The sequence below is a fragment of the Phocoena phocoena genome, chromosome 13 (assembly GCF_963924675.1).
Source record: "Phocoena phocoena chromosome 13, mPhoPho1.1, whole genome shotgun sequence".
Classification (NCBI taxonomy): domain Eukaryota; kingdom Metazoa; phylum Chordata; class Mammalia; order Artiodactyla; family Phocoenidae; genus Phocoena; species Phocoena phocoena.
This window is the reverse complement of record NC_089231.1, coordinates 24,429,306-24,490,253: the sequence shown is the minus strand read 5'-3', so window position 1 is coordinate 24,490,253 and position 60,948 is coordinate 24,429,306. Positions and strand designations below refer to the sequence as shown.

The following is a 60,948-nucleotide window of genomic DNA, read 5'->3' as shown; positions in this document are numbered from 1 at the left end:
CATGCTTTGCTGGGCAGCTGGAGTAACAAAAGTAACGAGGATAGGTTGGAACAGGACCTGCTCCTCCAGACTGGTTTCCTCACACAGATCTTCCAGGAGGGGCCCCCCGACACCAGGGAGGAAGGGGCGCGGGGCTGCTCGGGCCGTTTTCCTCCCCAGGTAGGAGCGGGACCGGTTCTGGCGACGGCGGGGTTACGCCCAGTCAAAGGTGTAGTCTGGGAGAGCCAGTTCTGGCTGGAAGGAGGCGGGATGACGGTGCTCGGCCCCGCCGAGGCGCTTTGTATCTCTCCCACCTCCTCGGCGTTCCTGAGGGCTGTCCCGGCCGCTGCCGGCCTAGCGCCCCGGGCTCCCCGCCAAGGTCGGGGGGCTCGCCGCCCTCGGTCCCGGGGTCCCCCGGGCGGAGATGGAGCCGGCACCTGTGGGAGGAGCAGGGACACGCGCAATAAAGGAGGAGGGAGAGGAAGAAGCTGCCTAATTCCTCTCAATAAGTAGTTGCGCGCGTCAGCCGACTCTCGGCGCTGGTTACGCGCCCGAGATCCCCAAGCCTGGCTTACTGTTTCCTTTGGGGAGTGTCGCCTGGCATCCCTCTAGTCCTCCACCCGCAGGTGTGAGAGTGCCTACCACGCGGCAGGCGCCGCACTGAGCGCTGTACTATAGTAGGTTTTTAAATTTCCCCAACATCCCTAAGCGACAGGAACTGTTACCGCCCGCGTACTGGGGACGAAGGAAAGGCCTTGGAGAAGTTGGGTGGCTTGCCGCGAGTTTTGCAGCTAGTGGCTGAGCGAGGACTCCGAGAGGGGTCTGAGCGATCCTGATGCCCAGGCCACAGCCCGCAGCCCCTCCGCTCTGCCGGGTTATTGTCTGATCACGCCGTCTGCACCTGTCGCGGGCCTCGCTAGGCAGGAGCGCAGGAGGAAAGGGAGAAAAGAAGGACCACAGGGTGACCAGGTGGCTTTCCTCCATCCGTACCCTTGGCCTGGGGCGAGGAGAGATCATTTCGGGCGCGGGGATGGCTTTGCGCCTTGGAGAGGACAACCTTCCTTCTCCAGCGATCGAAAGCGCGGCGGGAACAGGGCTTTGGGGCAAGGACCCTCCTGGGGCTGCAGGGGCGACCGGAGAATCTAGGGTCCGGGAGTGGACACTAGGAAAAAGTGGGGTGGCGAGAGCGCGGCTGCCCGCGAAGCTGACTGGGGAGGAGACAAGGCGGCGCGTGCAGAGTGTCCACGCGGTGGGTGTGCGGCGCTTTCATTCAAACTTTGGGGAGTCTTTGGTTCGAGCGTCAGAGAAGGTGTGACCAATCAGAGTCCGGGGACGGGAATAAATTATGCAAATCACCATCTGGCGATGGGTCAGATGACTCCAATAGTTTAAAAAACTACCTCGCCGGAGAGCTCGCCGTGTGACAGTGGCGAGCCCTGGCTTCCCGGGCGAACGGCACGGGTGAGGGCAGATCTGGTTCTGGTTGGAGCATCTTCGCACTCCCCTCACCACCCCGTGGCTCAGTTTAGCAAAGTTTTCATTTTCCACCTTCTCCACCTGCAGCTGTCTAAGGCCACCACTCTCTCTTGTCGAGAGAAGCCTTCCCACTTCGGGTCTTACGGGCTCGGACTGCTGGAAACATCGAGAGGCGGCTCTTTTTTTTTTTTTTTTTTTTTTTTTTTTTGTGGTCTTTCTAAAAGTCCCGTTTGGGGGAAGGGGATGTGGCCGGGAAGGATGAGAAACTCTGGTCTTCTCTGCCTCTGGAGCGCTTACTGTTGCTTTGCCGCGGGAGGTCCCGCAACCCTTGGTCCAGAGGGTCGGCTGCAAGGTAACGTGTCCTTGTTTTTATTAACACCCCACAACTTCTTTTCTGTGCCAGTTCCCCTCTGTCTTGCCCACCCTTCTTCCTCGATCCTGCGACGTTCTTCTTCCTTACCCCCTGCGCTGTCCATTGGGTCCTCCTAATCAGCCTTGGAGATCACTTGTTCCTCGGCGCTTCCGACGAGGACAGCCCCGGCCAGGCGTCCAAGAGGCCGCAGGCTCTCCCGCGCTCGCTCTCGCCCCGCCCCTTTGTCGTTATACGGTTCTCCTCTCGGTGCTGTCCAGTCAGCAGAGTTGGCTGCCAGCAGCTGTTTTACCTTGTCCTCCTCTTTGAACCTGGGGTTTTCGAGGCAAGAAGGTTGTTAGAGCTCTATCACCTGGTGCCCTTCCTTTTAATCTCGGTGTAGGTGTCTTGAAAGTTAAGGTATCAGGGTAGCTGGCTCTGGTTTGAGTAGTGCTTGCCGGGAGTATTAGGTGAGTAATTTGTGCAGAGAAGCTGCTGGGCTTATTCCCCAGGTTGCCGGCCTCCTCTTCCCCAAGTCTTTCCAGCCCTTGCTCTTCCTCTTCTACCTCTCCGTCCTCCTCCTCCTTCCAGCTGCCAGCTTTTCTTCTGAGTTCTGCGTGGCAGTCTTTTCTACTGGAGGGACCTGCCCCGAGGGGCGAGGGTAGGGTCACCCAGCTGGAGTACCAAGTCAATTAGTTAAGCAGAGGAGAGCGGGGAACCTCTGAACCACACACTATTATTTCATTTTCTACTATTCTGCTGAGGTTGGGTCAAATGATGTTGGTCCATTGTTGCTTATGTGCATGCAGGAGGTTAATTGGAACGAATGGAAAAAACTTGTTTTATTTAACATGTTCCCAACTCTAGTGCAGTTGAACCAGGGTAGGCTGCATCTCTAGCTCCTCTCCTGTAAAGTGCTAACATTCCTTCCAACTTCTATGTTCTGCGATTCTGAGTATTTGGGGGCCATTTCATTCATTCAAAACAGTATTTATTTGCCAGGCATGCTTCTCGGAGTGAGGGATAGAGCAGTGAACAGAATGGGTGTAAACCCCTACCCCCATGGATCTTACATTTCAGTGGTGGGAAAACAGCTAGTCAACTAATTAAAATATATAAATAGTGCTCAGTGTTATGGAAAAAAATAAAGCAGAGGAGGAAAGTACAGAGGGCTGGTGGGAGAAGGTGGTGCAGTGTTAGCCTGGGACCAGGCTTCCATCCCTGAGGAGCTAACCCCTGAGCAAGGAGCTGAAGGAGGTAAGAGAATGAGCCTGAGGACATCCGGATGAAGGACGATTATGAAGTTCCAGAGGCTGAAGTGACTCAGGCTGGAAGTAGTAGAAATGAGCTAGAGAACTGTGGTGTCAGAGAGAGCCAGCTGCTAAGGTAAACCTTTTACGTCAGTTTGTGAGTTTATCCACAAGTCGGTGGCAGGAAGCCAGCAGACTCACTTTCCTTTTCTCCTGGACTTCCCACCTGGTCTCTGTGAGTGGCTATGTGGGTGGAAATTGGGAGATATTGAATGAGTTATGTCCGTGGTTCAAATTTCTGTCAGTTGGGGCTTTTGTTCATTACTTTAGTGACAAAGTTCTGCTCGTGCATATTTAGTCGCATTTTCTGGAACCTTACCCTTTTTACATCTGGTGCCTAGCTGTCCTCCCCCTTGTCCGCTTCACCACCAGCCTGTCCACCACTCTGGTCTCTCATTCCATGACTCCATTTGTTTTTTAACTCTGGGATAAATGAAGCTCCTGGGATGGTCATTTGGTACCTTTTCACCTGATTTCTGGGTGACCGGACAGTTTGATTTTCTACTTTCCTAGCCTGTTATCAAGGGATGGTATCCTGGATGGTTGGAAGAATGCTAGATGAGGCTCATTTAGGACCTTCTGAAATAGTGCGGTGATGACAGTACGTAGTGTTAAAAGGCCGCAGGGACCATCGGTGACATGGGCTGTGTTTTGTAGCAGGGCCATCTCCTAGATGGCAGTGTGTGTGCAGTGGAGCTGAAAAAAGAGGTTTTGCCGCGCTTATGAGCTTCTCCATGGCTTCAACAACTTATTTAATTTATTCAACAAACTAGAAGACTGTCTGGCACATGTCTGGTACTGCAAGGAGCACTGAGGATGCATGAGATCTTTGGAGCAAGTGTTGAAATCGAGATGAGAGCATTAGGGAAGCCCATTGCACAAGAGGTCAACAGCTCCTTACCTCCGATTCCAAAATCCAAAATCTTTGAAAATTGAAAAATTTGTTTGGTAACTTGTTTGGCAGCAAGAACTGGCCTTACCTGACCTGAACTCTTACTCATTTGGCAGCAAAAACTGACCTGAACCGATAAGAGGATATTTAGAATCTTTTTTTTTTTTTTTCCCTCGAGTGTGAGTAGTTATGTATTTCCCTGCAGAAATATTATTGGTGCATTTGATGAACGGGAATGTCCCAGACCCTGCTGGGGGTGTTATATAATAATATATAATATATATATGTATATATATATGGCATAATACCTTTCTAAAATCTGAGAATTTCTGAATTCTGAAACTCAACTGGTCCCAAGCATTTCAGGAAAAGAATTAAGGACCCATACTCTGAAACTAATAACTTGAGGGAAGGAAAGAGAACTCGTTTGGATGGGGAAGAAGAAAGAAAAGCAAGAGAGACTTATTTCAGATTCACAGTCATTGATCCTAGTGACTCATTAATACTCAAATATTGGTGAGATGTCCCTTTTATAACATCTTCGCAACTCTTCTGGGAGGTGAGGAGGAAACATTCAGCAGATGTAAAAACTGAAACCCAGTGGGGTTAAGTAATTTGCTCAAGAGTGAATTAGAACTAGACCCTAGATCTCTCACCACCCAGGCTTGCTAGTTATACCCTTGCTCTGTTATTTCTCCCCAGATGAGCTCAACAAATCCAGGGTTGTACCGGCTGCTGCCAAACCCCCTGTGAGATTTAACCTCCGCACCTCTGAGGACCCAGAGCATGAAGGATGCTACCTCTCCTTTGACCACAACCAGCCCTTAGAAGACTGTGGCTTTAACATGACAGCCAAAACCTTCTTCATCATTCATGGATGGACGGTGAGCCTCTGGGGGAGGGAGCTCTACAGCTTTCCGGGAGATTTGGTTTCCTTTGTTTTGGTCAATTAGAAAGAATACTGGTGCTTCCAGATTCCACTCTGTCTCCCCCTCTTTTCTTGTGGGCTGCTTGTACTTCAGACAGCTGTGAAGAATGTAATGGGCACTTTGCTAAGGGGGCAATCTGGACTCCAGCAGGGCGGTATTTAACACTGGCACACAGCGGGCTTTCAGAAAGTGGCTCTCCGGAGGGCAGCAGCCCAGCTCCACTGGCTCTTAAGGGGCCCTCTATTTATGCTTAATTACATTGGTCAACCACTGCGTCGCGGGGGCCATCCCTCCGTAAGAGCTGAGCTGAACGGAAGCAGCTTGACTGGCTCAGAGAGTCTGTGAGGAGGCAGCTGGCCTGGCTGGCTGGCCCTGGTTGGCATGGTGCCCTCCTGTTTGCATAGAGATGGCTCCGTTTAAAGGCACTGGAGTCTTTATATGACCTAGCTGAGCAATTCACATTGAAAAGCCCATGACGAACTTCAACAAAAAAGGGCTTTAACACTCAGCCTCAGAAGCTTTTGACCAGCGAGGGGTTTATTCATTCATCTAATGGCAGTCTGTAGGAAAATGGCACTATTAAGTGAGCAGGTTTCTGCCTGGGCTAATTGGGAGGGGACATTCCTCCTCTTAATGATGAGAAATTCATATCCGTTACATGCTTTCTGGGTGTTTAGGTCTATCACCAACTGTTGGGGTCAGGCCTGGTGGGGGTGGGTGGTATGTAGGCACCTACCTACCTAATGTAACTGAAGGGATGATTAAGGGCCTGCCATCCATCCTCACCCCACAGCCTATGATTAGAATTATGCATTTGAACCTTTATAAGGCCCCTTGTCAAAATGCAAGTACAAACTGCCTGCAACTTACAAACGGGTTGCATTCCAGAAAGTTCTTTTATAATCTGTTTGGAACTTGGAACAGCAGTTTCCCATAGAAGCAAGATTGTAAATGGCGTTAGGGTTCCCAGGCCAGGCACAGAAAATTTGTTTATCTAATAACGTACTTGTGGATGGGTTTACAGCTGGACCTAGTCACCATTTACACTTTGTTTCTGTGGGAAAGTGTGTTCTGAGTTCTGATTTGGGATTCCAGGGACAGATCTTCCCTACTCTGGGGTCAAGAAGGATGGCAGAGATGGCTTGTGGGAAGGGGTCATTTGTTAACTCTGCATTTGCCTAAGAGACAGAATCTCCCTGCATCTCTGAGAAAGAAACTAATTCTCCAGGGCAACCCCTCAGCTGCCTTTGAATGATGGACCAGGCCACTTACTGGCCTGACTGTGACAGGGACTTGGGTTAACCTCAGACCAGCATCCACCAACTTATATCTCATAGGGGGCCTGTCGGTCAGTGGGGCAGCAGCAGAGGACACCAGCTCTGACATCTTTGATGGGAAAAACTGGAGATGTCAAGCGCAATGGAAGACAATCTCCCATGTAGCAATCCTGCCTGTGGCTGGCCCGGCTCATGTGCAAGTGCTTGATGCCTGGGTAGCCAATGTGAAGGTTCCGGAAGTGGCTGGGGAGAAGGTCGTGGAACTGAATTCCATATTCATTAGGATTTCTGAAACCCAGAAGAAGAATTCTTTTAAAAGCCCTGTTTTCTCTGCAGATGAGCGGCATGTTTGAAAGCTGGCTGTACAAACTCGTGTCAGCCCTGCAGACAAGAGAGAAAGGAGCCAACGTCGTGGTGGTGGACTGGCTTCCGCTGGCTCACCAGCTTTACATAGACGCAGTCAATAATACAAGGGAGGTGGGACACAGCATCGCCAGGATGCTCAACTGGCTGCAGGTAACGGGACCAAAGGGAGTCATCTCCTTTTATGAGCAGGACCCTGAACCCTTTTGAGAAATATAGGTCAGGGGCTTCCCTGGTGGCACAGTGGTTAAGAATCTGCCTGCCAATTCAGGGGACACAGGTTTGAGCTCTGGTCCGGGAAGATCCCACATGCCATGGAGCAATTAAGCCCGTGGGCCACAACTACTGAAGCCCATGCACCTATAGCCCGTGCTCCACCACAAGAGAAGCCACCGCGATGAGAAGCCCACACACTGCAACGAAGAGTAGACCCCTCTCGCCACAACTAGAGAAAGCCCGCACGCAGCAACAAAGACCCAACGAAGCCAAAAATAAATAAAAATAAAATAAATAAATTTATTAAAAAAATTCTAAGACTGTAAAAAAAAATACAGGTCAGACAGGTCAGTTTTAGTGAACTTCAGGAGTCTGAGAATATCTTTGAGCTTCCAATTTTTTACGGAATTAAGTATTGCTTGAAGCATTTGGAAGCTGGGACTTTTAGAAAGCTTTCTAATTATTGACACATTTCTGGATTTTTCCTTTTACTTTACTTGAGGGAAGAAAATTTGCCTTTTGGTTCATTAATTGCTGATGCCTTCAGAAGCCAGGATCAGCTTGTAATCTTAAATACCTACTGAAGTCTGCTCTGGCCTCTTAAGGGTGGCTGGGCTGAGGGTACGGAGGGTTGGTTCAAACCAATGTAGCTTAGTGCCTTGCATAAAATGTGGAAAACAGATCTTGAGGTCTTAAATTTACTTTTTATAGGTTAATGATTTACCTGAACTCAGTGGACTTAACGGGAGGCAGGGGTACAATGGCTGATAAACTGGCTAAGTGACCCTATTACCTGGGTAATTACAGCCTGAGCTTCCTTTTAGAAGCCAATGGAATCTGAATAATTTTGGCAGAATTCTGGTCAGGAGTCTTGAACAGTCCTCAGTCCTCTACCTGGGTTGTTGTTTTTTTTTTGCGGTACGTGGACCTCTCACTGGTGTGGCCACTCCCGTTGCGGAGCACAGGCTCCGGATGCGCAGGCTCAGCGGCCATGGCTCACGGGCCCAGCCGCTCCGCGGCATGTGGGATCTTCCCGGACCAGGGCACGAACCCGTGTCCCCTGCATCGGCAGGTGGACTCTCAACCACTGCGCCACCAGGAAAGCCCTACCTGGGTTGTTTTGCCGAGCTTGATTCCTGAGCCATGGGGTCAAATCACCACCTCCCCACCCCCACTGCTGAGTGCCCTGTGAGGGTCTGATGCTTCAACTCTGGGGTCCCAGGCAGGTTTGGGATGAGGAGGTCGGCAGCTCGGGGGCATAAGAAGGTGGGCAGTGGTCACCCTGCTGCAGGTTGTGGCTGGCACTTAGTCTCCAGTGAGCCCGGTGGCTTTGAGCTCCACACTGCCACCCCCCTCCCCCCTCCCGCGTCTCCCCAACGTGATTGACTTGTTGAATTGTTGGTGGCCTTGGGGCTCAGGACCACACTCTTCATTCACACACCTCTGTGACTTCCTGCAGGGGAAGGAGGATTTTTCTCTCGGGGATGTTCACTTGATCGGCTACAGCCTTGGAGCTCACGTGGCCGGGTATGCCGGCAACTTCGTGAAAGGCACGGTGGGCAGAATCACGGGTAAGTGTTGCTCCCCTTCACTCATGGCTGATCCTGGAGCTCCCTCAGCTGCTCTGCCCACCAGGCTTTCCTGAACCAGAGTGCTCCCTAAGAGGCAGCAGGAGTGAGATGTAGAGGGTTAGCCTTGGAAGAAACCTGGAGAACATCTAATCCAGGGCTTTTCAAATGTCCAAAAGTCTCAGAGCCCTTTTTTCAAATTGAACCTGTGCAGGTCCCCAATGTATGAAACAGATAGAAGGTGTGTTCTGGTCAAAGCTGGGTATTTGCAAGTAGTGTTAACCTTGTTATTTGAGCCTCCCCCTTTTCTGGAGGAATTTCCGGGTCCCAGAGCACCAGGGAGCACGGTTTGAAAACCAGGTCTAGTGCAACAGGTGAGGAAGCACCCAGGGGCAAAGAGCTAAGACTCAGGGGCAGACCTGGGGTGGAGCCCAGGCCTGTAAGCCTCTGGTGCTCACTTCTAGTCTCTGCCCATGGTAATGCCAGGACCTCAAGGGAAAGGAATGAGAGATGGGCTGTGGTTTGAATTCTGCCTCTGGTTTCTATTTCATCCACTAACAACCTCTTTCCCATGTTTAGTTGGCATATTTATTAGTGATAATTATCTGTTTAGAATGAGTGGTTAAGTGTTGTAGTTAGAGAGACCTTTCTGTCTGATATTGGTACCCAGGTAGTCGATAGAAATTTGAATTTTCCATGTTAGTGAGCTTTTTTTTTTTTTAAGTGAAAGCAAGTTTATTTGGAGAGATATACATTCCATAGGCAGAATTGGTGACCTTTTTTAAAAAAATTTTATTGAAGTGTAGTTGATTTACAATGTTTTGTTAATTTCTGCTATACAGCAAAGTGATTCAGTTATACATATATATATTCTTTTCCTATTCTTTTCCATTGTGGTTTATCACGGGATATTGAATACAGTTCACTGTGCTATACAATAGGACCTTGTTGTTTATGCATCCTATATATAATAGTTTGCAATTGCTAATCCCAAATTCCCAATCCTTCCCTCGCCCCCTTCCCCTTGGCAAATAATTGGTGACCTTTTGATATGAGAGTTTGATTTAAATCATTGAATGATAGTGAAAAGTGGAAAGGATTCTCTTCCCCATTTGGGGGCCCTCTCAGAAAACATACTCTCCTCTAGGAGAAAATTAATGGCAAATTTTTTTTAAAATTATACATTTATTTTAAAATTAATTAATTTTTGGCCGCCTTGGGTCTTCGTTGCTGCACGTGGGCTTTCTCTAGTTGCGGCGAGTGGGGGCTACTCTTCGTTGCGGTGCACGGGCTTCTCATTGCAGTGGCTTCTCTTGTTGCAGAGCACGGGCTCTAGGTGCGCGGGCTTCAGTAGTTGCAGCATGTGAGCTCAGTAGCTGTGGTGCATGGGCTTGGTTGCTCTGCGGCATGTGGAATCTCCCCGGACCAGGGCTCAAACCTGAGTTCCCTGCATTGACAGGTGGATTCTTAACCACTGTGCCACCAGGGAAGTCCTTAATGGCAAATTTGTTGCCCTGAATTTTTATCCCCCTGCTAGCATTCTTTTAATTGTTTTCCCTCCCAGCTTCTCCCTCACCTCCAACATACTAAGGGCCTAACTGGCCACCCAGAAGGAAAGAGTTAATCATTTCCTTCCTGGTAATGTTTTTGTTTGAAAAACAGGGTTCGGATAGAAGGGAGTCCTTAGCTAGAGAATGATTTAGTAGAGGTAGAGTTTCTGGTTTCAGCAACAAGCCAGTGGGGCAGATTTAAAAATATATACATTTGTGAGGTTTAGCCCTGCTTAAATCATTGCCCCTGGGCTTAAGTCTAATGAGCACACACACACAGTCCTTTAGATCCAACTGTTTGATTCAGCATAGCTTGAGAGCTTTACTTTTGGTTATCAAGATGCGGGGCCTGAACTGTCTAACGGGCAACGTGGCCACACATGACCGCTCATTAACCCATCGCCGGAGCAAAGCCGTTGGGCCTCAAGACCCTCAGAGTTCTATTGGCTGAGCACCTCCTCCTAGCCCCCAGCAAGAGGCAAGGTGTTGCAGAGCTCGGCCAGCTGTGCTCAAACTGCAGCACACACAAGGCCCCTGCCAGAGCACCAGGGCCAGTGTCCTTGGCAACAAAGGCAAGCTGCAGATCCTCCCTCTTCCTCTTTCTAAATCTGAAATGAGATGGGGCTAGTAGGAGAGTTCCAGTTCTTTTCCCCTGCCTGTCTGGGTGGGAGAAGCTGAGATGCGGGCTTTGCTGGCAGAATGCTAATCAGTGCTCTGGGCTGTCTGCGTAGAGCATTGGGGCCGGCATGTCCTGAGCACAGCCCCTTCTCTGCGGCCTCTCTGTGGAGCAGGGGACCGGGGTGAACATAACAGGAAGGAGTGGCCTCTGTCCAGTTGCCAGGCAGCACCTCAGAGGGTATCTGGCTGACCTGACGCATGCTGCCGTGCATGTCTGAGGGGAGAGGCCTGTGCCCTCTCCTCTCCCCTCAGACTTCCCATGGGTCTGGGAACCAGGTGGTCCTGACTGGTAAGAGGACCAGAGACTGCAGCTCGTGTGGGGCAGAGGCCAGTGACGCCGCTGTACAGAGGCCAGCAGGGGTCCTTAGCCTGGACCTGCAGGAGGTACCTGAACCCCAGTCTTGCTTGGACCAGAGAGCTGTGGACTGAGGTTTGCTAAAGTTTTATCCTCTTAGGCTTCTGAGGGAATTCCGTGACATATTAGGGAAGAGGTCATATATTTCTAATTGACCTTGTGTCTTGTTAGTTACAAATAAATAAGCAAGCAGATCTGTTCATTCATGCAAGAGATGTGAACTAAGTGTCCACCCTGCAGGCTGTGGGCTAGATGCTACCTAATGTCAAGCACTCAATGTGTGACAGGTATTTTATGCCATATGTAAGCCACGTAGCGTCCAGGCAAAAGGGTCCTTGGGCTTCGTTTTACAGATGGGGAAAATAGGACTCAGTGTGTACTTTAATGATATCTCACACCCTGAGTAGCAGAGCTGGGATTCAAACCCGGGCAGGCCATCGGATTCCAGAGCCTACACCTCACCACTGCATAATGCTGCCGCTCTCCTGGTGGGAGAGATGCAGCAGCAGACTCTGCCCTGCCAGGCCAGAAGGTGGAGGTTTTCCTGTGTGTACGCATGTGCACGACAGGGTGTGTGCGTGTGCATGCATGTGTATATTCCATTTGCTGGACAGAACACTTTGAGGGGAGTCTGACTGAATGGAAGAAGAGGTGGTTCTCCATCATCTTTTTTTTTTTGGAGGGGATGCGTTCACCCTCCCATTCCTAGTTAAGAAGTAAATTGTGAAACTTTTCCCCAGAGTCGGTGGGCCCTAGCTACGTGTCAGGCGGGGTCAGTCTGGGGAGGTGAAAGCTCTGCCTGCCAGCCGGCCTTTCCAGAAGCCCCGTCAGCCGCCTGCATTCCTCCAGCCCAGCTTGGTTTCCATGGCACTGACTGTCTGGTGGAGACTTTTGTTCACCGATACAAGAGCCCCTCTCTTATTGGCTGCAAAGCAGAATGTTCCTCTTCTTTCTTTTTTTTTTTTTTCTCCAGAGGACATGGTGAGAGGCAGGGAGAGGCCACCTGTGTCAGTACTGCGTCCGTTCAGTCCCTAAAAAGAGTCATCGAGGGCTATTCCGGGAGGCCACTGTTTTTGTGCCATCTTTCTTTTGGGTCCTGGGCTAGAGATGAGCCCCCAGGCAGCCTGGGCTCCCTTTCTGCCTCTGTCATTCATACATTTTTCTCAACTTCAGAGTGTTAATCATTACCAGTTCTCATGGGTAGCGAGTTCCACAGGTTTACTGTCCGCTCTGGACAACAGTTCTACCTTTTGTTTATCCTAAAATGACCCCCCTCAAGCCTCACGATGTGCTCCCTTGTTCCACTGCACTGGGGTCTGGGAAACACTGTTCTGTTACTCACCTGCTGCTTTCACAGCTCTGTTCTTGGTCATACCTCCTCTCTACTTTGGTGTTTCTAGATCCAGGTTTCTCAGCCTCAGTAACTGTTCATATTTGGGGCCAGATAATGCTTGTGTGGGAGCTGACCTGTGCATTGCACGATGTTTATCAGCATCCCTGGCCTCTACTCCCTAGATGCTAGCAGCTTCTTTTCTCCCTCTTCGCCAATTGTGACAACTAAAAATGCCTCAGAGGTTGCCAAGTGTCCCCTTGGGAGCAAAATCCTTCCTAGTTGAGAACCACTGTTCTAGACTAAATAAACCCCCTTCCTCTGCTGAACATAATCTTTTCTTAACTTTCTCCAGGTCCTCTCTCTGTGTCTGTAGGGCTCTAGGTTGGGACGAATCCAGCTCCCATAATTACTTAAGCTTGGTAATAGTAGCTAGTATTACCTTGACAAGCCCTTACTCCTTAATATTGCACAAGGACTGTATGAATCAAGACATTCAGATTTCATTTTCGAAATGCTGCTGAAGCATGGAGAAGTTTTTCCAAAATCTGGTCCACAGACCACTTATTTTTAGGATCAGCTGGGGAATAAACCTCTATTTCTGGGCTCTACACCAGACCTACCAATCAGAATCTCTTGGGGGTCAGGGAATCTGCATTTTATGCTTTGCAAATTCGATTTTGAATGGTTTTACACTCATGTGGTTCCCAAACTATTATACAAGATGGTGAAAGTGTCTCTGTTGCTGCCACTATCTTTGCAGTTGCCTACCCTGCCTTCTCCCCCGACACACATACACACAGGTGACCTGGGGCTTGTGCGTCCTCCCAGGGTTTTTCATAGCTACACGGTGGAATCCAAATTTGTAAGAAGCTCCCCAGAGATATTTGTGCTGTTTCAAATGTGAGAACCAGTGCTCTCTGCAGTGCTGTTTGTTTGATACAGAAAGTTTGCAGACAAAAGGTTTTCTCCTTGTGGCTGCAAAAGAGAGGAATTCTGGAGGCTTGAGATACGGCTGCTCAGTGTGCCTGGTGTACTCCCCTTTGCCATTCCACTCCTGGGCCCGATTCATAACTAAAGGAAGGGGAAGTGTAAGTCCAAATACAAATAGCTCAGTTTGGGGAGACTGAGTCTTCCCTCTTGAAGATGTAGGTAGCTTAGTTATTCTGTCAAAATTCTGCTAAAATTAAGACTGTGGAAGGCTCCTAGTGGCAGAATAAATGGAATGAATGGCTTAGTTTCAGCCAGCCCAAGTTCTTTCTAGAACTGCTTCAGTTCTTCTTTTTTCTTTTTAATTAATTAATTAATTAATTTTTGGCTGCATTGGGTCTTCGTTGCTGCGCGCAGGCATTCTCTAGTTTTGTGAGCGGGGGCTACTCTTCGTTGTGGTGCACAGGCTTCTCATTGCGGTGGCTTCTCTTGTTTCGGAGCACGGGCTCTAGGCATGCAGGCTTCGGTAGCTGTGGCACACGGGCTCAGTAGTTGTGGCACATAGGCTCTAGAGCACAGGCTCAGTAGTTGTGGCGCACAGGCTTTGTTGCTCCGTGGCATGTGGGATCTTCTCAGCCCAGGGATCGAACCTGTGTTCCTTGCACTCGCAGGTGGATTCTTAACCACTGTGCCACCAGGGAAGCCTCTAGAACTGCTTCAGTTCTGACAGTGCACGGTTCCTCAGATCCACGTGTCACTTGAACCTCGTGGCCAATTTACTGAGTCAGCTGAGTTGTCAGGACAGGTGAAGTCTTCAGAAGAAAGCATACGTTCCTCTGCAGCAGGCACCACACCCTTTAGGATTCCCAGGGTGGGGATGTCTTCATTTTACACTTGCCGACTTAGCTATCCGTCAGGACTCACTGCCTTAGCGCACCTGACACAGCTGGTCTTGGCTCCGCCTTCTGCTGTAGGTTTGGATCCCGCTGGGCCCATGTTTGAAGGGGTTGACATCCACAGGAGGCTGTCCCCTGACGATGCAGACTTCGTGGATGTCCTGCACACCTACACGCGCTCCTTTGGCTTGAGCATCGGGATTCAGAGGCCTGTGGGTCACATTGACATCTACCCCAACGGAGGTGACTTCCAGCCGGGCTGTGGACTCAACGATGTCTTGGGGTCAATTGCATATGGAAGTGAGTTCCTTATTATTATTATTTATTTTGCGGTACACGGGCCTCTCACCGCTGCGGCCTCTCCCGTCGCGGAGCACAGGCTCCGGACGCGCAGGCTCAGCGGCCATGGCTCACGGGCCCAGCCGCTCCGCAGCATGTGGGATCTTCCCAGACCGGGGCACGAACCCGTGTCCCCGCATCGGCAGACGGACTCTCAACCACTGCGCCACCACGGAAGCCCGGCATGACTGTATCGGGACTTAGTGACTCTTACTGCACAGCTGGTCTCCATCACCCCGTTTAGTGCCTGTGCTATGCATTCTCTTGCTCTTTATTGCTTCATGTGTATCAGTGCTGTCTTCCCACCTGGAGGGTAAGCAGTCCGGTGGCAGGACTGGCTTTCAGTTCTAAAGACAGTATATCACTGGGCATGCATTAAGAATGACACAGACGGGCTTCCCTGGTGGCGCAGTGGTTGAGAGTCTGCCTGCCGATGCAGGGGACGCGGGTTCGTGCCCCAGTCCGGGAAGATCCCTCATGCTGCGGAGTGGCTGTGCCTGTGGGCCACGGCCGCTGAGCCTACGTGTCCGGAGCCTGTGCTCTGCAACGGGAGAGGCCACAACAGTGAGAGGCCCATGCACCGCAAAAAAGAAAGAAAAGAATGACACAAACAAGCATACTAACAGCGACATGAAAAGCAGTTATTTCTGATGAAGTGTACAGTACTTACTGATGGAGTGGGCAGATCACCGAGAAGCTGCTCAGCCTGATGGTCTCCGTCTCTCTCTCCCACAGCAATTGCAGAGGTGGTGAGATGCGAGCACGAGCGGGCAGTCCACCTCTTCGTCGACTCCCTGGTGAATCAGGACAAGCCGAGCTTCGCGTTCCAGTGCACGGACTCCAACCGCTTCAAAAAGGGGATCTGCCTCAGTTGCCGGAAGAACCGTTGTAATAGCATTGGCTACAATGCCAAGAAAATGAGGAACAAGAGGAACAGCAAAATGTACCTAAAAACCCGGGCAGGCATGCCTTTCAGAGGTAACCTTCATCCAAACCTGCATTGCCCTGCGGAAGGACCTTTTTCCTCCTTCTAAATACCACATTGTAGATGGGCACATTCCTGCAGTTAAATCAAATAACTGCAAATCACATTAAATTGTGTGTGCCTAGGAAAGTAAATCTTTAAAAATAAATGATGGGGACTCCTTTTGTGATGTGAATCACCACTCTATGATCACACTATCGCTATCTTAAGTTTCTATCTTGCATTTAGCTTTTCAACGCTGTTTCATATTTGTTTTCTCATTTGATCATCAGAATAATCTGTGATAGGACTAACAGTGGATCCAAATGATATCTCTCATTTTTATAGCATGTTATAAAACCGTAAGGTTTTGTGGGTATTGTGGGTGGAATTTGAGGCTCAAGAAGTTAATACCTTGGTCCTTAATTCAAGGTCACACAGCTAGAAAGTACCTAGGTCAGCATCCCTCAAAGGTCTCCCAAACCCAAAGTTCAGGGCTCCTTCTTCTATACTGCAGTGACCTTTTATGCCATTGGACAGAATGAGATCAAAGGGAGGCTAGAGGATGGGCTGGACCCAAAGGATGAGAGTCCCTAAAAACTCACTGTGCTGGGTGACTCAGTTTGGGTCAGGGTGCCCTAAGATGACAAGCAAGGCTCACAAATGTCTTTGTTCTGCTGTCTCTGCAGTTTACCATTATCAGATGAAAATCCATGTCTTCAGCTACAAGAACACGGGAGAAATTGAGCCCACCTTTTATGTCACCATTTATGGCACCAATGCAGACTCCCAGATTCTGCCTTTGGAAATGTAAGTCACGGGTTTCCTTTGCCGAGTTCAGGACAGAGAACGAATTGGTTTGAAAAGGAGAGAGAGCGCAGGAGCTCTCTGTGTGCCAGGTGAACAAGTGCAGGGGAGCTCGTCTGCGTGCCAGGGAGGAGCTGTGTGGTTCATCTCCTGCTTCACGCTCTCCACCTAGCCCTTGACTCAGAACGTTTCTGGAAGGGCAGCTCCTGGGATGAATCAGCAGCGTGAGAATCTGCTGGATCAGCTGGGCAGAAACTGCTGTTTCATTTCAGAGAACGCCTGATTCCTGAGGCTTTAGGAAATTTGGAACTTGATAAACATCATCCCTGGCATGTTTCTAATTATCTGTGGGAGGGGCACACAGTGATCTGTATACGTTGAGCACTTGTAAGGTGCAAAGCGCCACGCTGAGTAATGCTGGGCTTGCAAAGTAACGTCATCAGAATACTCACTCTCAGGGCTGGGGTTCTAGCGGGAGGAACAGGCTTGTACGTACACACTCATGCACGCACATGGGGTGAGACAGGCTCCCCCAAGTGCCACGTGAGAGGGACAGGCAGGAAGGGCTGAGAATTCCCAGGGAGATGGATGCCTGTGGGCTGAGAGGAGGAGGCGCTGTCGAGTGGGGGTGTGACTTCTTTGCACTTTCTCATTTCTGTTCTTTCCTGGTCTTGTCCCCCCAGGAAGTAGCATGAATGGGGAGATGCTCAGGAATGGTTTGGGGTGCGGTGGGCAATATTATCTCTCTGCTCATGTGGACCACAGCTGAGTTTTCATCCCGGTCCTGCTGGTGGGACGTGGAGAACGTAGGGGGGACGTCTTGTGCATTTCTCTCCCATCCGAGTGGGGCAGGTGCTGCCACTGCGTCAACCCCCACGGTGCTGCAGTTTTCCAGGTGGCGGGGGGGACTGAGACCAGCTTCCCTCTCCCCTTGCAGAGTGGAGCAGATCGGGCTGAATGCCACCAACACCTTCCTGGTCTACACCGAGGAGGACTTGGGAGACCTCCTGAAGATCAGACTCACCTGGGAGAGGACTTCTCAGTCCTGGTACAACCTGTGGAAAGAGCTTCGCAGCTACCTGTCTCAGCCCCGCAGGTCCGAGCAAGAGCTGAATATCAGACGCATCCGCGTCAAGTCCGGGGAAACCCAGAGGAAGTAAGTGCCTCGCGACCCTTTCCCTGTTCTGGGTCCGTGGTCAGCAGAAGGCGTGCGTCTCTGCAGCGTCCTTTCCTTTGCTAAGCGCACAGCTTCCATCTTTCCGTATCCAGAGTACATGGGCAAAACTGCAAACCCTTTGCGAGGAGAACTGAACTCCAGACCAAGGCCTCTGTCAAGTGTTGTGCAGCTTGTACCCTGATCACAGGCCCTGGGCTGAGAGGGGCGGGCAAGCGGGGGCTGGAATCCAGCCCTTGTTCCATTTGCCAAGCCCTGTGCTGGCCCGGAGGAAGAGGGCTTCTCCTGGACAGGGCTCTTTAGGAGTGCTGCCTTGTTAATTTGTTTGCTCTGGGGTCCGTGCAACCAAAAGCCTTTGCTTGCTCCAGTCCAGAGCAAACCAGACTATCCAGTTTAGGGAGCCTGCATGGATGAGGTCTGTGGGAGTCCTGGCTTCCCTTGCATCCAGTTTTCAGAGCATTATACCTCTCCTTGGGAGGCTCTGACTCAAGGACATGCGTGGGGCGCTAACGTCAAGTAACAGATTCCTCTGTGCCACGCCAGCTAGCAGTTTCCCCACGTCTGTTAACCAAGCCTAATGCAAAAAATCCACCCCTAAATCAGCCGCTAAAACGCGGCTTGACTCCCGGAGCAGCCAGGAAGACCTTTGTCAAGAGAGGAGGGTTTCCTTGGCCAAATCCTTCAGCAGACCTCCGGGACGTCACTGCCAGCCTTGGGATGGTGGGAAGAAGCCTCCACCTTCTTTCTATCTCTTCTGGTATTTTCTCCATTACAGTTCCTCATGCGTCCCGTTTCCATCCACCACCTATGGTGCAGCTTGGCCACGCAGGGGGTGGAGGCTTAGGTTGCTTGTCTGAGTGATTCTGGTCGAAAGACCTGTGCACCGGTGTGTATGTGGCAGGGGTGGGTGCCAGCTGAGGGGAGCTGTTAGTATGAAGGCTGTGATCTAGATAATTGCGTGTCTTTTTCCTTCTGTCGGTGCATATAAGTGCAGCCTGTACCAGAAAGGTGTGTGGTAGCAGAAAGATGATCATTTTTATAAAATATTTCAAACTTAATAAACCACTGAGACTTAATAAATGTAAACCATTTTCATATTGGTTTCAGATATAAGATTTTAAACAGTAAAACATTATAGATAAAGCCGAAGCCCCTTTGTGCCCCTCCCCTGTCCGACTCCTCCCCTTTCAAACCAAATGTACTGATCTTCCAACATTAACTAATGTCAGTGTGTTTTCCTCTTCATGATTTTTATACTTTCCATACTTCTGTTTGTATCCATAAACAACCTATAGAAATGTTTTGGTTGCTTCTGAAGTTTACGTGAGTGGACATATTCCTTTAAAAGTTGCTTTTCTCCATTTAACATAGCTTATGAGATTTATCCAATGCATACAGATCTGGTCTATTCACATTCAACTCCTGTATGTAAACTGCCATTGCACAAACAATAGTTTCACCATTGTTCTGCTGAATATTTAAGTTGTTGCTACATTTCTGCAGTTACAAATAGTGCTGAGATGAACATCCTGGGACATTTTCCTTGTGTACGTGTGTAAGGGCTTCTTTGGGGCATGTTGAATCACTGGGTTATAGTGTATGTATTCTCCAACTGGACTGGATATTATTAAATCCCTCTCCAAAGTGGTTGGACCAATTTTTAATCTTATCCACAGAGTAAGAGCTTCCTTTTCCCCTCCTCCTCACCTGCCTTTGGTGGCCATTCTTGCTATTCCGTTGAGTGTGAATTGGTCCCCGACTGTTGTTTTCATTTGTATTTCCTGATTGTGAGTGTTGTGGGTGTTTATGGGCTGTTTGGGCTTCCTGGCGAAGGTTCTGAAAGCTGTTGGGAATTTGGCTTTTGTCCCGCTGGTAAGCATCACGATCAGGTGTACCACATGTCTATTGGTCATGAGGTCATGCTGTCCACACACTACTGAGGCTGGGGCAGCCCACATGGTTGGGCTGTAAGTTACAGTTGGAACGATTATTAGATCACTGATTCTTCCTGTGATCTTGGTTGTCTACTTCTTGAATCTTTGATATTAACTCACAGCTGAGTTCCAGTTACGCTTGTCAATGGGTATTTCTGGACACCATGCTGGAGGGACCTGGAGTTCCTCCGTTCAAGGAGTTTATAGTCCACCATGGATGCAAGAATCCACAAGCTATTCAAGGCAAGATATAATTTGTTAAAATGAGCTAAAGCTTTCATTGTTAACTCTGTGCCATGAGAAGTAATGACAATAACAAAAGCAACATTTATATAAGGATGTGCCTATTTATGAAATTGGAAGGTCAATGGAGGGTTAGATTAATAAGGTCTCGGGCAATCAGGGAGGCTTCAGAGAGGATATGCCTTGGTAGGCAGGCAGGCTTTTGGATAGACAGAAGGAAGAAGGTGGAAGGGGTGTGATTAAAGTCTGCATGAGCTGAATCATGGGAGACATCAAAGTGAGACGCTTTTAGTGTGCTTGTAGCAGCAGTGGGGAGTTCTGAAGGGTCTTGAGTCAGGGGTCACATGATAAAAGCTTCTCTTTTCTCCTTATTCCATCTGCCTCAGGTCCAGAGAGCACCATACGACTGGTGCACAGCCATGCACCTACCCCTAGAGTTTTGGCTATATCAGTGGTTTCTTTTTCCTCCTAGATTGACTTTTTGTGCAGAAGATCTTGAGAACACCCGCATATCCCCTGGCCAAGAGCTCTGGTTTCACAAGTGTCGGGATGGCTGGAGAATGAAAAATGAAACCAGGTAAGCAGGACATTCTCAGAGGTTCATGCAATACATGTTGATGGGTCCCCCAGTGTAGGCTGGACATGTGTCTGGCACTTGGGACACAGAAGTCAACAAAAACAGATAAAAGTCCCTTCCTTGATGAAGATGACCTTCTGCTGGAAGGAGGTAGACAAATCAGCGTGATAGGATGTTGGATGGTGTGAATGTCCCTTTGCCTCTTGCTCTGCTTCATCCTGTAGGTGTCACAGCCATGGTCCTGCTGGAATGAGGTCTTTCAGTGACTAAGTCCCAAGCTTGGTACCCGTGTCCTCATCTTAGATGGAGCTTCTCTGTAGTGACTGGGGCTGTGGGAAGTTCCAGGGCTCCCAGCTTCTTTCTGGGCACCAGGTTGGAGTGGGGAGTTGGGTGGGAGGGAAGGGATGAGCACAAGGCATAGCCTCCCTTTAAGGTTTTCTGAAACCCAGGTTGGTGTGAGTGGATATTAGTGGGCAACTCTCCCCCTTTTTGAGAAGCAGGAATGCTCATGTGCTCTTGCTTCAGGGTCCTCCTCGCTCCGTGCAAGTCTCATGGTCTCAGAATTGAGGAAGGATGATCTCGTGGTATGAGGCAGTGGGTGCACCCAAAAGGGGACTCCGTCACACACCCTCTGAGTCTAAATGCCTGCTGAGGAGGAGGGAGATGGCCCCCACCGGCCCCTACCCCTGGGTCCGTCAGAGGTACTAGATAATAACGCTGCTGCCTTACACCGAGAACGTAGCGTGTGCCCACCCTGTGTCAGTGCCTTCCATACATCATCTCGTTTACTTCGATCATCAAGGTCATGATGCTGATGTCGTAACCCTGTGAACGGTTGGGGAACCTGAGACTCAGGGAGGTTTGGTCACTCTTTCCAGGTCCCCCACCTGGTGATGGCAGAGTAAGGATTTGAAGCAGGTTGGTTTACTCTAAAACCTGTGCTCTTTCTCGCGCATGGAGGTGCTACTTGCTCTGCTAAGTCACCTCTCCTCAATCTGGGTATCAATTATCAAGCAGCCGCGCCCGTGCTGGGATCCCCTGTGATTAACTGTCTGCCAGCCTGGAGGGCCGGGCTGCATCCTGGCTGCTCTGCCTCCTGTTCAGGAGCATCAACGTGACCACAAGCTCGGTGATCACAGGACTTGTGGGATTCTGACAACTGCCCATCTAATTTAGCAACTCAGTCTAGTCTGGATATGATTTTCCGCTATAGTAATCATTTTAATTCTTTATGTTTGTATTCAAATTTATACCTTTCCAAGTGCTTCCACATGTATTAACTTCGTTGATCCTGAGAACAGCCATGTAAATTGGACACACCCAGGAAGGATTGCTATTCTTATTGTTATTCTTATATACTTCTTTTCCGCTCCAGACCGTCATAACAGTTGAGAACGTTATACCTCGCCTCAGAATACCTCTTTGAGAAAACAGGTCCTTTCCTTTGCCTTCAAAGGAACAGAAAACAATAGGAGCCCAAGTCATAAATTAACACCAGGAAGTGGTGAATCCCTGGACATATATTACAGCGTCAGTACTCTCTCTCCTGCCATGGAGACCGTTCACCTCTTCACGGAGAAGGAGACTGAGGTTCCAAGAGGCTCAGTAGTGCGTTAGTGTAGCTGAGACTAGATTCAAGATGTCTTGACTTTGCCTTGCCCCCTTCCTGCCATACTGTCGGCTCTCTTGTGTTTCTAGATCAAAGCAAAGGAGCCCTTTATAGTTTTCCCCGAAGTTGTGTTTGTGTGTGTGTGTGTGTGCTTGTGTGCACATGTGCGTGCTGTGGGTGAGTTTTCTGCTAAATATGCAGATGTCAACACTGAGGTGTATGGAACTAGGAACCCGGAGCAGCCTCCGGTGTGGTGTTTCTCAAAGTGAATCTGTGGCTTGTTGGGGGAGGGGGAGGAGGGAGCATTCAGGACTTTCTCCATTTGTTCTGAAAGGGAAGCAAATAAACGAGGCTGATAGGTATGGAAGAAAGCTTGGTCTTGTGGTAAACAGAGTTGCATGTTTGCAAAGCCAGCTAATGAACACCACTCCCACGTGGTTCCTTTCAGTCCAACCCCGGAGCATCCTTGAAGATGCCCGCAAGGCCCCCCACTCCCTGATTTCCAAGCACATGGAGGAATGTTACTGCTGAGGACCCACCTGATGGAAAGACCCTTCTTGGCCTTGACCCTGGAGCAACAGGAGGAGCCCACCTGCTGGGCCCAGCACCGTGCCTCCCATGATGGCTGGGACTTTTCTCCAGAGGAGACCACATCCTGCTGTTCCTGCTGTGCCCACTGCTGCTCTACGATAGCTCTAACTCCAGATCTGTGTGCAAATGGCCAATGCCCTGGCCTCTATGCATACCAGGCTGGCTTCTCAGGACTGGATGAGCCTGTGCTTCACCCAACAAGGAACACAGGCTCCGAGTGACTCTGCGTGGAAGGCTGTCAGCTGCCTGACCTGACTTGAGTCATAGTGAGGGGTCTTGCTGCTGGGAGCTGACTCGTGTCAGGATGGCAGGCCTGGGACTTTGTTCGCCGGGGGAGGGAGAGTAGATCTGGGGAGGTGTGGCGGCCCTCGCCCTTGGGGTTCGATGGGTAACTGGTGACGTGGACTGGTTACATTTTATTCGGTCCTGCTCCCCAGCTCGTTCTCCAATGCACACATCATTGGCTTTCTTCTTTTTCCATTGCTCTTTTTTTTTTTTTAAGAAGATGTTGGGGGTAGGAGTTTATTAATTGTTATTTATTTATTTTGGCTGTGTTGGTCTTCGTTTCTGTGTGAGGGCTTTCTCTAGTTGTGGCAAGCGGGGGCCACTCTTCATCACGGTACGCGGGCCTCTCACTATCGCGGCCTCTCTTGTTTCGGATCACAGGCTCCAGATGCGCAGGCTTAGTAGTCATGGCTCATGGGCCTAGTTGCTCCACGGCATGTGTGATCCTCCCAGACCAGGGCTCGAACCCGTGTCCCCTGCATTAGCAGGCAGATTCTCAACCACTGCGCCACCAGGGAAGCCCCTCCATTGCTCATTTTTTGATTGGACAAATGTTTATTAAGCACTGAAACTTAATTAGCACATGGCAGTAGACACCTTAGTAAATCTTTGCAGACCATCTTCTCATTTGAAACCTAATGGGATTGGGATATCTAGGCTCCCTTCCCGTTTAGATGATCCATGGATATGCACATGATGAAAGGCATGAGGGGCACTGGGAGGGCTACAGGATGTGAGAGTTGGGGACCCTGAGGCTTTAAGTGATTTCTACCTATTTCTTCTTAAAGTGCATTTCCCTTAAGAGTGACATCTTTGATCACCAGCAGAGTGGCAAGCAGAGTGTCATACATGTTAGGGACAGAATGGTGCCAATTGCTGAGTATGATTGGCAAAATCTCTTCTGTGTAGGAAGCTGGAGGCTATTACATATGTTACACATGTCTGTTCATACAGAAACCAGCACCTGTCACACATAGCTGGTACCAAGATTGAATTAATGCCATACTTTTTCCTTCTTGAAATATCTTGTTCCAATACAAGTGCCCTTTCTGTGCTGAACTTCTTCAAAAAGCCCTTAATTCTAGATCTTGGTTTGAATTAATATACATGATATTTGAGGAACACTTTTATAATTTTCAAAAGATTTGAACATGCATCACTTAGAGACTCACAACAGGAGGTGAGCAGGGCAGTTACTATTATCTCTATTTTACAAAACCAAAGCTTAGTGAGGTTCCGCACGAGCCTAGAATTATATACCAAGTTGGTGGAGGAGCCAGGTGAGGACCTAGACTTCCTGGAGGCAATGCCCATGGTATGCTCATCTCTGCAACTTCACCAGGACTCGTATAGCCATTTCCCACCAATATGCCCCAGATGTAACAAACAAGGAATTTTCTTCAGAGCCATTCATGAAACCCAAAACTCTTTTATTAATATATAACTGGGAGAACAACTGGGCCAAGGGTTGGGATTTTTATGGATAAGATTGATTTGCAAGGAGGTGTGATGTCAGGTAGGAAAGGGGGAGAGCGATTTTCTCTGTACTTAGGTTTTTAAAGGACATTGTTTTAATCTCTATTGTGCCAAGGTTGTGTCATTGTTCTGTGCCAAACCTCTGAAGACATAACCAGTTAAATACCTTAATTCAAGGTATTTTCTCAATCCAATTGTGTGCCTTTTCTGTGGCTTCTGTGGTTGCATTCTAGCCAAAGTAGAGCTTGTATTATTGACTGTGCATCCTGGTTACTTCTACTTTTGTAATGGAAGCCTTAGGAATCGAATCCTCAGTGGGTCCTGTATTTATACATTTGGCTTGAAGCTTATTTGTATATAATGATGCTTTTCTAAATGCTTAGAAAACTATTTATTTCTCAAGTGTATATAATGTATAAAAATAAATATATGGTTAGTTTTTACTTTATGATTAACCGATTTCAAGATTTAAAATTTTAATAGTAAAATAATAAAAATCTACAAAATTCTTCATGGTCTAGCAACTCAGTTCTCAAAATTTGAAAGGATTATCCTGCCTAAGCCTAGGTTTTGACAAAAAGTTACTTTAATATAGGATATATTCTCTATTTGATACTAATTGTTGGTAAGAAGCAGACAACAACTCCTTTCACTGAAGAACAAGAGGAGAAATTATTCGAATCGCAGTAGAAAGTCCTGAAGGTGGATGTTTGGGAGGACTGGGGAGGAGGGCTGGGTATTGGGGGAACGTTGGTGAGGATATAGGTTTGGTCCCATGGAATCTAGATAACAGTGACTTAAACCAGGTAGAAGATGAATTCTCTATTGTGTTAAACTCTCAGCTGGTTTTGAGGTTCTGTTCCATAAAGCCAGGCTCTTAGTTTTTGCTCTGTCATTCACAGGATGTTCCCCTCACCCCCGCAGTCCAAAGTGTCCCCCATTAGGTCCACTTCTAGCCCGTGGGAAGGTGGAAATGGGGGGAAATGTTACCTTTTAAGAGCATCAATGAGGAGTTGCCCACATTATATGGCCAGAAATCAGTTGGATAATCACACCAGAAGCTGAAAAATACTGTCTTTCTTCAGGGTGCCCAGGGGCCCAGCTGAAAATGCAATTAAATATTTATTTATTTATTTGGCTGTGTCGGGTCTTAGTTGTGGCATGCGGGCTTTTCCTTGTGACGCTCGGGCTTCTCTCTAGCTGTGGTGCGTGGGCTTAGTTGCCCCGAGGCACATGGGATCTTAGTTCCCTGATCAGGGACTGAACCCACGTCTCCTGCATTGGAAGGCGGATTCTTAACCACTGGACCACCAGGGAAGTCCCAGGAATTCATTTTTATTCCCTTTAAGTTGTCCTTTAAATCATTCCATCTTGTAGTCAACTTTTAGTAAATTTAAACTGATCTATCACTATGAAGTTTGATGAAGTACATACATTTGACTTTATTTCTAGCCTTAAATGTTAAAACGTTTTAAAATGAGAAGAACACTCTCTGCAAGGGGCCTTCATGATGGTGGGAAGTGGCTGTTCTTCACTTCTACCCAAGACATTCTGAAATACCAGGCTTAATCATGGACATGGTGGGGGGACTGGGTTAGAGACTAAGAAATATATTCTTAACCTAATTCAGGTGACAGAGGAAAGGGCTGAAGCCTTCTTTCTGGCCGACTAAAGGAACTTTTTGAAATTGCCGAAAGGTAGAAGTATAGTCTGGGTGCCTCCATTGTGTCTTGTCTGACTTGGGAGTTCAGTGGCGCCCCCTCTACAAATTAGAGTCAAGGTGCTTCCATGGGGCCTCCTTTGACTATACGAACAAACTGAAACACCGAACTCCTTGGAAGGATGGATGCCAAGTAGGTACTAGAACAGCCACTGTTACCAAATGTACTTTTCTCAGTTTTCACCTCTGTTTTCAGCGCTACTTTCTATCCTTCAACCCAGGCTCTCGTTTATTCAGAGTAGCTGACATCTGCAAGGGATCTGTTGGAAGCTTTGAAATGAACTCAGTCCTGCTCATGTATCCATGGCTAGTAGACCTCTAACCAGTTCAGAGTTATAAACATTGTTAAAAGAAGATGCTTGTTATCCAAATTAATCTTTGCCCCGAGGCAGCCAAGCACATCAAAAGGAAAATTTCCTGTTAGGGTAGGAGATCACTGGGTCAGGGCGGTCACCTTACAAATAGGCTAGTCCTCTTTGGGAATCTTTCCTCTAATCAAGTCCCCTAAAATATTGCTGGGTTTCTGCAGCTCTTGATGCTGCAGACCCTCTAAGCACCAGCATTTGTTTTTCCATCCCCCTCCTGCCCAGTGATTTCCATGGCAGCAGTAGTTGCCTTGAGAGGGGGAGAAAGGTGTCAAAGCTGTCTTTGCTAACTGTGGGTTTATCTATAAATTGGGAGTGGTTTTTCCTAAAAAAAAAAAAAAGCTTAATAAGCAAATAAAAGGAATAAAACAACTATAAACTAGGGTTCAAGTCAATGTCTTCCTAAACGTCTGTGGTTAGCAATACAGTGTAACTTTGACTTTCCTTATGTAACATCAGCGCATGTATGGATCGTGGTGGTGAGACAGGCTGGGACCTCGGACCATTTGCTGCAGTGCCGCAGTGCTTGCACCTGGACACACCTCTCCTTGAGCAACAAAACATAAAGAAACTATATGGGACTAAAAATAACTGTGTGCATGAGCAGGTGGGGCAAATTCTGGACCCAAAATATACAAAGAGACCAAAAAACCCAATTGCCGCTTTCTAAGAGCCTGGAGCAAAAACAGGCATGTTGGGAGCAAAAGCAGGGTACTGAGCATGACCCTGTGCGCAGCACCACCTAAGCTACGCCTCCGGCCCAACCCCTGGGCACATCCCTACCTTCACCCCCTATAAAGAACAAGCTCGCCCCCCTCAGGGAGCGGGCAGTGAGCAAGCAATGGAACCTGTGTTTTGTTCTCACTCCCCCGTGCTGCAGCAGGGGCCCCAATAAAGCCTCACCTACATTTCTTGTCTGGCCTCTAGAGACAAGAGATTGTCTTCCCCTCTATTGATTGGGGAAGGCCAAGAACTCTGGTTGGTAACAGTGGGAAGAGTCTGGAAGCTAGGACAGGTCTAAACAGGCAAGGGTTTAGGACCAGAGGTCAACTGTAGCAGCAGGGAGCAGAGTTATCTGGACCAGCGCTAATTATCTCAGCCCAGAGCTATTCACACTCAACTTTGTTTATCATTTCACAGGAAGTGGGTGATCATAGTCAGATGCCACATACAAACTTGGAAGCGTCGAGGCCGGGAGCGGAGGGTGGGATTATCTGAATGGAGATGATCATAATGGAGAAACTAAGAGCATACTATAGAAGTAAACATACTTTTGCTTCCGCCCTGGTCATCATCCCAGGACAACCTCAGTGGGATTGCTGTGAAGCTAGAGCCTCAACCAGTCACTGCCAAGGAGCATATTCCATCACGACCTCAACTCATTGCCTGTATTCTGTCGGAGATATCGGTCCTCCTGTGGGTCCTGTGTCTTTTTTTAAGACACGCTCATCTTCTTTCTGATTAGGCTGTCCCAAACTCTCTACACAGGCTTCTTTTTGGCCAATCAAAAAGAAACCCTTAGCGATGCGGCTTCACAGACCCTGCAGTTCGTTTCCCTGGTGACCCAACTGCACTGCTGCAGAATTGCTCTTTCCAAATATACAAAACTTTTTTTTTTTTTTTATCATTTTGGCCGCACCACACAGCGTATGGGATCTCAGTTCCTCGGCCTGGGCTTGCACTCAGGCCACGGCAGTGAAAGCGCTGAATCCCAACCGCTAGACCACCAGGGAACTCCCAAAACTTATGTTTTGGATAGAACAACTTTAAGTAAACACACAATTACTTATTTACAATGGCATTTTTATTATTTTTTAAACATCTTTATTGGGGTATAATTGCTTTACAATGGTGTGTTAGTTTCTGCTTCATAACAAAGCGAAGGCATTTTTATTTTTAAACAAAATTTTGAACATTAAAAAATGCCAAGATACCACTCAGATGGTGTAGTGGATGTGTGGAGGGCCAACTAGAAGCCCCCTTCAGAACTGAGGCACTCATCCCCCTGGCTGCTGGGAGCGTCAGCTGTTGAGGGCTCTCATCTGAGTCTGTCTGCAGGAATTACCCTCAGTCAACAAAGGGGCTTATGGTCACAGCCCCTCCCCAGAGGCAGTCCACAACCAGTGACTTCCTCGCCTGAAGACAGGACAACTCTGGAGGACTGTAGGAGCTGCACAGCTCCCGGTGGGATCAGCCAGGGCCTTTGTGACATCATAATTCACCTCTCCCCTGCCCAGTAGAAGTCCTGCCCTCAAACCTCCATCTCAGACAGTCTGTCTCCCAGGGAATCCAAGTGAAGACAGATGAGAATTTCCTAATCAGCTTGCAACTGATGCAAGAGCTTCAAGGAGTGGAGACAGAGACTCAGGGTCGGCCTGTGAAGAAAACAGGAAGCCAATAATCACTGGCCTCTTATGCCTGTTGGCTTACGGTCAAAGTCATGTCTCTCACTCAGAAGGGCTTCCCCTTCACACATCACCCTGACTTTGGGAGGAGGAGAAAGCACCTGGCAGGCTTCTGCCTCCTCATTGACACATGGGAGAGAGAGGGAAAGAAGACTTTTCGTCCCTTGAAAGCCGGAGGCCAACTGAAGCTGAATGGAGAAGCTCGGCCTCTGGGAACAGGGTATCACAGCTGGAGGGGAGCCGATGGAAGGTGAAGTCTCACTTTATAACTTTTCTCAACTCTTGTTCGATGGGAGCATGAGTGTGAGATGGGAAGTAGGAGGAAATAGTACCAAAAACAATTACAATATTAAGCATCGTGACACTCAAATGTATTTTTAGTCACTTATTGATGCTAATGAAACCCAGAGGGATCAGGACCGAAAGGTGGGCAACCAGGCACCTCAGGAATGGATTTCCTCATCGCTCTTTGCTACAGATATTAGCCAGCATTCAGCCTTCCATTTTGACATAAATCCTGTCCTACTCCGATTCCTCAGAGAATCACCCCACATTTTAAAAAAAAGTTAGAATAGGGCCTTTAAAAACAACCTGGGGTTAGCCCATGTAAATGAGTTTCACATTGCACAACAGATATATTTATGTAAATTTAGTTATGTAATAATGACTAATTAAAGGCATTATAAAGTCCTTTCATCTATGTTCCCTCATTTACCCTTTACAACAATATATGACAGGGGAGAAAACTGAAGCTCAAAGATGTCAGTGGGTGGTCCCGGGCCTCTCAGTAAGTGGATGAACTTGGACTTAAACTTGGGTCTACAGACACTAAGCCTGTGTTATTTCCTTCCCTTAAAATAGCACTAGAAGAATTTACCTTCCAGAAGACTCCTCTATGAGTCTGTTTGTTCTCTGTATAAATCTGGATGTTCATCTATTACAAGGCAGGGAGCACCTGCTTTCTCTGAAGGAACACCCATTTCAAAACTTTCTCATAAGAAAACAACCAATGGGGCTTCCCTGGTGGTGCAGTGGTTGAGAGTCTGCCTGCCGATGCAGGGGACACGGGTTCGTGCCCCGTTCCGGGAGGATCTCACATGCCACGGAGCGGCTGGGCCCGTGAGCCATGGCCTCTGGCCCTGCGCGTCCAGAGCCTGTGCTCCGCAACCGGAGAGGCCACAGCAGGGAGAGACCCGCATACGGCAAAGAAAAGAAAAACAAAAAAAGAAAACGACCAATGAAGAAACAATCTCTGTGGCGCTCAGGTGAGTGGGAGATTGGCATTCACTGAGATTTCCAAACTTGCCTAACTGGCTTGCTGCGGGACACCAGAATTGCCCACATTCCTGAAGAAATGTCCTAGAGATGTTTTACTGCAGAACCAACACACACGGTGGGAGGGGATGCTCCCTGAGGAGAGGAGCAGCTGGGGGACAGGAGCTGCCGTAGAGGATGGGGCTGCAAGGGAGGCCAGGACACTCCAGCTATTAGTGAGGCAGGCCCAGAGGGTTCTGGAAGAATAGAGGAGCCAGTGTGAAACCAGGCCCTATCCAGCCCCACTTCATTTAATCCTCACTCTGCTGCTATGAGATGAGTTTTCCTTTTGTTTCAAACATGGAACCCGAGGCTTGGAGAGGCTGAGTTGTCACAGGTCAGAACAGTAAGTGGGATTTGAGTCCAGGTCTCTGACTCCAAATCTGCGGTTTTTAATCACTCGGTTCTATTGAGTCTGGAGGTAGGAAGGATAATGAACTGCACTGCATATTTAAAATATTTCTCCAACATTTACTCAGTGGAAAGGTCCAGGCTGAGAGGGACAGGTTGATGAGGGGGCAGCACCCAGCGTGGACGCTTCCCTCAGCAGACAAATTCCTGCAGTCAGCATCCCCTCCCTCCTTGTGAGGCAGTCGGGGGCAGCACTGTGCTGCCCTGAGCTCACCTGAGTTGGGAGGTATGTCTTCTCCATCTTAATTAGCCCATCAGAGTATCCCTTATAAAAACAAGCAGTTCAGTGCCTGAGTGGCGGCCTCATAAACAGCATCGCCAGGAACATGGCAGTGCTGAAGGCTGGATCCCAGGTGCTGCCGCCGCTCCCCATGTGGTCACCGCAGACCACATCCGTGGACACTCTGGAGAAGTCTCACATTCTGTCTCCTGGTTTCGTTCTTTTTTTTTTTTTTTTGCGGTACGCGGGCCTCTCACTGTTGTGGCCTCTCCCGCTGCAGATCACAGGCTCTGGACGTGCAGGCTCAGAGGCCATGGCTCACAGGCCCAGCCACTCTGCGGCATGTGGGATCTTCCTGGACCGGAGCACGAACCCGTGTCCCCTGCATCGGCAGGCGGACTCTCAACCACTGCGCCACCAGGGAAGCCCCTGGCTTCGTTCCTTACGGCCTGCTCCTAGGCTCTGCTCAGGGCTGGCAGCCTGCCTGGGAATGCTGGCTCCACCTGGTCCTCCTCCATCTGGCCGGGCCACTCCTGTTCCATGGCAGGGGTGCAGGAATGCTCCTCTCTGCGAGGAGAACAGGAGCTGAGGGAACCTGGTGATTGCTACCTTCTTGGGTGGCTTCCTCCCAGGAGACATCCCCTGCTTCTCAGAATGCCAAGAGCCCCAGGAAATCAGAGGACATCCTGCATCTATCCACCTTAATCTGTAAGAAGTTTGGATTATAGGGGGACCATCTTCTAGGAAGTGTGCCCCAGGATTTGCACAATATGGTAAATAACCAATGGCCTATTCTCTTCATTTGATTTACTGTCTGTAATCATCTACATATTTTATTGAGGCTGAAGTCCATGGAATTTTGTTGAATAGGACTTGAACTGAATATTTTTTATTTTATATTATTTGTTTATTTACTTTTGGCCTCACCATGCAGCTTGCAGAATCTTAGTTCCCTGACCAGAGATCGAACCTGGACCCTCGGTGGTGAAAGCCCTGAGTCTTAACCACTGGACCGCCAGGGAAGTCCATGAACTGAATATTTTTTAAAACTATAATTTTATACAGTCAGTCAGACAGTTTTCCATCAAGGAATTAGTATTCTACCAGAATTCAGTTCACAATGGTGCAAATCTTATTGGGCCCAAGCCAATTTCAACATTTAGGAAAAGGTAAGCTAAAAGGTTGTGCACAGGTGATGTGGGTGTGTGGGAATAAAGAAGAGAAATGGGAAAAGATGACCAGAGGTGACTGGCAAGGAAGGAAGATTCAGGAAAAGCCTGCATCTGCTATGATGTGCTTATCAGAAGGCTGGTGATTATTGGGAGAAAGGAAACATAAAAGATGAATATTCTGTCTAGGAGGTAAGCCAGCCTAGAGGTGTCGAGGAGCCTGTCCTAATCTATGTAAAGCAGGAAGGGTGATCACCTGGTATTCACAAGATTCACCTGAGCTCTAAAGATGTGCGGGTTATTCCATGAATGAGAGACTCTGGAAGAACACTCGGCTGATGCTGGCAGAGTTTGAACTTCCTGGTGGAAGTTGGACCAGCCCAGCTTGCAGATGTGTACATAACTTCCCAATGCCTACTGGTGGGTTTGAACAAATTCCATGAAGATATAAATCAGCTAACACTATAAAGGAGTGTCATGAAGGCCAGGGGAAGATGCTGGTGCAGTGGGTCTGGCCACCACAGTGGCAGGCAGGAAGGTTTGGAACATCTGTGAATGTAACATCTGAATTCTCCTGTGTTATCCATCATGATGTCAATTTTCCCTTACCTTGCTCTGGAATAAGTCTCTCATGCATAATAAGTCGATACTCTAATAATGACTTAATTAATGGTCTTCCAATTTCCTTAGGAAAGAGAAATTAAATCCGTTAATTAAAGTGGGAAAATGAAGGAAAGAAAAAGCAAGTGGATTAGCCAAGATCTCACAGCTCAGTGACACCTAACTTGAGATTTTTGACTTAGTAAATGGACCAGAGGAATGTACCCTGATGTCTTCTCTCCCTGTATCAGCTTCTTTCCACTCAAAATGTTGGGGTGACCAGCAGGATTCTTGTTTCTTTCTGGTCCTTTAAGAAAGCAAAGGGCAATTTTTTGTACACAAATGTTCATAGTAGCATTATATGTAATAGCCCAAAGTGGAAACAATCTAAATGTCTGTCAACTGAAGGATAGTTGAACAAAAAGAGGATATCTATACAATGCAATATCATTCAGTCATAAAAATGAATTAAGGTCTGATACATACTACAATATGGATGAATTTTGAAAACATTATGCTAAGATAAAGAAGTCAGTCCAAAAGACCACGTTTGTATGAATCCATCTGTATGGAATAGAATAGAATCTATATGGAAATGTCCAGAATAGGCAAATCTATAGAAACAGAAAGTTGATTATTGGTTGCCTTGGGCTGAGGAACTTAGGGGTGAGGGGGTGATACAGGGTTACGTTTTTTAAAATTAATTAATTTATTGTTGGCTGTGTTGGGTCTTTGTTGCTGTGCGCGGGCTTTCTCTAGTTGTGGCAAGCGGGGGCTACTCTCCGTTGCGGTGTGTGGGCTTCTCATTGTGGCGGCTTCTCTTGTTGCGGAGCACGGGCTCTAGGCATGTGGGCTTCAGTAGTTGTGGCTCACGGGCTTAGTTGCTCCGTGGCATGTGGGATCTTCCCGGATCAGGGCTCGAACCCATGTCCCCTGCATTGGCAGGTGGATTCTTAACCACTGCGCCACAGGGAAGACCCCAGTATTTCTTTCTGAAACGATGAAAATGTTCTAAAATTGACTTTGCTGATGGTTTTGCAATTCTGTGAAAATACTAAAAATCATTGAACTGTACACTTTCAGTGGGTGAATAGTATGTTAACTTTATCTCAATAGAATGGTTAAAAACCAGTAAGGAGAGACCATTAGTAAGATTTGGGGTGTTGTCGATGGGAAGCCTCAGTTTTTTTTGGACTTCTTGGCATAGTCCTGGGACCAGAGCTGAGTGCCAGTGCAAGGGGTGAAGGAGAGAGCCTGGACTGGGCACACTGGAGGCTGAAGCCAGTAGGCATTCAATAACTGAATGAACAAGTATTGAAATTCCTGCCTCTTTGTTAATGCACAATCAGTGAGGAGGGAGAGAAAAGAGTTTGGCCTAAGTCTTAGGATTTGGAGCTGGGAAGCATTTCTGAGGGTGGCCCAAAGCAGTTTTGAAGTAAGGTTTTAATAGAACCAACACTACTGTGTATTCACACATCTCTTACTCCTCAGAGAGTACTCCTCTGGGGCCTCATTCGAGGTCTTGGTGCCGAGGGATTGAGGGGGGAGGCCTTCATTTGGTACCTAATATGGAAACCTGGAACAGGAAACCAGCTGCCCTGAGAAATGTCATCTCCCATTGTAGCGTGTGGCATTATAAGTTAAACGTGAAGATTTCTCCAGCAGCAAAGCTCACCAAACACTGAAATGAGTCATCTCTGGGAAGATGTGGAAACCTTTATGTATGAGGACACATGGGAATTAGATACAACCCATTATGAGACTAGGACGTGGATTATTCGGCCTCTGGAAAGCCCACGGTCAATGGAGGCTGCAATTTCACCTGCTGAGGGATCAAGTTCAGGTGTGGTCTAGTGGGATGAACACAGTCAAATGGGTCATTTCACTCAAGTTTTAAACCAGCTCTTGCTACATTGATTTATTGGGTTATGCTAGGGCAAGACACTTGCGTCTACAAATCTGGTATAAAACTCTGAGCAAGGGCTGGTTTTGAAAGAAATGGTGAAGCCATCCTGTGCTTTCCCCATCACCCCTGTACTTCAATTCAACTGTGCTGATGCCCAAGTGCCAGTGTTACACCAATCTAGTCCTTCCCCCTGCCTCTTATTAAGCTGGCTGGTAGAGAAGCTTCAGGAAGAGAATGGCTTAGGCTAAAACCTTCTGATAAACAAATTCATGCTAAGATATGTGTGACTAAGAGCTATTTAATGTGTTGCAATTTAAGAAAGGAAGTCAGTTACCTTAAGGAACAATTTAATGAACCCATACCTCATGGCAGTGGAATTTTTTGTTTTGTTTTATTTTGTTTTAGGTGGCTGAGCTTTCTCGATGCTTCTTAATTGACCTCAGATCAGTGTATCTCCAACTTTAATGGACACATGAACAACCTGAGACTCTCGTTAAACTTGGCTCTAACTCAGTAGATCTGGGATAGGGCCTGAGAGTCTGCATTTCTATCAAGCTCCCATGGGGTGCTAACATGGCTAGTAGGGACCACCTTTTGAGAGTCCTTAGTGACCACCACCCTACATTCAGCAATACTAATGCACGCAGGAAGTTGGGCTGCTCTTTCTTGGAGTCCCCTTGACAAGTTGTACATCCTTTCATTAGAGCACTTAAGACATTGTGTTGTAATTATTTGTTTAGGGGCCAGCATCTCTATTACACTGAGAGCTGTCACGCAGCATGTCTTACTCACCTCTACCTCCAGGTGGTCGGATAAGGTCATGAACTCTGAGAGCTCTTGCATGGTATCTCTGTTTCTGCTTGGCCATGTGGTGTAAACCAGTGCTTTTCAACCCTAACAGCAGATTAGGGGAATTTAAGAAATAATCAATGCCCAGGTACACTCCAGTGATTTGATTCAATTGAGCTGTTTGGGGGCTTATGTAGGATGATTTTAGAAGCCTTCCGGGGTCTTACAACTCAACAATAAAAAGACAAATAAACCAATTGAAAAATGCGCAAAAGATTTGGAGAGATATTTCTCCAGAGAAGACATACAAGTGGCCAATATGTACATGAAGAGATGTGCAAAATCATTAGTCATTAGGGAAAGGCAAATCAAAGCCTCGAGATACAACTTCACACCTGATAAGGTAGCTATAATAAAAAGTAAAAAAGAAAAAAAGAAAAGAAGTGTTGGTGAAGATGCGGAGAAATCAGAACACATACCCACCGCCGATGGGAATGTAAAATGGTGCGGTTGCTTTGGAAAACAGTTTGGCTGTTCCTCAGAAAGTTAAGTATGGAGTTACCATATGATCCAGCAATTTCATTCCCAGGTATGTCCCCAAGAGAACGGAAGACATATGTTCTCACAAAAACTTGTACATTAATGGACCTAACAGCATTATTCACGTTAGCCCCAAAGTGGAAATGACCCAAATGTCCATCAACGGATGAATAAATAAATAAAATGTGGCATATCCATACAATGAAATAGCATTGGCCATAAAAAGGAATGAAGTACTGATACATGCATAGATGAACTTCAAAAACATTGCGCTAAGCGAAAAAAGCTAAAGGCTGCATATTGTATGATTCCATTTACATAAAGTGTCCAGAATGGGCAAATCCATAGAGACAGAAAGTAGACTAGTGACTGCCAGGGGCTAGGGGAGGGAGGAATTGGGAGGCACGGGCTTTCTTTTCAGGGTGATGGTAATGTTTTAGGACTAGACGGTAGTGATCGTTGTACAACATTGTGAAGAATGTTCTAAGATGTTCTAAAAGCCATTGAATTGTCCACTTTAAAATGGTCAAATGATGTATTTTATGTTGTGTGAATTTCATCTCAAAAATAAAAAGTTAAAAACTTTCTGGGGATTCTGATTTGCAGCCAAGTTTGAGAACCTCGGTGTAAGGTAACCTGGAGCATGGGGTACATGCTCCAACATTTGCTATCGAGAAGAGGATGGTGTTAAACTGAAGGTCTCAGCTTTAAATGCACATTGCCATGACCTGGGGACTGTTAAAAATGCCCATGTCTGGGTCTCCACTCCCCAAATCTGATTTGATTATTCTGGAGGGGCGGCCTGGACAAGCTGCTCAGGGAATTCTAACAGGTAGCCAAAGTGGAGACTGTGAGGCACAAGTTCCTAAACATGAGAGTCACAGTGATCACCAGAGGCCTGGAGGAGGAAGGGGGCACTGGGAACTTTTTTAAAAAATTTATTTTATTGAAGTATAGTTCATTTATAATGTGTTAATTTCTGCTGTACAGCTAAGTTATTCAGTTATACATATATATACATTCTTTTTTTCTTTTTCCACAGTGCTTGGGTTTTATTTAACATCACTTCCATGACTGAGAGCCAGCTTGGAATCCACAGTCAGGATGGAGCCACGTGGGCCACAGCGCACCAGGACCCGCGTCCTCCCAGCCTGCCCTGCACACACAGCTCTTAGAGCCCTTGTAAAACAAGCTCCTATAAGCAGCTGCTTCTCGCTGGCGGGTGGGTCAGGGTGGGCTCCTAATTGCTGGTCTTCTTTCATTTCAGTCTAAGCTTGTTCCAAATTCTCTCCAGGGCTACTTTTCCCATGAAGAAGGGGATGGCAAAATTACGCTTGTACCAGTCCCTTTCTATAGGTGGTTTGTCTGTATTAGGATCCAAGCAATGTCTACACACTGTATGAAGTCTCTTTTATTCTATAATATTAGTTCCTCCGTGTAGAACCCACTATCTACGCGCTAGGGGTGCAAGCTGCTTTAGGGCTGCCATGCAAGTAACTTTAATCTGTCAATTTTATTTAAAAGTGCAAAAACTAAGTTGATAGCGACTTCTACCTGTTGTAATACACGTGCTTCTGAAAATTTTTACTTAAAAATTCCTTGTAAAATCAGCCATTTCTTCTGCATTCAATGTTGCTTTTTGACCTGATTCAGCTCTCAGTTCCAGGCCTTTGGCTTTCAGTCTTGAGTCAATAAATATTTCTTTTTCCTTAAGAAAAAGAAATTCTGGTTCTCGCAGAACTGTTGGTTCCATTCTTGTGTTTCTTGTCTTAATTCTCTTAACTTTTGTTCCAATGGTGATTCATTTTCAGGGATGTAGAAGTGAACAGGTCGAAGGTTTGAATATTTATCTGGGGGTCCTATCCAATCATGGCAAGATTTTCCTGGAGGGCAGAATCTTGAGACCTGCTAGTATTGGAGGGTCTCCTGCGGAGTCGGGGGGTGGCTGTGGCTCAACGTGGGGACAAGGACACTGGCAGCAGCAGTTCTGGGAGGCACTCCTTGGCGTGAGCCCTCCCAGAGTCTGCCATTAGCCCCACCAAAGAGCCCAAGTAGGCTCCAGTGCTCTACATTCTTCTTTATATTCTTTTCCATGATGGTTTATCACAGGATATTGAATAGAGTTCCCTGTGCTATACAGTAGGACCTTGTTTATCCATTCTCCATATACTAGTTTGCATCTGGTAATCCAAACTCCCAATCCATCCGTCCTCCACCTCTTCTCCCCCTTGGCAACAGCAAGTCTCTTCTCTATGTCTGTGAGTCTGTTTCTGTTTCATAGAAAAGTTCATTTGTGTCATATTTTAGATTCCACATATAAATGATATCATATGGTATGTCTTTCTCTTCTGATTTCACTTAGTATGATCACCTCCAGGTCCATCCATGTTGCTGCAAATGGCATTATTTCATTCTTTTTTTATGGCTGAGTAGTATTCCATGTTCTTTATCCATTCGTCCATCAATGGACATTTAGGTTGTATCCATGTCTTGGCTATTGTAAATAGTGCTGCTATGAACGTAGGGGAGCCTTTGTTATTAACAAGCTCCCCGGTGATGCTGATGCAGGTGGTCTGCACCACACTTTGAGAACACTGCTTTGGGGAAGGGATCTCAACATTTAATGTGCATACAAGTCACCCAGGACCTTGTTAAAATGCAGCTTCTGGTTCAGCGTTTCTAACCAGCTCTCAGATGATGCCAGGGATACTGGTCTGCAGACCACAGTTTGAGTCACAAGGTTATAAAGCTGTGGTTCTCGGAGTGGGTTCTCTGGACCGGCATTAGCATCACCTGGGAACTCATTAGAGATGCAGATTCTCAGGCTCTACTTCAGACGTACAGAAGCCCTGTAGCTGATCTGTTTCAACAAGACCTCGCAGTAATTCCGCTTCAGGCTGGGGTCAGAGAACCACTGCAGGGCACAGCAAGTGCTCTTACCCCCCAGAAATGCCTCGCACAAAAGCCTGGACCAGCATCCCAATAAGGGAACTGAGGGCTGTAAACTCAGAAGTGCCAGTGGCCTCAGGGGGCCACTGATTCTGAGCAAAGGAAGCCGTAGAGAAGGAGGTGTTAGAGTGGGGTGGTGGGCACCCCTGAGGACTAATGAGGTCTTCAGCCCAGGATGGTGGCAGAAGGAAAGGCCAGCACAGAACCGGGCCGTGGGGCAACAACGGTCAGGGGTGGGGGGTTACATTTGTGGCAGAAGTGAATCTGTGACCCAGGGCCTCCTGTCTTCACTGTGTCCCTTCTACAGCTCAGGCACCTGCCTTCCCAGGTCCCCAGACCCCTTGGGAAAGCTGCACAGCCACCCACTTATACGGAAGGTGTTAGGAACTTAATTTGCTACTTCTTCCTGGGTCATTTGCATTAAAAAGTGGCTTTCAGGGGAAAGCAATGTTTCTAAAGTGCAGTTTTAAGGTTTAAGGTGCCTGGCTAGGAAGCTGCCTGGTCTTCAAATCACACCTCTCAGAGACAGCCTATGGGACAGATGAATGCGGCTCTGCCTCCAGCTTTCCCCGGTGAGGGCTGGCGGGGCCCCTCCCTGGGTTCGGGCCAGGCTGCAGGAGCTGAGGAATTCCCCCTCTGCTCAGCTCTCTCACTGCCCTATCCTCTGTGGGAGAGAGGCAGCAATTAGCATAACTGGAACAGATCCTCTTTGTCTACATTCCAGACTGTGGGATTCAGGCCTCCCCCAGAGACATGTTAATTACGTGGAAGGGACCCTGGGTGCCCATTGGCACCAAATCCTCGCCGCAATGTTGCTGCTGCTGGAAATGAACCAGGTGTAGGTGAAGCCACAGCCCGGGCTTGTGCATTGATTAACCTGCTTCCCAACCAGGAAACCTGCTGCTCCAGTCCTTCAAGCTCTCTATCTTCCTCCTCCAAGTTTCCCCAGTCCTCTGTGGTCAGGAAAATATGCTTACTCTTGGCATGAGTATCTTCCATCACCTCACCCATGATTGGCTTTCCTCCCCATCTGGACTGTGGTTTCTTCACAGGGGACCTTGTTTTATACTTAATTAATGAATCAACCAAACAATCAATCAATGTTTGTTAAAGAAAGCTTTTTTGCCAAGCACCGTGCAAAGATCAGTAAGGCATCTAACATCTGCAACGAGGCCTGTACAACTTAGTTAAGGGTGCAGGGGTACATAGCCAAGTGATCAGTTACATGCCAATGGTGAATAGAGGATGCTCTGGGAAGATTGAAGGGGGTTACAGAAATGTGTCTGGGAAGGAGTGAAAGGAGGAGCAATGGAGGGCTTCCTGGAAGAGGTGACATTTGAACAAGATTAAGGATGAGTAGGGTTTACCACATGGGGTTTACAGACAGAGGAAAAAGCATGTACAAAGTCACCTGGTAGGACAGAGTTTTGGGCTTTTCTGGGGTCACAGGCTTCAGAGGCGAACTGGAGAGGCAGGTGGCTGGGTCCTAGAAGGTTTTACCTTCCAAGCCAAAGAGTTTGGAGGTTGACTTGAGGGCACTGTGCAACCAGTGAAGGATTTGAATAAGGGGGTAGTGTGGTCAGAGTTTTAGAAAGAGAGGGCCACAGTGTGGAGGGCAGACTGGGGGGGATGGCCTGGAAGGGGGGACTAGGGAGGCATAGGAGGGTGGGATCAGGGAGACTGAGAAAGGAGGAGGCAGGGGCCGAGAGAACAGGTACCACAGGGGTTTATGAGATGAAGATGGGCGTGTTGGATTATCAATCATGAGGTTACTGGTGATTTAAGAGCAGTTTCAGTGGAGCGGGGAATAAGTGGAAGATACTTTCCAAAAGCTTTGCTTGGAAGGGTGGGAGAAGATAAGATGAAGTGAAAGGGGAGCAGGGGTAGGGAAGACTTCCTTTTAAGACAGATTTTGTATGTACCTCTATCGTCTCACTTTCCCAGTTTCACTGAAATTATCTGTGCGGGTGAATGCCTGCCTCTCTGACCACCCCAGCATCCCACGCATCCCAGTCTGGGTTAGGGGCTGCTCCTCTCTCAGAGCCCCAGCCCTATGAAGAGCTCTGGCAAAGCACACAGGTGGTGAACTGGGTTGTCAGTTTCTTACATGTCTTCCTCTTTTTTTTTTTTAAATAAATTTATTTTATTTATTTTTGGCTGCATTGGGTCTTTTTTGCTGTGCCCAGGTTTTCTCTAGTTGCAGCGAGCGGGGGCTACTCTTTGTTGTGGTGTGCAGGCTTCTCATTGCAGTGGCTTCTCCTGTTGCGGAGCACAGGCTCTAGGCACGCGGGCTTCAGTAGTTGTGGCATACAGGCTCAGTAGTTGTGGCCCGCGGGCTCTAGAGCACAGGCGCAGTAGTTGTGGCTCACGGGCTTAGTTGCTCCACAGCATGTGGGATCTTCCTGGACCAGGGCTCGAACCTGTGTCCCGTGCATTGGCAGGTGGATTCTTAACCACTGCACCACCAGGGAAGTACCGTGTCCTTCTCTTGACCGTGAGGAGCACAAGAACTGAGCCCATGTAGCTAGGGGTTCCCAGAACCTATCCCGGTACCTGGCACAAAGGAGGTGCTCAAAAAATGTGCCTTGAACCAGCTTGTGTGAATGAGATGGCTGATGAGGGCTCCTGCTTCCAGCCACTGCCTGGAGACCCAAGGGAGTGAACTGTGATTGTCCTTGTGTTGGAGCCACAAAGCATCTGGTGACTCTTGTGTGATCAAGAAAAATGGTGAAGAGCTGAGGGCTTTGAGGTTGCCCTGCTTGTCAACCTGGAGCCAATGCCTTGGGAATAAATGTCTAAGTGCAAGTTCAAGCATGTCCATATCAGGTATGTGGACCCAGAGTGGCTCACCTGTGTTCCTGGAACTGTTGTCTGTGGGTGCCAAGGGTGTGCTAAGTCTTATCCCTACTAGGTCACACAGTCTTCAAAGGAAGCAGAGTCATCAGTGATGATTTTGTAAACAGGGGCTGTAAGTGAAAGCTCTGACTACTCACAGATGATGTTCCCTCCTCACTGATCCTGGAATTCTCTTGATCTCTGAGGGTGTGAGTTGTACCTTACCTGTACGGCAGGTAAGTTGTACCTGACGTAACCTCACTCTCCTCATCTGGAAAGTCAAGGCGTCATTCCAGCTCCAGTCAGCTTGGATTCTGCTTAATTTTTAGATCCTTTCTTGAGATTAGGTTTTGATAGGAAGAGCCTGGAAGGATGTTATGCACCTGAGAGGGAAGAAGGGCTTCTGTGGAGGGTGAGGGACTGAGAAATGGGAGGTTACGGCTCTGGGAAACACTTGTCCACTTCCCTACCCTCACGTCACTTCCCACACAATTGAGGAGTCAGGATGACCACAGCCGTGAGACAGCCTAACAATCAAAGCACGTTCTTGGTGATGGCAAGTTCACGTGAAGTCATATACATGGGCTCCAATGGGAAGTGGAAATTTGGACCAGATCTGTTCAGACCTGCCCTGAAAGTAACCCAAAGGCCCATGAGGTGGTCTCAGAACTCCTGGGACCGTTCTCTGTGGGATCTGCTCACTGGATCTGCTCTGGCCTGGACAGCCTCTAATTCTGTCCTGTGCTGTAACCAACCTCTCAAGGTAATCCAGGGCCAGATCAGACCCAGCCCATCTGGAGGAAAGGCAATCTCGCTGTTCTACAGAGAAAGCACTGAAGGAACCTCTGTCTGCCCTTGATGCCATGAAGACGCTACCCCACGAAGGCCTGGTTTGGAGTCTCGGTGGATAGAGCAGAGATTCTGCGAGAGCTTTCTTCACCCTCTGGTTCTGATCAGGCAGTGAGAGCGTATGCTGTGACTCGGTCAGAGCTCGCTGTAAGGAGTGGTTATCACATCTCAAATTGAGGAGACCATCCCTGATGCTTTGTTGCCAATTGGGCTTGAGAGGATGAAGAAGTTACAGGATCTTCAGAGTCTGTTTGTAACTTTCAATGCAATAATCACTCTCTAAAAAAGGGGAGGTAGTGCGTTTTCACAGGAAAAGAACGTGAACTAGGAGTCAGAAGACCTGAGTGATTCTGCCACTTAAAAGCCAAGAACCCTTCACAACCTGGGTGTCAGTTTTCAGGTCTCTAAAATGGGAATAAGAGTACCTGTCTTAGGCCCTCACGGGCTAGTCTTGAGGATCAAGTGAGCTAAAAATGTGAAAGAGCCCTTGCGGTAAGGGATGGTACTTTTGATTACAAATCAGCTGGACTTTCCCTCCTCCAGGTATTTGCTAAATCAGAACACGTGGGCCCACAGGGTGTGGTCCACACGGGTATATGTGGGTGTGGGGCTCTTTCAGCCCAGTTTGGGGCCCTCCAGCTGGTAGCGCAGTCTGCTGCCTTGTGTCTCTTGCTCATTTTGTCCTACAGAAGAGCCAGCAAGGGCTTCAAAGCAGGAAATGTTTTCACAGTTTCTGCCACGAGAAAACCAAGCTTTCCCAGGCTGTACTTCGAGCCCCGCCTTGCTGGAGAAGATCGGAGACTGGTCTTTATCTCTGTGACAGTTAGACCCTTTATAGTCAGTCAGGCATTTTATTGTTTCCCCAGTGATGACATGGTTGGAATTCAGCCCATGTCTTTGTAGTACTTGCTGGTGTCAGATTCATAAGGGGGAAGGAGAAGGAATCTTGTGCTGGACAATGAAAGCTGTGAGCCTGGGACTTTACAAACTCCCAGCAATTCTCTTTTGGTTGGGAGGCAGCTGTGCTAGGAAGGGTCGAAGATCTGGAATTCTTTCTGATCTGGCTCCTGGGAGTGGGGCAGGGGGCTTGTAAGTCTCTGGGCATCATCTTGTTAAAACTCTCTTATATGAAGCAGGCCAGTGCCAGAAGAGGGGCTTGTCTGGGGACCATCTCTGAGTGGTGGCTGAGCCAAAATGTCGGCATCAGGACTGTGGAATTTAGCCAGAAACAGATCAATTTCATGCAGAGAGCAACTTTGAATAGGGAAGCAAGGATCGATAACTTAGGATTCCGACTCTTCAGGAACCTACAGGAAAGGATATTGAATATAGCCACATACGGTTATGACCCGAGGAGACTGTGGTGACCACTACTAGGGAGGTACCAACACTGTGTGAAGGGGGATTTAGAGTTTTGCTATAGTCTTAATGTGTCCCCCCAAATTCCTATGTTGAAGCCTAATCCTCAATGTGATGGTATTAGTAGATGGGGTCTTTGGGAAGTGGCCCCTAATGTCATGAGGGTGGAGCCCTCATGAACGAGATTAGTGCCCTTATAAAAGAGATCTCAGAGAGCTCCCCAGCCCCTTCTACTATGCGAGGTACAATGAGAAAACCAGAAAAGGGCCCTCACCCGACCATGCTGTGATTTGGACGTCCAGCCTTCAGAACCTTGAGAAATAAATGTCTGTCGTTTATAAGCTATCCAGTCTCTGGCACTGCATTATAACAGTCCAGATGGACTAAGACAGGTATTGTCGGGAGAGTCCCAGGAATCTGATGGTTGGTGGGTAGCTGCACAACCACGCCCATGGCCATGTGTCTCCACAGAACCTCACATTTTGGCCACCATGAGCTGGTAGCCTGAGAGCATCATTTCATCAGTCTGGGTTTGAAGTCAGTCTCTTCTGAGGCAAACAAGTAGCTATTTCATAGGCCATATCAGATGCGTACCCAGGGATGACTACCTGCCCTGGAAGACAGTTGCCCAGGGACTCTAAGCCTGTCACCCTACGATGCCTCCTCTGACTTGAACTAGCCTGTGTCCCAAAGATGAGGGCCCTCCTATTTAGAAAAAGAAAAGAAAAATAGAAACCATCAGAAGCAGCCTCTTCCCCTTCCTGGTCACCAAACTTTCCTTTATTTGTTTGCACCCTTTGATCCTTCTCTGGGTCACAGTGGAAGTTGTGTCTGTGATCTCCTCTTGTCCACCTCCTACACCAGCACCCCCAATTTCACAACGTACTGATCTCCTTAAACGTCTCCTCTCTCCCAGGTCTTTATCCCTTCTCCCTGGGCTAGTCTGCCTTCCACCTGCATTTAACACAATCAAGTCTCATTCATTCAAAAAAATAAAAGCTTCCCTCCTGTCTTCACATGCCCTGCCACTCTGTTTCTCACACCGTCTGGAAGGTGTTTTCTATACTTGCCCTCACCACCACTATCCCCCCTGTGTTCACGCCTGAACTCACTGCTCTCTGGCTTGTCCATCTACCACTGGGCCAAGACTGCTCTCAGTGTGGTACCAAAGGCCCGTCTGTAGAGCCAGTGTGACTTTTCTCGGCAGATTTGATTCTTTTGACCTCTTTTTTCCTAACAAGAGAAAACCCCCCACTCTTTCCTTAAATCCCTTGACACCACACACATTCCTGCTTTTCCTGGGTCTCCAGTTTCTCCTGCTCTGTCTCCTCTCACCAGTTTCTGTTCTTGTGTCCTGAGCTTTCTTCTCTTTCTCTCTTTTTACACTCACCCTCACCTATTTCATCCAGTTATACAAGGCAAAATCCACCACCTGTCTCAGATTCCGGCCTAGGCAGATTTCCTGAGCTCTGCTTTGATGTCTCTGGACACCCACAGTGAGTATGTGAGCTGTCTCCCTCCCTGTGCTTCAGTGAGCAACATGGTTAGTAACTCTGTTAGTCAGAAACCTGGCTTTGTGAGTAAGGTGTGGGGTGAATGGTGAGTACATGAACATTTCCCTTGAGCCCACAGTTTCTCCCACCACCCCAGGAAAGTAGGTTCTGGAAGGAGAGAGAGAAGGTGGGGAAGAAGAGGAAGAAGGAGACGGAGGGAGAGAGAGAGAGAGAGGCATGAGATAGCGTATGATCTCTTTTCTAAGGCTGAGCATCTGTGACATGTTTTATCCATGTTTACAGCACGTTAATGGTGAAAAGTTGTCAATGCAGGATTCTGGCAGATTCCTCATCAGAGGACACTTTAGAGAATGCCCTTGAGGATGAACCCAAATAAGAAAATAGTCCTGATCTTTTCTTGAGCTTAGGTCTGGGTCAGGCACCTCAGCAGAGCATTGATCCAAAAACTGAAGTCCCCAGACAAGAAGCAGTGACTAGGAGAGGGCCGGGGGGGCGGGAGCGGGGAGGGAGGAAAGGCTGGACGTGCAGACGGTGCCACCATCCTGACATTACAACCAGAGAGGGGCTGCTGAGCACTCGTGAAGGAGCCTGGAGTCACTGGAGGGAAGAAGGGATACCCACCATCTCCCAGGGACTCAGCTTCAGGCAAACAGACCCTGGAGGCCTGGGAGGGTGGGGGGCCCATTATGGGAGGAGGAGACCGCAGGGAGACTCCAAAGATGATACGAGCCAGCCCTCTTCACCTCCAGTGGGGAGACCAGAGGCCAAGGGTGTGCCTGAGCCTTCAGTGGGGCTCGACCATCCAGCTTTTGGTGGAGAGGTTCTCGTACCTCCTCACAGGCTCTGAGCAAAAAGCCCAGCATCTCCTTGCTGTTCTTGGTTTTGAACAGCCTGGATAGCTCCTTGGAAGACTGGCTCATGATCTCTACTCTTCTGGTTCATTCTTTTTTATTTTTTAATTTTTATTTATTTTTGGCTGTGTTGGGTCTTCATTGCTGTGTGCAGGCTTTCTCTAGTTGCAGCGAGCGGGGGCTACTCTTCGTTGTGGTGTGGGACCTTCTCATTGTGGTGGCTTCTCTTGTTGCAGAGCACAGGCTCTAGGCACGCGGGCTTCAGTAGTTGTGGCGCGTGGGCTCAGTAGTTGTGGCTCATGGGCTCTAGAGTGCAGGCTCAGTAGTTGTGGCGCACGGGCTTAGCTGCTCCACAGCATGTGGGATTTTCCCGGACCAGCGCTCAAACCTGTGTCCCCTGCATTAGCAGGCGGATTCTTAACCACTGTGTCACCAGGGAAATCCCTTCTAGTTCATTCTGTCTCATTCTGCTTTTCCCTTGACATTCTTCTAACTGCGTAATTCTTCTACTCCAGTTCTAATCTGTATCGGGCCTCCGAAGCTCTCAAGAGACAGATATCTGTCATAAGGTTTGGCTTTAAGGAGGTTTTCTTTGGGAATTCCCTGGCGGTCCAGTTGTTAGGACTCTGTGCTTCCACTGCGGGGGACACAGGTTCGATTCCTGGTCAGAGAACTAAGATCCCACAAGACGTGTGGTACGGCAAAAAAAAAAAAAAAGAAGAAGGTTTTCTTCAACATTTTTCTCTTTTACAATATTCCTGTAACAGCAGCACTCTTGTAAGAACTCTTTCATCGTGTCGCTCCCCACACCCAAAGTGTTTGGAAGCTTCTCCAATCTGGTGGACCCATTCTAAACTTCTGACACTCTCCACGGTCACCTTCCCCCATTTCCACCTTGTCTGCGGCCCATAATTACCCTGCTCCAGCTGCTCACCTTCCCACCTTCTTCAGTGTGTGTGTCACACACACACAATCACTCATACTCATGCTCTTCTTGTCTGGAATGTTTTCCTTGGGATCTCGTCCCGACTTTTCCACCGTCAGGCTGTACTGCCTGGACCAGGTCCTGTCCCCTCTCAGAACCTCAGTTTCCCCGTCCGTAAAACCGAGGGGTTGGACCAGGTGAGGTTCACTGGGGCCCCTTTCAGTGTTGAGGTTCTTTAACTTGGTGACGAGTTGGAAAGTCACTGGAGGACAGGGACTCTGTTCCATATACACCTTTGTGTTCCTGACAGAAGCCACGTAGAAACTGCAGTCTAGGTCAGTGTTGATTTTGTTATTGTAACAGTCTGGCCCATCGTAGGGATTAAAGATCTCCCTGCTGGGGTGGTTGTGGGCGTGTGTGGGTGTTTTTGTCTCTTGGACTGTGCATTTGTCAATAGGATGTGCGCATATAAAGAGGGATTTATTTTAAGGAGTTGGCTCATGTGATCGCAGAGATGGGGGAGTCCAAAATCTGCAGGGCAGGCCAGGAGGCTGGCAACCCAAGGAAGAGTTCAAGTTCAAAGGCAGTCTGCCAGTAGAATTCCTTCCACTGCCTTAGACTTTGTTTCTGTAATCCCCAATTTCACAACCTTTCCCACAAATTTCCATCAGCTATCAGGCCTGATTGTGTGGGTGAGAGTGAGTGCTTCTGTGGTATTGCCTCCCGGGCCAGAATGTAACTCATTCATTTCAGGAATTTTCGTTTCTCTGCTTAAAAACCTCCCTGTGTGTGACTCAGACCCAGGAAAACTCATTAGTGAGTGAGACGTCATTGGTAAATTGCAAGGGTTCAGCACCAGCCACGTGGAATCAACACTCTTTTTTCTGTGACCTTATATACACCTTAGGTCGAAAAAAAAGTAGAAAAAAAAAAAGATAAGAAACTGTCTTTTCTTCTCAGGCATTTTGCCCAGGGTATGGGTCTAACCTTGATTTTCCAAATCACTTTGCAGCCTGTTGTTCAGGGAAACAGAAGCTCCAAAGAAAATAGGATAATGGTTTAGTGACCCTGGGCTCATCTTGAACAAGCCAGTGGGTGATGGGTTTCCACATTACCTTTGGCCGGTAAGGTTGGTTGGCAAACATGTTAAACAGGGATAAGAATAGCATTCAAGTCCATCATCAAATAGCCGTAATAGCTGATTTTGTGAAAACAAACAACAAAGTGCTACAAAAGAGGTCCTATAGGATAACAGAAATCAACGCATCCCAGGTGATCACCTGCAGTGGCTGAGTGTGCCATCAGGATACTCAGGCTGCAAGGTGCTTCTCTGGGAGTAGATCTGGCCTTCCCATTCCATGTGCTGGCTCCGGGGTCTGTCTTTGGAGGTCTGCCTGTGGCCTTGAACAAGGGTAGCATCAATTTTCAAGGAACCCACATGGATCCGGCAACTCTAAACTCAGGAAGGGGAATGTGGCATGAGAATCCCAGGGGAGCTTGTTGAACACACGCATACCCCAGTTTCCCCACCCCACGTGGCTCTGACTTGGTGGGACTGCAGTGGGACCCCAAGAATCTGCACGTTTGCTGAGCTGGCCAGGTGATTCTGCCATCCATCCAGGTATGGGAACCACAGTCCTAACCAGTGTGGAGTGACTGGGGATGGAGCCCTGGCTTCCAGATTGGTCCCTTTTCTCTCCCCTCTGTTTCTGGGCCTCAGCAGTACACCATGTGTGTGGGCGTGCTCTCAAGAACATGCGGTTATCAGACGCCCTAGGTGTTTGACCCACCCTCCCCGCAATGAAAGACATCCTCACACACCCCTGCCTCCCCAGTTCTGAGGATTTATTAAATTCTATGTCTCTGGCTAGAGTGGGAGAGAAAGATCCCCTGCACGCACACCTGGGCGTATGAAATCTTCTTCTTTTTTGCCTGCCCATCCTCCCGTGGTCCTGGGGGACATTGTGGAGCAGAAGGAGGAAATACGTCCCAGGGGTGGGGCGTTCTCTGACCTCGATGCCTGCCCTCTGACTAACAGTTTTGATGTCAGTAGGTACCCATAAAATGGGCTGTGTAAAATTCCTCTTGAAAGAAAGGGGTCGAGTTAGCTGAGAGGTGCGTCAGCAAGTTCCAGTCCATGGCAACTGTCTTCTCCTTCGAGTCTGTTCCTTTCCCTGGGAAAGGCATGAGTAATAAAAGGAATGGAATTGGCAAACTCTGCTCACTGTCATCGGTGATGGGACTGCATACACTGGCGAGCAAGAGGCCTGAGGCCAGAGGGGAAGGGCCTAGGGGAGGGCACTGCTAGGAAACCTCATGTGGGCATTTCTGCTCCTTGGGGAGCCCCAGAATGACTCCTCGACACCCAGGCTCACCCCACCACACTCGGTCCACTTGCCTGTAGGTCAGATGCTGCCACCTCCCCTTCACTCATGTTCTTGTCTCTGAGCCTCTCCTCTGCCCAGAAGACAAGCACCCTATGTCTTTCTGTCAGAGGGTCTCTCTGCCCTAACCACAGCGAAGGACACAGGAGCACGATGGCACCCAGGGGCCACACAGAGGCTGTTCCATGCTTGGCCTCCGGCTCCTGACTTACTTCTAAGACAATAGGTGGAAGCCCCATGGACAGAGCTCATCAATGACCCCCTACCCCAACCCTTGGGCCCTCTGTGTACAAAGACGTGACAGCTCACACTTCACCTGTCTTTCTAGATCTTCTTTCTTGCCTGTCTGGTCTTCGCCTGGCTTTTTTTGTTTTGTTTTGTTTTGCGGTACGTGGGCCTCTCACTGTTGCGACCTCTCCCGTTGCGGAGCACAGGCTCCGGATGCGCAGGCTCAGCGGCCATGGCTCACGGGCCCAGCCGCTCCGCAGCATGTGGGATCCTCCCGGACCGGGGCACAAACCCGCGTCCCCTGCATCGGCAGGTGGACTCTCAACCACTGCGCCACTAGGGAAGCCCCTCCTGGCTTTTTGAGCCTCCTCTATGCCTCCCCTTCGGATGGATAGTGCATGTGTGGGAGCTGCCTTGCATTCCCAAGGTGTTTCCTCTCAGATGAACCCCCTGAGTTAACTATCCATCCACCACCCCACCCCCAATCTTGTCCCTTGTCCTCGCCCCATCTTTGGCTCTTTCTTACCTGGGTGGGGGAGCAGACATGGACAGGTGGAGTCAGGCTGGGGAAGAGGGAGTAGGGGCACTCTTTCATGCCTCCCTTGGACACCCAGCCTCCCCGTTGCCTCCATTCAACAGCCCTATTTTCTGCATCCTTCACATGCTCTCTGATTAGGACAGCCTAGACTGGTTGCTTTCTGCACCCGGCCATTCTTAGCCCTTACATACTGTGTGCATTAACGGAAACAAAGCTTCGTGTGGGCACATTCGAGCATCCCAGTTAGATCAAAGAGACATCTTTGATATCTGCTCCCAGCAGCCACTAGTGCCCTGCACGCTGGTGGAAATCCAACTGTTCTGGCAACTGACTCCTCCTGGTGAAACATTCCTGGTTTCCCTGTGCTCTGGGAGGCATGGGAAGCAAAGTTTCCACCAGCAGCTTCGTTGTGACGACAGCCAATGGAAAGAAGGGCTCTCTTGTTGGGAAGAATTCTAGGCGTGTAAAGAAAACAGAGCTCTGAATAAAGCAACGCCTATATTCATTCATTTGTCCTTTCACATTCACTGATTCCCAGTAGACCTACTAAGTGCCAATTCTAGGTAATGCATAGTCCCTGGGAGCCTACCATCTTGTTGGGGAGATAACACTTGAAACAATGAGACAACATGGCAAATCAGCATGTGACTAAATGCCCCAGATATTTGGTTTGAGTCATGAATTGAGGAGGTCAGAGAAAAAGCATGGTAGGGTTGCAGGGGAGTGAGTAGGCACTCTACGGGGGAGAGTGGTCCCCCAGGCCATGGAAGGAAGGGCAGAGTTTAGACATGTAGAAGAGAATGTGGAAGACCTTCTTGGCAGAAGAAATGAGCAAAAACGTGGTGTTTTGCAGCAAGCAGGGGTGTTCTGGGGCAGTGGAAGGAGCTGGAGAGAATGGATGCTGGATCCATGCTGCTTCCGTGGACATAGCAGGCGTGTGGGCCCACACTGGCCATTCCAGGCCTCGTCTGGGAATCGCTTTGGTAACCAAGAGTGCATAACAGAAGTTTGCCGGGGCTGCCTTCACCTCTCCCAGGCCCTACCAGCAGGCACAGCCAGGACCAGAGACCTCATCCAGACCATTCTTGTCTCGCTCCAGGAGCAGAGGTAGCAAAGTGGCTGGAAAGGCAAAGCTCTCTGATTTCCAAGGCCTTCCGATCCAGCCAGGGCCGAGCAGGTGGAGGGCAGCCAGGGAAGCAGCAGCTGGTGGCAGCCTGCCTTACTGCCATAGATAGCAGGCAGCTACTCAAGGGAACAATTGGGCAGAAAGGGCGGTGGTGGGTCAGGGAACACGGGCCAGTGGAATTCTGAACAAGGTCAAAGTCCGGTTTGGTACAGTGCTTGATTACCAATTTAAATCTCGTCTTTCCTCCCAGGGCGGCTGCCACCCCTGCAGAAGAGGCCAGGGCTGCCACAAGGGAAATTTGCATTGAAAGATTCCAAGCCCCGGGCACCCTGGCAGGGCTGCAGCCTGGCCTGCACGTTCATCCCAACACCCGGAGGTGACATGCTGAGCACGCTCTGATTTTGCCCATGTCTGGATGCCCACTCGCTTGGGTGGGGGAAGAAAGACCCCAAACTCTTCTCACTCCTTCCAGTCTGGGAGAGGGTCCTGGAGTGTGCAGAATGGAAGCGGTGGGGTCTGGAAGCCGGTGATCATATGTTTTTCTTAACTGGGGCTGGAAGGAAGTCCTAAGGGAATGGCAGTCAATGGGTAGCAGGGATATTAAAGGGGCTGAACTGGAATAAGGCTGGGGGTGGGGGCGGGGGAGACGTGGAACGGGGCTGATGGAATGAGACAAGAATCTGGGTCACAGTGAGCGTCAGCAGGTGGGTTCTACAGCAGTGGTGGACTGATTTATTCTGGGCACACGATTCAATCTGAAAGAAGGCTCCTCTTCATACCTCTCTCCTTGGGGCAGTTGGTTCTCAATCTTTTTCTTCATCTGGGGAGCTTTAGGAAATATTAATACATGATTACTAATGCCCCAGAGATTCTGCTGTAGTAAATCCGTAGCTTCTCTCCTTCCCCATCAATTCCATCACCTCTGCCTCCATCCCCACCACCCTAAAGGAAAGGGATAGAAAAGCCCTCTTCACTTCCATATGCTAAAACCCCATGGGGTTGATCTTTCTGTGACCCCTTTACCATCAAATCAGCACACACTTATTGCATCCCTTGGTGTTGGTGAAAACTTACGCACACAGCTTAAAGTTGAGGGTTGGTGCTTGCTTTCAGCTGGACACAACTGTCCGTGAGAAGAGGGAGGACATGCTGCAATGGGTTTGTGACGTCAGGGTTCGTGGAGACAATGATCTTCTCACAAGGAGATTTGCTTGTCGGCATCCTCAAAGGCAAAGCCTGTCCCAATCCTTTGGCTGCGTGTTGGGCTGTGACTTTAGATGTAGGTTACCCAACACCCTGTGCCCGGGAGCCTCACGTGCGCGCGCGCGCACACACACACACACACACACACACACACACACACACACACACACACACACACCCCTACCTGCCAGAGGAGGTGAAGGTACATTCTGTGTATCCTGCATCCAAGTTGATGGCCCAGCAGGCTTGGCTGGCCCAGACCACATCTGAGCACTCCTGGGACTCAGGGGCACCCTGAGGTTTTGCTGTAAGCCTCAGGGCTTCCTCCCCCTCCCCTTTCAGCTGGCGATGGGGGGCAGAGGCTGATGTGACAGGGACTCCCTGCTCTCTGAGTGGGAGGAACAAGGAAGGCTAGAGCTCAGCTCTTCCAGAGCACGTGGGCCCTCCAGGCCTCCGGGTCAGGCTGGAGAGGCTGAGGGCTCCCGTGGGCTCTGGTGAGTGTCTGGGGCTGGCAGGCACCCCGGGAGAGAAGTAACTCGGGGATGGGCACTAGCTAAGTGGGCCACAGATGATCTTTGCTGGGCACATTCCTGCTCGGCCCCCTCTACCACTCACTTTGGAGGTGGCAGGAACTTGGTGGGCACAGTAGGACCTCACAGCAGATCAGAAATCCTCACTAACTCTGGGTTCCCACAGTCCAAAGTCTAGAGTGCAGAACACTCTGTCATCTGCGCCCAGCTGTCCTGTCCAGCCTCATCTGCCTCTTTGCCCTCACTTGGATCTTCTGCCCACTCTCTGCCCACCTCCCCTACCTCCCGCCCCTGCCCCCAGCTCACCTGGGTGTTCCACAGGCCATCAGTCCCAGGTGCCGATCTTGCCACAGGTGTACCCGCTTCCTCCTCAGACACCTATCACATCCTACCAGCCCACCCAGGTCCAGCTCTGCGAGACCTTCCTCAGCCGGAGGTGATTTCTATGCATTTCCCAGGGATGGTGCACTGTGCCATTCATCTCTGCATCCCTAACACTTAGCCCGGTATGAGGATTAAACACAGTAAGATTTAGCTGAGGAAACAAGTGCACGGACCATCTATGTCAGGAATCGGGCACTCCACCTTCTGAGTGTTTTTCTTCGTGGACGCACATTATCAAGCTAACTTATGAGCTCACAGAAAGCGCTGACCCTGCATTTCTCACCTTTCCATACCTCACAGCATACAGCCCGGAACCTTGTACGTGGAGGTGTTCAGTGACAGATGTGTTTTGATAATGAGGAGGACAGACACTAAAAGTGGGTTCTTTCCACTCTCTAATTGGGACCATATACTCCAGCCAAGCCCGTTTCTTCACTGTCTGTCGCCCACTCCCTGCTTACCTGGGCTGTCACACCTGTGCTCACCCCAACCCCTACCTGTCATTCTCAAGGTGAGATTGAACCCCACCTCATCCATAATACCTACCTCTAAATCTCATATAACCTGGGAAGACTCTCAGTTCGCCAACTCACGTATGCAGGTAATAGCATAGTTCTTTACTTTCTGCAAAACTGTTTGTGACGGTGAATTATATGTGTCAACTTGACTGGGCTAAGGGACGCTCAGAGAGCTGGTAAAATATTATTTCTGGGTGTGTCTGAGGTGGTGCTGGAAGAGATTAGCATTTGAATCAATAGGTCAAGTAAAGATGACGCCCCTTGCCAATTTGGGTGGCACCACCGAATCCACTGAGGGCTTGAATAGAACGGAAAGGGGGAGGAAACATGAGTTCACTCTGTCTGCTTGAATAGACACTCCTGGTTCTCTGGGCTTCATATCTGAACTCAATTGCACCAGCTTTCTCATTTCTCCAGCTTACAGACAGCAAATCCCGGGACTTCTTGGCCTCCACAATTGTGTGAACCAATTCCTATAATAAATCTTTATCTACTTATCTATCTATCTATCTATCATCTGTCTCCTACTGGTTATGTTTTTCTGGGGAACCCTGACCAAACACAACTTAATGTTGACTTCACATCCCCGTCCTACTGGGATGTCAGTAAATTCAACTGAAATCTTTCTCTGGTCACTACCTGATCTGCCACTGGATTGGGTAAAGTGTCTAGTCCCCCTTGCCGTGGGTCCATATTGATCACAGGAGAGAAGCCCCTACCCCAGGTGTGGTCTCTGCAGGTTTTTCATCTTGCTAATCACCTTTGGGTCATGGGCTTCTATGGTGATCCCAGAGCCCAGGATACCCCAAACCACTATTCCTTCTTAGGGTCTCTCATTATGTGGTGCCTTTAGTGAGCAGGTTGCAAGTTCCAATTGATCTTATGACCCATAGACCACACCCCACCCCTGGTTTTAGTCTAAGAAATATCCCTTTCTATTCTCTTCAATTGATCTGTATATTTTCCCTGTCTCCAATACCACGTATGTGTATTTTTAATTTTAATAAACATTTTTATAGTATATTGCTAGATTGTTGTCCAGTCTGCCCAGTTTATTTTTTCAACAACAGTGTGCGAGAGTGTCCTTTTTCTGCATCTTTACTAGCAAAGAATATTATCATACTTTATTTTTTGCCAATCTCCTGGGTTAGGAGTGATTTCTCGGTGTTACTTCAATTTTAATTATTTTCTCTTGATTAGTTTTCTTTATTATATGGGGGAAGTGGGAGGTGGAAGGAAAGGGCAGAGGGGAAATGAGCTAACATAATCCTGCTATGATTCAGAATTTCAGCTAGGTAATTCTTTTTCGATGTTAAAAAATTAATATACAATGTACCCTTTTAGCCATTTTAAGTGTACATTCAGCATATACTAAGGACATTCATAATGTCATGCAACCATCACCACTATCCATTTCCAGAACATTTTCATCATCCAGAATAGAGACTCTGCACCAATTAAATAATATCTTCCCCACCCTCTCCCCAGTCCCTGATACCCTCTACTCCACTTTCTGTAAACAGCGCAGGTATAACAGTGGGATTTGGGCAGGCTGAGAAATACGACCCTCAGCTGGTCATTGTGGAGCAGTGGGAACGCCCATTTTTGCTTAGCATCTCTCTGAGTCTCCCTTTCCTCACCTGAAATGTAGAAATAATGATACCAGCCCTGCCTAAATCAAGTTTTTATACTGAGAATTGAAAAATAACACAAATACATCTATAGCCAAACATACGCGTCTTTTTGGGTTTATACCCCCCCAAATTGTGAATACATTGATACTAAGTAAAAATGGTACCTTATACGCCCTAGGAAAGTTGTCTCTTCAAAGAAGTTCCATAATTAATTCTTTTCTTAAGTGGAGGACTGTCGGCAATGTGCTTTGAACATCCAGCTTTGAATACTTGTTTCTTTCTTAGGACCAGCTGTGTAGAGCACTGACCGGCTGACTTTAGGAAGAGTGGATGGGCAACTGAGCTCGGAGAGTAACTGCCCAGACAGGGCAGGTTGGTGAGAAGCCCTGTGAGAGGCTGGAACTTGTCCTTTCACTTTCCCCACCCTTCTTCTATAAACAGGATGAGTGGACCGGCCTTCCACCTGTCTGGGTGGAGACAGTGTGAAGCTTTGCCAAGATGAGGAACCAAGGTAAGGGAAGGCACGTTTTCTGGAGGCTCTGTGCCTTGTGAGCCCTTCTAATGGGCTCTAGAAATTTCCTGGGGAAGCTCAATCTTTGTGATCACACAACTTAAGCACACTTCTCCTGCACATCTGGGGACCACGGGGCCAGCTTGGAGGAGCTGGGAAGACATGTGGGGTACATGCTGGCTAAGCCTGGGTTTACTTTTTCTTTCCTGGAGATTTGTCTCCTCCTGCTCCCCCCTGTTCTTCCCCAAGACCCTGGTTCACAGGGGAGAGCTGGGAACAAGCAAGGAGAAGCAAGCCCCAGACACCAAGGCGGTGGGCAGGGCCGCCAGATGAAATGAGGCAGCATCCCTTGAAGCAGTCGCTCACTCGCTTGGGCCCTGCCAGCCAGACCCCTCGGCCAGCCTAATTTGGCTGTGGTTCCCATCAGTCACATTGCTCCCGTGTCTGAGCTGGAGCTGTGCTGGTGGGTGCAGTCAGCTTCCCATGCTGAGCCTGGGCCTGGAAAATGTCAGCCCGTGACCTACTGTACATAAACAGCCAGCCACTCCTGGGCTGAGGACAGTTTTCCACTCACCTTGCTCCAGATTTCCGGGGCCTGTGTCTGTGTGTGTTTATGTCTCAGCCTTGTGAGTGAAGTCTCCTTCCTGAGAAAGCCTGTCCCTGGGGGCCAGAACCTGTGACCACCTACTCCCCGCAAGATGAGGGGCTGGACAGTCACACCTGGGCCCTTCATAACATTCCAACCCTTTTTAAGGAGGCAGCCAGGATCTGTCCCCTTGGGCTAGATCAGTGCTGGGCGGGCGCCAATACTATGGGCCCAGTGATGATGCGATTCAAAGGGTGGTAGAATCGTCCTGCCCAAATACATTTGCCCTCCCCCGCGTTGCTTAGATTACGGTTAGTTACAGTAACAGTAATGACGATGCTTCTTGCTTGAACTGTGCTTTCCAGGTTTCATTAGCTCTTTCAGTCTCCATGTCAGCTTCCCAGTAGGTGGGCCAGGAATTGTTTCTACTGTTTCACAGATGGGAGCACGGGGAGGGTCAAGGAGAGGAAGCAGGCTCGGACTGGAATCAGTTGGCCTCAGTCTGTCACTGTCGCCGTCAAGGAGAACAAGTGAATCCTTCCTTGAACTTAGTTTCCTGATTTAAATGTATTTTGTAATTTATGAAAGTCTTTTCAGTTAAATATGACATAGTTAAAGGCAAACCTTTATGTACTGATATGAAGGGTCTCCAAGATAAGGTGCTAAGTACAAAGAGTAACATGTGGAATATGGGTACAATCTACTGCTATTTGAGTTTTTTGAAAAATGGCCACATATATCCACACGCATGTTTGACTGTGTTTGTGCATCACCATCACTAGGGGGATATACAGAGCATGCTGTTGGCAGGGGTGGAGGGTGGCAGGAGGGAGCAAGTTAGGGGTGGGTGGGAAGCTGACTTTCTATTTCTTTGTACCTTTTAATTTTCTGCCGTGTATAAACAAAATTTTTAAATGAAAATATCTTATGTTGGAAGTCTTAAGGTTTTCTTTTGGAGCAGATGGGATGATGTAAGTGACATAAGACACTTTATGTGCATAAAGGGATTATTATTATTATATCTAAGGGGGTTCCTTAGAAACTATTACCACTATTAGACTTGACAACATTGTGTATTGGACAAATTATGGGTTTAGGAATTGAGTAGACATGAGTTAAATTTGCCCTCTGGTTTTCTCATTTAAAAAGTTAGGGGAGGGCTTCCCTGGTGGCGCAGTGGTTGAGAGTCCGCCTGCCGATGCAGGGGACACGGGTTCGTGCCCCGGTCCAGGAAGATCCCACATGCCACGGAGCGGCTGGGCCCGTGAGCCATGGCCGCTGAGCCTGCGCGTACGGAGCCTGTGCTCTGCAACGGGAGAGACCACAACAGTGAGAGGCCCGCGTACCGCAAAAAAAAAAAAATTAGGGGAGAGACGGGGAATCACATGAGTTATGAGAAATAAAATGAGAACGTGAAAAACCAGGTGCAACATACAGCATGCCTTCTCCCTTCCCATGACCTGTGCCAGCCAGACTCTGGGGGAATGCAAAACTGTTCTGTGTTTCAGGTGAGTTTTGATATCAAAGAAGGTCTTAGGGCAGTACTACCCAAAAGAAATATAATGCAAGTCACATATGTAATTTTAGGTTTAAAAAAACTACAAAGAAACAGGTGACATTAATCTTAATAATATATTTTAATTAACCTGCATTTAATTGAATTAATATTAAATCAAATTTAATATTAATATATTAATTATTTTAACTTAATATTAATATAATTTAATTAAAATAATATATTTCAATTAACCTGCATCTGCATTTAATTAATTTAATATATATTTAATTAATATATTTAATAGAATATATTTAATTAATTTAATTAATAATTACATATATTGAGACGTAATTTTCGCATGTAATCAATATACAATTATTCCTGGGATATTTTACATTTATTTTCCCAAGTGAGTCTTGGAAATCCACATGTAATTTACACTTACTGCACATCTCCATTCCATCCAGCCCCATCTCAGGTGATCAACATTAGCCCACATGGGTCTGACAGCTGCCTTTTGGAGACAGCAGATGGAGGGTGTGGGCTCTTTGCCAGAGATGACTGGACAGAAGGCTCCAGATTACCCAGGGGTGTGGGGCTGGAGGAGGGTGATGGAAGTGAAACCAGGGTTGCCCAGTCCAGGCTGTGATGAGGTAACAGAAGCACAGAACATGCTTGAGTAAACAAATAGGGAGATTTACCGTTTGCCCTGTGAGGCTGTCCTCCCATCACCCCAAGAAAGGTCAAGTACTTTCACTGTAGCAAACTGGAAAGGGAAGTGGACAGGAGGCGAGGACGGGGACAGGAAAAGCGCTGGGCACTGTCTGTGTGACTGCCCGTTGTCCGCTCCCCTGGCCTCTCATCCCTCCTCCTTAGTCTTTGTCATGAGCTCTTCGTCTGCCCGAGCCCCTAATGTTGGTGCTCCTCTGGTCTGTTCTGAGCCTCTGTTTCCCCCCACACTACACATCACCCTCCTCCCATAGTGCCAGGTCCTTCCATGGGCTCACTCTCCAGCCTTGAGAGCTCCCCTGAGCTTGAGCCTCCTGCATCGAGTCCAGAGTCTCCTTTAGCATCTCTGCTTGGGTCTCCTATCTCCTTCCTTCCCACCTTGCCACGTGCCCTCGTTCAGTTCCCTTACTCAGAAACCTGAGAACACAATGTGTCTCCTTTCCTTCTCCCTACTTCCAAATCACCACCACACCTTGTCAGTTCTGTCTCCCAGATACCTATTGACTGTCAAGAGGTACATCTCACTGAATTACTGTAAAGCATCTGACTTTGTTCTTCTCTATCTGCCCTCCATCCCGCAGGCAGCATATCTTTTGAAAGCTTACATTCTAAAACGCCTCCCCCACTCACCAGTGTCCCTGGATGAAGTCCGTGTGTGTCCCCAGCCTACCTCTGGGAATCTCATCTCTCTCCACTTCCACCCTTGCCCTCTGTGGTGGGTTGAATCATGACCCCCAAATTCCCACCCCAGGGAACCTCAGCGTGTGACTTTATTTGGAGCTAGGGTCTTTGCCAATGTAATTAAAGATGGAGATGAGGTCATTCTGGGTTAGGTGGGCCCTAAATCCAATGATAAGTGTCCTCATGGGAAGAAGAGACACAGAGAGAAGAGGCAGAGTTTGGAGTCATGTAGCTACAAACATCAAGGGTTGCCGGGACCCCACAGAAGCTAGGAAGAAGCAAGGAAGGATTCTCCCCGAGAGCCTTCAGAGGAGAGTTTGGCTCTGATGATACCTTGATGTGGACTTATAGCTGGCAGAACTGTGAGAGGATACATTTCTGTCATTTTAATCCACCATGTTTATGGTAGTTTGTTATGGCAGCCCTAGGAAACCAAAGCACGACTTCTGTTTCAGCTGTAACGCGGTTACTTGGATTTCCTTATACTCGCCTTTCCTTCAGGGCTGCCCTGACTCCCTTCCCCTTCAGCCTGACTCCTGGGAACCTCTTGATGTGTGTTCTCAGATGGGTTACTTGTGTCCCTTCTGTGTCCCCAGAGCACACGGCTCTCTGCGTACTAACTGCCTCTCTACTTGCCTGAATCCCTTCTCTACTGGGAGCCCTGAGACAGGGGCATCTTAGGGACGCAAACGTTCTCCCCTCACGCTCAGATAATGCCTAGTCTGCCCCAGAGTCTGCGCAAGCATTTGTGGGAGGACTGAATGTCAGTTCCTCTGTCAGGCATTATTCTCTGTGGGTATCATTTCCAGTTACCTTTGCAAAAGCCTTGTGAGTCAGATAGTATTAGCATTTATTCTCTATTCAAGACATGGAAACCAAGGCTAAGGGCCTCCATGGGCTGACCTGAGGGGCATCAAAGTCTATTTACAGGCCTTGTAGCCAACAGGAGTTTGGAAACTTATTTTGGACTCTACACGGCCTGGCTGTCAAAGCTATATTTTTCACTGTCCAAAGTCCAAAACTCAGACTTCGCCGAGGACCGTGCTTCTGACATCAAGTGGGAAACGGCAGTGGTCATTGCTGGGGGTGGACTGGGGCAGAGCGAGGCTGAGGGAGGAACGCCAGCCTGGGACCCCAACACTAGGAGACATGCATGGGCAAGTGCTTGGGCGCCTGTCCTCCACAGGCACGCGGTTGCTACGGGGAGGAACTGAGCTCCAAGTTAGGAAGACTTAGGGGAATCCAGGCCTCCCTGCTAGCGGCTTTGTGACCCAGAAAAGTCCTTTCATCTCTCAGGCCATTGTCGGCCTTCTTCACCCCTTCCAGACTAACTGAAATGGAATTTCTAGAGGAGGGTCCACGTCTGTTTTTAAGGGTCCCCTAGGAGATTCTAGTGCTCAGGAGGGGTTGAGAATCAGTGGACGGACAAGGGCACCTCGGAGTCTTGAGTGCTTAGATAGAAGGGAACCCGCAAGGGGATAGAGGGTGAAGGTGGGGAAGCTGCAGGAGATGAAAGGCAAACTTGGCTGAGCTGTAATTGTGCCCTGAGTTGGGGGTGGGGAGAGGGGCTGTCACAGCTT

The 60,948-nt window shown here is 48.5% G+C and overlaps 1 protein-coding gene and 1 pseudogene across 1 annotated transcript; one reads left to right on the top strand and one right to left on the bottom strand.

The window, feature by feature from the left end:
- Positions 1-1,713: 1,713 nt before the first annotated feature.
- LIPG (lipase G, endothelial type) lies at positions 1,714-20,406 on the top strand. Its single transcript, XM_065889422.1, has 10 exons — positions 1,714-1,807; positions 4,709-4,890; positions 6,549-6,728; positions 8,251-8,362; positions 14,177-14,398; positions 15,173-15,415; positions 16,091-16,211; positions 17,146-17,364; positions 20,032-20,136; positions 20,361-20,406. The coding sequence occupies exons 1-10, from the start codon at positions 1,714-1,716 to the stop codon at positions 20,404-20,406; spliced, it is 1,524 nt and encodes a 507-aa protein (XP_065745494.1).
- A 16,370-nt stretch (positions 20,407-36,776) lies between these two features.
- On the bottom strand, positions 36,777-45,962 carry LOC136132508 (cytochrome c oxidase assembly factor 8-like; annotated as a pseudogene).
- Between the last annotated feature and the right edge of the window lie 14,986 nt (positions 45,963-60,948).

What these genes read in the sequence shown, in the direction of transcription:
- LIPG (XM_065889422.1), top strand. Translation starts at nt 1,714, where the DNA reads ATGAGAAACTCTGGTCTTCTCTGCCTCTGGAGCGCTTACTGTTGCTTT. An exon ending in TCCAGAGGGTCGGCTGCAAG is followed by an intron (nt 1,808 to 4,708) that starts GTAACGTGTCCT and finishes ATTTCTCCCCAG; the next exon opens with ATGAGCTCAACAAATCCAGG. An exon ending in TCCGGGGAAACCCAGAGGAA is followed by an intron (nt 17,365 to 20,031) that starts GTAAGTGCCTCG and finishes TTTTCCTCCTAG; the next exon opens with ATTGACTTTTTGTGCAGAAG.